This window comes from Cajanus cajan, chromosome 7, assembly GCF_000230855.2.
Source record: "Cajanus cajan strain Asha chromosome 7, NIPB_CcT2T_4, whole genome shotgun sequence".
Taxonomy (NCBI): domain Eukaryota; kingdom Viridiplantae; phylum Streptophyta; class Magnoliopsida; order Fabales; family Fabaceae; genus Cajanus; species Cajanus cajan.
Window position 1 is genome coordinate 23,806,811 of NC_138523.1, and position 72,089 is coordinate 23,878,899.

General features: G+C 37.6%; 3 protein-coding genes across 10 annotated transcripts; all 3 read left to right on the forward strand.

The window, feature by feature from the left end:
- The first annotated feature begins 15,314 nt into the window (after positions 1-15,314).
- On the forward strand, positions 15,315-18,727 carry LOC145949491 (ATP-dependent Clp protease proteolytic subunit 2, mitochondrial-like). Of its 8 annotated transcripts, XR_014427707.1 has the most exons (5): positions 15,316-15,969; positions 17,162-17,282; positions 17,700-17,822; positions 17,963-18,038; positions 18,263-18,727. XR_014427707.1 is itself a non-coding variant. In XM_083059450.1 (2 exons), exons 1-2 carry the CDS (start codon positions 15,672-15,674, stop codon positions 17,200-17,202), a joined length of 339 nt encoding a protein of 112 aa, XP_082915576.1. In that variant the 5' UTR covers positions 15,316-15,671; the 3' UTR covers positions 17,203-17,283. The 8 variants fall into 8 exon arrangements, 1 of the variants encoding a protein (XP_082915576.1); XR_014427710.1 differs by lacking the exon at positions 17,700-17,822 and having other exon boundaries at positions 15,315-15,969; XR_014427705.1 differs by having other exon boundaries at positions 17,963-18,727.
- A 4,533-nt stretch (positions 18,728-23,260) lies between these two features.
- Positions 23,261-24,742, forward strand: LOC145949914 (uncharacterized). Its single transcript, XM_083060821.1, has one exon. It carries the CDS (start codon positions 23,261-23,263, stop codon positions 24,740-24,742), a length of 1,482 nt encoding a protein of 493 aa, XP_082916947.1.
- Positions 24,743-33,607: 8,865 nt separating this feature from the next.
- On the forward strand, positions 33,608-35,535 carry LOC109793936 (retrovirus-related Pol polyprotein from transposon RE1). Its single transcript, XM_083060822.1, has 2 exons — positions 33,608-34,044; positions 34,203-35,535. Exons 1-2 carry the CDS (start codon positions 33,608-33,610, stop codon positions 35,533-35,535), a joined length of 1,770 nt encoding a protein of 589 aa, XP_082916948.1.
- The last annotated feature ends 36,554 nt before the right edge of the window (positions 35,536-72,089 follow it).

Below are 72,089 nucleotides of genomic sequence, written 5' to 3' on the forward strand. Positions count from 1 at the left end.
CCATGACATGAGAGGAAAGACCATGTGTGAAAATATAATAAAAGTGAGGAGCATGTACATCATTACCAATAAGACATCATGCATCCTCATGAAAACATACATTTTAGGATCACCAATACCTCTTGACATGAGTGAAAGAGACCCATGACTATAGAGATTCTCCGTTGGGGAGAAATCATAGATAAAGAAGGGTGGTAAACTTCCGTCTTAAAAAGGCAGCGCCTTAAAGATGGAGGTTTATCAAGCTCGTGTTAAAGAGTGTATTCATTCCATAAAATAAACTAACTAAACATTCATTTTAGAAAGTGGCTGGTCATCTCTCTATCCTTACGCGCGCACGGAAAATCAAGAAAATGGAAGCATTGGAGGAGCAAAACAAGAAGCTCACAACCGAGCTTTCACAGCTTAAAGAGCAGATGGCGCAAATGATGGAACTCATGCGTCATCACAACATCCATGATTCTCATCATAGTGATCATGGGTCCCATCATGAGGGAGAGGAGGAAGAGCATGAAAAAGATCCTCCAAATGCCGTACCCCTTGGGGCAGGAATTATAATAAAAGAGCCCGAGATCTCAAAGGAACAATTCCATGCCCTCGAGGATCGGCTAAGGGCTATGGAGGGGCATGACTTTGACATTAAGGATGCCGCCGACATGTGTTTAGTGAGGGACATTCAATTCCCTCCTAAATTTAAAGTGCCAGATTTCCCAAAGTACGTGGGATCGACTTGCCCCAAGAGTCATCTCACCATGTACTGCCGAAAGATGGCTGCATATGCCACAAACGAAAAGCTCTTGATTCATTGCTTTCAAGAGAGCTTGGCTGAAACTGCACTCAACTGGTATATGCAGCTAGATGGAAATCAAGTATGTACATGGAGGCAGTTGGCCGACGCCTTCCTCAAGCGCTACAAATACAACATTGACCTAACACCCGATAGGTCAGATCTTCAAGCCTTGAGTAAGACAAATGATGAATCCTTCAAGGCGTACGCCCAACGATGGAGGGAGTTGGCGGCACAGATAGAGCCCCCGCTGTCAGATAAGGAGATGGTGTCCTTATTCATCAACTCGTTGACTGGTCCCTATTACGATAAAATGATAGGGAACACAACGACACTCTTCTCGGACATCATCACTATTGGGGAGAGAGTGGAACAAGGATTGAAAAGTGGGAAGCTAGCTAAGCCTTCCCAATCATTCGAGGCTAAGAAGACCTTCAGGAAGAAGAATGAGGGAGGAGTCAATGCTATAACCATATCCTCGGCTTCTTCCACTTCGAAGTCAGGAAGATCGCAATTCATCCCTGTGAAGAAGTTTGATAAACTTCCGACCACTTATAGCGATCTCCTTCCGAAGCTAGTAGAAGCCAAACTTCTAGCTCATGTTCCACCAAGGAAGATCGACCCACCTTACCCCGATTGGTACAAGCCACAAGACAAATGTTTATACCATTCGGGGGCACCAGGGCATTCAACAGAGAGATGCCTAGCTCTCAAATACAAGGTCCAAAACCTTATTGATGCTGGGTGGGTCACCTTCGATTCGACAGCGCCCGACGTGAGCAAGAATCCTCTACCAAAGCAGGAGTAGAGAATGGCAAGCCACAATAGGGCCCCTTCATATTTTTCTTCTCTTTTAGGGACTCATGATCAGTACCCGAGATCATGAGAACCTTTTCATGTAAATAAGGGTTTTTGTACATTTTACATATATCAATAAAGAGGCATTTCACACATCACTCTCTTTTGTTCTTTTCTCTCTTTCCTCATCAATATTAATAAATTCTAAACCTAAACAGAACCAATAAAATAATTGTGTCTGTAATTGTTCGCTCTAACCGGGATCCGAAGGTGAAAGGGTTGAGTTGGACAGTGATGAGGAGACCATTTCTCCGGATCTGCAAAGATTGCTAGATCAAGAAGCTCGTCAAGAGAAATTCGAAACCGTGAATTTGGGGCATGGCCGAAAGATAAAAGAGGTCAACATTGGGACCCATATCAGTGATGAAATAAGGACACATGCTTCCACTATGATTATAATAAAATCATTCTTTCTCATTGCTTCTTTTCTTGCTTATAATAAAATTCTAAACCACATTTTTTTTAACCCTGTTTGAATAAACATGAATGAGGTTAAAATCATCTTAATAATAATAAACCCACATCATTTTTATGTGGAAGTGTGTGTGTCAACTTGGAGCACCTTTTCTTGGCCTCAATAAGTGCCATCATGGATAAAGAAATCCTAAAGATAAAAAGACCCGCTAGGAATCCCACAAAAGGGTGACCTAGGCAAAAGTTAGGGTTACAATAATAAACAAAAACAAAGGTCCGCTAAAACGCCACAAAAGGGTGTTTTAGGCAAAAATAAGGACAATCAAAAAACAAAAGAAATCCATGATGGTAACATGAACCGAATTCAAAAAGAAAGGTTCAAGAGCAGCTATCCAAGTTGTCAAAATCACAACGTCAATAAACAAAGATTTTCTTAACTTCATAAGTGTTTAATCAAGCAAGCCTAAACACATAAGCCTACCTTGGCCATCCATTCTTACAAAAACCATTTTTGAAAAATAATCCCCTCTAAAATACAAACTTCAAAACAAAAATATCTTTCCCTTCTTTTCTCTCTTGTCCCAAAAGATTTTAGAATAATCTAGTGGAAGCATGGAGAAATAAATCATCACTGATAATGGATCTAATCTGAACAACAAAATGGTGGAAGAACTGTGCCAAGAATTCAAGATCCAACACCACAACTCTTCCCCATATCGGCCAAAGATGAACGGGGCAGTCGAGGCAACCAATAAGAACATCAAAAAAATAGTGCAAAAGACGGTTGTCTCATTTAAAGACTGACACGAGATGTTACCCTTCGCTCCTCATGGCTATAGGACTTCAGTACGTCCATTTACAGGAGCTACTCCATTCTCACTCGTTTATGAGGTGGAGGCGGAGGCAGTTCTACCCATCGAAGTCGAGATATTCTATCTAAGGGTAATCATGGAAACAAAACTTTCCGAGGCAGAATGGGTTCAAAGCCAATATGACCAGTTGAACCCTATCAAAAAGAAACGGCTGAACGCCATATGCCATGGTCAAGCCTATCAGAGGAAGATCAAAAAGGCTTTTGACAAGAAAGTCCACCCTCGAGTCTACCATGAGGGAGAGTTGGTAATGAAGAAATTACTACCAACTCAAAAGGACAAAATCGGAAAGTATGCCCCAAATCACGGAGGACCATACGTGGGAAAACGAGCCTTCTCAGGAGGAGCATTGATCCTCACAAACATGGATGGAGAAGAACTTCGATACTTAGTCAACACTGACGTGGTAAAGAAGTACTATGCTTGAAGACGTTGCTTGCATAGGCCCGCTAGGATGAAAACCCAAAAAGGGCGTCCTAGGCAAAAGTTAGGGCAAAATAAAAAGCCTGCCAGTACAAGGGTACTAGGCAAAACAAAGGCAAATTTACCCCGTTAGGATACGTCCTAAGCAAAAGTTAGGGGCAAAAGAATAAGATGTAAAAGCAAAGCAAGCAACGATCGCTTAAACCGAAAACCGAAAGGCGGTTCAAGTGATTATCTTCTAGAAGCAAGCATCTTGCAGCATCTACACTCCTGGCTCAGGCCGAAGCAATTAGGGGAACGTAAAGAGCAACAATTACAGATATAATTGTTAAGCCCAATGTATATAGCCTACCCTGGCCAGCCATTCTTCAGAAATTTCCTTCTGTATATCTTTCTGTAAAAACACTTGTGAATATCAATAAAAATATCCATTTGTTTCTTTTCTTTCTTGACCATGTGATTATGCCTCTGAATTGGTTTTTCATAAAATTGTACGAAATTCCATTAATAATCGGTCAATAAAAGAAAATTGGAGGGGTTCCTGTAAAATCTATAATCTCCTGCATAAAGGCTCACAAAAATACTCCCTCGCGTCAATGACAGAAAGTCCTCCAAGAAGAAGAGGATAGGGAGAGCCACTCGCTTTTCTAAATAAATGAACAAAAGTAAAAAATTGTATTGCATTTGTGCATCACACACACATTAGTTGCACATTCAAAGACCTTATCATGAGGCAACCGCATAAAATAGAAAAATAGAAAATTGCTTGTGTATGACAGCAGCAAGCAAAATACAAAGATTCAGAAAATCAACAGCATCATACAGAATAACTGAGCCTGGAGAGGCTCGCCGAAATAATACTCTCTCAAAATAACTGAGCCTGGAGAGGCTCGCCGAAATAATACTCTCAGAATAATTGAGCCTGGAGAGGCTTGCCGAAATAATACTCGTACAGAATAATTGAGCCTGGAGAGGCTTGCCGAAACAATACTCCCACAGAATAATTGAGCCTGGAGAGGCTTGCCGAAATAATACTCCTACAAAATAACTGAGCCTGGAGAGGCTTGCCGAAATAATACTCTCTCATAAATCTAATTTCTTTAACACTTTTAATTTCTGTACAGCAAAAGCCAAAAACATAAAAAAGGCAAAATACAGAAAAAGCCAAAATCAGAAGAAAAGGCAAAATACAGAAAAAGCCGAAAATAAAAAAGGCAAGGATATAGAAAATCCAACAAACAATCTGTACCAAATAACTAAGCCTGGAGAGGCTTACCAAAATAATACTCCATATCCTCCACAGTATGCAGAATAACTGAGCCTGGAGAGGCTCGCAGAAATAATACTCCCCAGAGGGAACCTCAGCTCAAGCTCACGGAAAAATCCCCAGCGAGAGCTATCAAAGCAAAATCGACGCAATCCCCAATGGAAGTGCGATCATCCAAACAGTATATACAAGTCAAAGGACTTAACACTTCCTCAGTGGAAGATAGCTCTCCGACTCAAAGCACTGAGCGAGGCTAAGCCTGTAGAGGCTTCCTAAATAATACTCTGGGACACAATAAGATCCCCAAATCCCCAATCGCCTACTCAAGAGGCATCCCTGCAAAAAGGAGAAGAAAATCAAAAATATCAATAAGTATTCCCCAAGTGGAATCCGGCTCTTAGCCAAACATCGAACGTCAAGCCGATACGCCTAACAGAAGAGGCTAATCAAAATCAACGACAAAATCCCCCAGTGGATAACAGCCTACACAGAGGCAACACAATCAGAAAATCAAAGAGAGACACCCGAATAAGGATAACCGGGATACTCCACTCACGTCAAAAGGACGTCAGCCAAACATAAGGCATCGCTCAACTCAGAGAGAAAGAGCATCTGTGTCTACACCCTAAGGAGTCAAAAATTCCCCATGGGTACCAACAATGCAATGCAAGTTGGGGCACAGGAACCTGTGAATGACTGCACATCCCCTAGACGGATCCCTGCATTATCCAGCCCTCAGTGGCACCAAAATCAAAATCAAACCGTCGAAGCAGCATCGTGGACTGTGGAGACAAAATCATCTCAAAGCCTAAAAGGCAATACTCAGCTACCCAGTTGTCGAGAGCACCGAGGTATGCACAAGTCTGGAGAGACAGTACTCAGAGTCTGGAGAGACGATACTCAAAGTCTGGAGAGACGATACTCAGAGTCTGGAGAGACGATACTCAGAGTCTGGAGAGACGATACTCAGAGTCTGGAGAGACGATACTCAGAGTCTGGAGAGACGATACTCAGAGTCTGGAGAGACGATACTCAGAGTCTGGAGAGACGATACTCAGAGTCTGGAGAGACAGTACTCAAAGTCTGGAGAGACAGTACTCAGAGTCTGGAGAGACGATACTCAGAGTCTGGAGAGACAGTACTCGAAGTCTGGAGAGACAGTACTCGAAGTCTGGAGAGACAGTACTCAGAGTCTGGAGAGACGATACTCAAATAAAGTCTGGAGAGACAATACTCAACCAAAGTCTGGAGAGACAGTACTCAAGGTCTGGAGAGACAATACTCAAGGTCTGGAGAGACAATACTCAGCCATCAGCGTCGTCAGAGACACGTTGGTGTTAAACTTAGCTACCGAGGTTGTCAGAAGCGCCGAGGTATGCAACAACCTGGAGAGGCTACTCAACAATTTTCCACCGGAAGACATTACAAGTCAGAAGGTCGGCACATCACCCGGACAATTGGGTCAACTCCTTTACTTGTCAGCCGGTACACCAAAAGACCGTTTGACTAAGTAAAGGGGGGGCAGCTGTAGACCCCTAAAATTGTCCGGGTCGGAAATAAAGCTTGAAGACTCTCGAAGACTGAAGGAAGATCAACCAGAAGGACTCCTGGAAGGCCCTAGGAGGGTTCTCTGTAGGTCTAGAGGTCTTAGAATAGCTTAAAATAAGGAAGTGGAGGGAATGAAGCCCAATACGGCCGTACTAAACTTAATACGGGCGTATTGAAGCTTCAATATGGCCGCAGTGAACTCAATACGGCGTATTGAAGTTTCTGAAACTTCAATACGGCCGTACTGAAATCAATACGGCCGTATTGAAGCTTCAATACAGCCGTATTGAACTCAATACGGCCGTATTGAAATTTCTGAACTTCAATACGGCCGTATTGAACTCAATACGGCCGTATTGAAGTTCAAAAATTTCAATACGGCCGTATTGCCCCTGTAGGCCGTATTGCGCCTATTCCCTATAAATATGACGTCAATTGGACGTCATTCCACACTTTCACACTCAGTTTTGACTCCCTCCTTGAGTATTCTGGGGTTTTTGAGCAGTGTTCTGCCCTAGAAATCTCTCTGGGAGTCGATCCGACGAAGTTCTGGAATTCCGAGCACTTAGCTTGGAGATTCGAACCTAGTCGAAGGGAAATCCTCCGGATTTCCATAGTCAAAATTTTATAGGAGAGAGCGAGCGAGCTTGTAGAGCGAGGGAACGCCAAAAAGCTTCCCAGTTTTACTCAATATATAAAAGCACGCTTCAAGAGGTTTCTTCTTAAATCCTTCCTTTTACTGCTTTCTGTGTGCATATTTAAACTGTCATCATGTAGATAGTTAATTTATAATTGCTTAGAATAAATAGGGGTAATTTAGTAATTTTACACTGTTATTTTAGAAATAATCTGTCATAGGGAACCCGAAAGGGGCGCTGTGGGGTGCTAACACCTTCCCCACGCGTAACCGACTCCCTTACCCAACTCTGGTTGTAGTGGCCAAAGTTGATTTTTTAAATCAATTGCCTTATCCCTTTTTCCAATGTTTTGAGTAAAACATTGGTGGCGACTCCACGAACCCTCCTTTTGCGAAAACCACTAATCCATGGAGGGTCCCGCTTGGGATTAATATGGATTGGTGAGACATTTAATAAATAAATTGGATAAGATCGACAAGGTCTCAGTTTGAGAACAAGTCGTTCTAATAATCCAATACATTTTCAAAACTAAAATAAACGAGTCCAACCATCCTTCGCGACCGCCGAGGCCCGTTTCGGGCCGGTGGCGACAGGGATTAGGCTTTGATACCAAATGAAGTTAGATGAAAACACATAGAAGGGGGGTTGAATATGTGTGCGTGAACAAAGAGAATTTATAACTCATTAGAAGACATTTGTTCGTCTAATAAGAAAATGCCTTTAAGCATTTGACGATTCTGCATCATTTGCTTAGCATGGGACATTTCCGTCTAAGAGTTTTATCGTCTCCTTTAGGAATATGTTTCTTCAAGTAATAAGTTAAAAGTGTGCATCTTCCGTATAAAGATAGTTGTGTTTTGGAAACAACAAGGAGATGAAACTTTCAGTTTAATAAGTAAGCTAAACAAGGTTTGTGTCTGCGTCTAAAAATTGGTTTCAATGAAGAATAAATGCTGGACGAAATTTTATAAGATGATTTGACAATTAAGTAAACTTTACGTCTGAAATATAAATAAGTAGTGCAAGCGTTTTTATACTAGTTTATTCAAACTAAGCTACATCCAGTCTCCTTCAACTGAAGGGTTCCACTAGATATCAAAGTGAAGAAAATTTGAGTATTATCGACCACTCCTGGACGTGAGTATTCTTGACCACTTCTGGCCCATTTACTTCACTCCCCAATGCTAGTATTCTTAAACCACTTCTGGTTCTCCAAGTATTCTTGACCACTCTTGGCCCGCCAATTTCACTCACCAGTACTAGTATTCTTAAACCACTTGGTTCTCCAAGTATTCTCGACCACTCCTGGCCCGTCAGCTTCACTCACCAGCACTAGTATTATCTTATCAGCCACTTCTGGCTAGCAGTGAGTATTCTTTGACAAACCCCTCCGAGCTTTACAAGTATTCTTTTCCTAGCCTCTTTAGGCTTTACAATGTTGGCTAGACAGGTTTGGTTTGAGTGTTCGGGTTATTGTCAAGGAGAGGATACATATGTTTCAACACTCACTATGATTTGATGCTAAGATGTACATATTTGAAATTTCGTAGTTTACTGAGACGAACACATTAATGTACTTTTGACTCTATACGCAATGTCTCTGGTTTCGTTGCATCATGGGCTGGATATTACTCTTCTTCACACTTGCACCATTTCGGGCTAAACAGCCAGCCTTTTAAGGTTTGATGTTGAGACCTATATATAGTCTTGTGAAATATGCCCGTTGCAAGTGTCCATTGAAGCAGATATAGTCGTTTACGACTTGTTTGATCTTCTCATTTAATGCTCAGATTCTTGCATTAAATGTTGCTTCCTATGATAGACCTTGCGTGAAGTATTTCTTGTCTTGGTAGGAGCAGTGTCTAAATTCAGTAGAGACCTAGGAACCTTTTTGTCCTTTTTAGGTCACATAGATGTGATGTTTTTTCCTTGCCTAAAAAAGTAATGTACTTTTTCTGACACATGCATGATTTTAGTTCTACGCTTGATTTTCTCCTTTCTTCTCTTCTTTTCACAATTATGATGACTTCGTGTGTTCTCCTATGAGTGTGGACGACATTCAAATTGTCCTTTGAAACTTGATTCCTCAGGTGGTTGCGTGACAACTTTTGTCTGTGTCTGGTAGTCTATATGTAGCTCAAGCCTTGACCTTTGTCTAAGCATTTGTCATTAACGCATTGACTTTTTCTTTTGTCGTCGTCTGCGTTTTTATGTTGCATTTTAGGTTGTGCTTGACAAATTTTTGCCTTGTTCTTGATTTGGCCTTGTTGGATGCTTGTGTTAACCTTTCGTCTGTCGTCTTGTATCATCTGATGCATATGCTTGTTCTTCATTTTACCTGTACTTATGTTCTTCTGAAACTCTAACATACTTATTAAAGATAACCACATGCATTATATTTGTCACACTCAAAACCTTTCTGGGAATTGTTTCGTCTAACTTAACAGAGAATACATTTCATCCATGCACAACATATATGAAGTATACAGATAGCTAACATACATGCATTATAGTTAGATTCTTATATATACATTAAGTCCCATCCACACATCAAGGCAACACTAATCTTATTAACACATAGGCAATGCATTCATTCATCATCAGCAATTAATAATTCATAAACACCATTCACTCATACTTATGAATATAAAGACTTGTGCAGATGGATGCGTTTAATTCTACATTCATGTGATACCAAATCTACTCCTAATCCTCTACTTAGAATAGCCTAGGAGTCATGGAACGGAACCACTCATCTATTGTGTAAGGACCACCCATCTATAGTGATCCTCTTGAACCACCCTCAATTAGGGGACGTTTATCATAGTCCTGTCAAGTTACAGATGACCATGGTTACCTCCCATTCTTATTAGAGGTTCCCCACCATAACACCCTCAAGACATATGTAGATGACCTATGAAATACACCTACATAGACTCACTATTTTGCAAACAAAGTATGTATGCATGGACTACAACAATCACATTACAACATTACCAAAAATGCAATAACCCTCTTTCTCATTTGCAAGTTTGCAACACAAGACATAACCACCACATATCACAACATTACCCAAAATGACTAATCAAATCATGCATCATTGTAATTTCTCATACATCAATATCAACTCATATACATATCACCATTACTATACATTCTCATCATTCATTAATCACATAATAACATCATTATCATAACATCTCAATCATAACATCATCATTATCATCATCATAATTATACATTACCGTTATTCATATCACATATAGGAATTTAAAGAATAAAAAAATTCACAAATTATATCTTCTTATCTTTAACTTCTATGACATCGTATAGTCTAAACACAATATTTAGAGTTATACGTATGATGTCAAGTTGATATTAATTTTATTATAAAGTTAAGATAATTATCCAAAACTTCCATTTTAACCTTACGATTTGATTTTTCCATCCACTAATTTTAAAAAAATGCAAAACTACAGTAATTTTGCCTAATTTTGACAACTTGACATTCAGTCACTAATTTGACCATAATTCTAGTTCTAGATCTTATTGTTGGGTGATTCTAAAGCTACAACTCTTATGAATACTAGGAAGCCTAATTAGGTCATCTAAAGGTCCTCACAATGCTTACATGTTGCAGATGTTACATTTCTTGAGTATAAATATCGAGATGTGTTTATACAAGAATTCTCAAAATTAAACAAATCACACCAAATTCCCAAATCACACACCCTAACCCTCAAGCAATTCAATTCATCACAAGATTAATTTAGCCACACAATTTCATCAAGATTACTAAAAAAATTTTAGTAATAGTTAAATAGTAACATCCATAGCCACTACAAAAAAAGTCAATTTAGCCACCAAAATTAGCGACCGATTTTTTTCCGTCGCTAATAGCGACTTAATTAGCGACCGAATCTGATTTGGTTGCAAATTTTATTTAGCGACCAATTTAGCGACCGAATTTTTAGTGGCAAATAATCGGTCACTAAATCGGTCGCTAAAATAATAATTGTTGATTAAAATAGCGACGGAACGACTTCGGTCGCTAAAAAATAAAAAATAAAAAATATTTTTAATAATTGTAGCGACCAAAGTAAAATCGGTCGCTAAAAAAATAAAAAATTAATATTTTTAATAATTGTAGCGACCGAATTAAAATCGATCGCTAAAAAAATAAAAAAAAATATTTTTAATAATTGTAGCGACCGAATTAAAATCGGTCGCTAAAAAAATAAAAAAAAAATTAATTTGTTTAATAATTGTAGCGACCGAATTAAAATCGGTCGCTAAAAATAAAAAAAAAATTAATTTTTTTAATAAAATTAGCTACCGAATTAAAACCTGTCGCTAAAAAAATAAAAAAAATTAACTTTTTTAATAAATTTAGCGACCGAATTAAAATCGGTCTCTTAAAAAATAAAAAAAATTAATTTTTTAACAATTTTAGCGACCGCATTAAAATCGGTCGCTAAAAGAATAAAAAAAATTAAATTTTTTTATTTTTTTAGCGACCGATTTTAATTCGGTCGCTAAAATTGTTAAAAAAATTAATTTTTTTTTTTATTTTTTTAGCGACCGATTTTAATTTGGTCGCTAAGAAAATAAAAAAATATTAATATTTATAATAATTTTAGCGACCAAATTAAAATCGGTCGCTAAATGTAAATTTTCTAAAAAATTTAGAATATATTTTTTTAAATGAAAGCAAATATAAAAATATATAATATTATTTTTATAATGATAAAAATATTAATGATAAGAAATAAAAATCAATACCCTCCCAATAAAATTAATTTGTTTTGTAAAATAATACAAATTATATAATTTAAAATAGATAATTAATATATCATGATGTATTAAAAAATGAGAAACAAAATGCTATAAATCAAAATTAAATAATAATCTTTTTAATTGAATCTTTTTTTAAAAAAAAAAGACTAATTTAAATAATAATTTATCTAGAAAATTTATTTATTTTTCTCTTGAGAAATTTATTTCTCTTTTATCATGCTTAATATTTTTTTACATTATTAGATAATATGAAAATACATAATTTATTGTGCTTTCCAATTTTGTTAAGAAAAATAAACTTCTTTTCATAAATCTTATTTTATTTTCATTAATATTTTCAAAATTAACTTAAACATCTAGTTCAACTGATATAAACACGTTAGTTCCATTAAATTAAAAATAATTGGCTTATATAAGGATTAATAAAAATTTATCAAACAAATCTAAAATTGATAAAATATAATTAATATTCCATTAGTTTAATAAATAAAAATTATAAAATAAATTATATATAAATATATACTCCAATAACACATGAGATCAAATACTTAAAATACGTTATACCATCTATCTTTGATTATGCTCGTACTACTTTGGGTAGATATCGCTTCATTGAGGAAACATGATTTTATTATTATATATGAATATGATCCTACCATGGGAAACTGATTCAACAATAACGCTATTTTGAAATATTTTTATTTTGTTTAATGTTAAATTAATTTTTAATATAAAAATATTTATTTAAAATATACCTAATTATACATATATATTTTAAAATTATATTAATTAAATATGTATATAATAGTTTATCTTAAAAATCAATTCATTTATATATTATAAAATATTTTATTTTAAACATCAATTAAATAATACCTTGCTACTTATAATTTATTTAAATATTTATAAATGAATATTACATTAACTCCATTGATTATTTTAATCCTTGTCTTTAATTTTATTATATATAAAAATTATTTACCTAATATATTTTGAAATTATTTTCATGAATCTTATTTTATTTCAATTGTTATTTTAAAAGTTAGGCTTAATTATTCAATTCAATTGATATAATCGTGCTAGTTTCATTGTTTAAAAGCAATTGACTTATACAAAAATTAGTAAGAATTTATGAAACAATTATAAAATGAAATATTTTTTAGTAATTTAAAAAAATTATTATCCTTTGATTTTAATTTACTCATACATGTTCATAGTATTTAACTTATGATATATACACCTCCTTTTTGTTACAATTACACCTGCTTTGTTTAAAATGGCTAAAATTGCTGACAATAGAGCTCGAATCCACACACATACTTACGTGGAGAAAATCTTAAGTCTTTCCCCTTAACTAATTGGGCAAACCACCCGCTGGTTCTTTTTTATTAGTTTTTAATATATCACAATGTGTTTCCTTGCTTTTTTCTCTATCAAATAGAATACGTGACTGTTTTAACGGAGTTTTTTTTTATGAATTCAAGATGATTTGATACTTCATTCTTGTAAAATAAAATTGACATAACATATACATTTCAAAATATATTAAAATATGAGCACTTTGATTACCTTCAAGTTGTTGTTCAATTTTAACAAAATATATATCATGATGTATTAAAAAATGAGAAACATAATGCTATAAATCAAAATTAAATAATAATCTTTTTAATTGAACCTTTTTTTTAAAAAAAAAAGACTAATTTAAATAATAGTTTATCTAGAAAATTTATTTATTTTTCTCTTGAGAAATTTATTTCTCTTTTATCATGCTTAATGTTTTATTATATTATTAGATAATATAAAAATACATAATTTATTGTTCTTTCCAATTTTGTTAAGGTAAATAAACTTCTTTTCATAAATTTTATTTTATTTTAATTATTATTTTTAAAATTGACTTAAACATCTAGTTCAATTAATATAAACATGCTAGTTTGATCAAATTAAAAATAATTGGCTTATATAAGGATTAATAAAAATTTATCAAACAAATCTAAAATTGATAAAATATAATTAATGTTCCATTAGTTTAATAAATAAAAATTATAAAATAAAAAATGTATATATAAATATATACACTAATAACACATGAGATCATTTATTTAGAATACGTTATACCATCTATTTTCAATTATGTTCGTACTACTTTGAGGTAGATATTGCTTCTTTAAGGAGACATGATTCTATTATTATATATGAATATGGTCCCACCATGGGAAACTGATTCAACAACAGCCATATTTTGAAATATTTTTATTTTATTTAATGATCAAATAATTTTTAATATAAAAATATATATTTAAAATATATCTAATATACATACATATATATATATATATTAAAATTATATTAATTAAATATGTATATAATAGTTTATCTTAAAAATCAATTCATTCAGATATTATAAAATATTTTATTTTAAACATCAATTAAATAATACCTTGCTACTTATAATTTATTTAAATATTTATAAATGAACATTACATTAATTCCATTGATTATTTTAATCCTTGTATTTATTATCTTTTGATTTTAATTTACTCGAAGATGTTCATAGTATTCAATATTTTGTTATTTATTACAGTATGTGCATTAATTTAAAACATTTTAATGTATTAAATACTTATACTTTTTTTATTTTATATAAGGAAACATTTTGACTTTTACTATTTATTTTTCTTTCAAATATTAAAAATATTATTTATGCCAATAATATAATAGACTTAAAAATATTTTTAGTCCTTATAGAATTAGCTGATTTTGATATCAGTATTTGTAAAAAAATTCTTCATTTTTCGTCTCTCTAAAATTCAAATTATTGTTTTTAGTTTTTAATTTTTGTGTGATCATTTATAATTATTTTTGTTATTAAAAAATTAAGGGAAAATCTTAAGTGTTACATATAGTTGTTAGTAATATTATACTGGTGTTTAAGATTCGTAAAATTTCGTATAGATCATAAAAATAATTGTTATTCATTTATCTTAAAATAATTTTTACATATCGAAAATAGTGAGTTTAAATTTTAAAGAGATGAAAGTTAAATTTTTTTTTTATAAAGATCAATCCAAAATTTATTTATTTTATTAGGATGAAAAATAGTGTTTACAAAATCTAGAAAGATGAAAAATAAAGAAAGAAATTCATAAAATCAAAATCAAGACTTCTTAATTTTATAAGAACAAAAAATATATATTAAAATATAATATCATTTATATTTTTTTTATTAGTAATAAATAAATTTATGTACAATTTTAGTCTCAAACTATATATTTAATAATTTTCATTCATATTTATGACACTAAAAGTCATAATGGATTAAAATAATATTTTTAAAAAATACAAGTAGGATGAAAATATGTTAGATCATGCCAAACTTTATATAAATTATATTTATTTTATAAAATTAAAGTCTAAACCTGAATTATTATTTATTATATAGTCTTCTACATAGTTTTGACTTAACTTTTTTAAACTTTGTCTTCTTAATTTGTTAAAGAATTTATTTCATATTAAGAACGTCAAATACACAAAAAAAATCAATAAATAAAAAAATACATTTTTAAATAACATGTGAAATGTATAACCTATTTTCATAATTACAAAGACTAAAAAAAAATTCAGTTATAAATTTAAGAGATAAAAGACAAATTTTAATTAATTAATGAATGATTTTAATATAAATAGTTGTGAAATGGGCGGGGTAGGGAAATAAGGAGGAGTTGGGAATACACAGCAACAACACGAAGTACAGTAACAGTTTTGGTGATAGGGTTTGAGTGCGCGATTGTGTCACTTTCGTCAAAATAAGTTTTGGTGCCAAAACTCTCCGCACACTAAAAATCCATTTTAGTTTTTTCCCTCTCATTTCAAACCCTTTCTCTCTCTCTCTTTAAACGCTTTTCACCTTCCCTCCTCTTCTTCCTTCTTTCAAAACCCTAACTCCCACACCAATTTTTTTTCCCTAATTTAAAACCCCAACGCTTTCTCATTCTCCCAATTCAACGCGCTTTCCTCACCGAAATCGTGCCTAATCGTTGTGTTCCGAGCGAGAGGGAGAGGGAGCCATGAGAGGCCTTGTGTGGAGCACGAAAGCGTTTGCTCGGAAGTTGCTGTTCTATGGAATTGGAAGGAACGCTCGTTCATACAGTATCGTCCCAATGGTGATCGAACACTCTTCCCGAGGAGAGAGGGCTTACGACATCTTCTCGCGCCTTCTGAAGAAGCGCATTATCTGCATCAACAGACCCATCTCCGACGACACCGCTCACGTCGTCGTTGCGCAGCTCCTCTTCCTCGAATCCGAAAACCCTTCCAAACCCATCCACATGTACCTCAACTCCCCCGGTGGCGCCGTCACCGCAGGTACCCCATTGCACACCCTTCTTCAAAATTCCATTTTTAGGGGATCCCATTTTGCAAAACCCTAATTGTCTAAAAAAATGAGAAGGGACACTTCTGTGATGTGTAAAAACTGTGCCTTTTCTTTTTCTAATATGTAATTGATGTTAATTGTTCAATGGGTAAAAGCTACATTTTTCTAATATATAATTGTTTTAAATTAATTGCTCACATTCTCTTTATTTTATAAAACAATATTTGCTAAATTGCAGACACTCAGGTAAATTGGTCTCTGATTCTGTCTATTTGCTAGTATGAACATGTTTGGGTGAAAGAATCATTTATAGCGTGAAAAACAAGAGAAAAAAAAATGAAATAAGTTAGTCCATAAATTAAGCTTTTTGTGTTAACTTATCTAAAATGTTATTTTTAACTTGTGAATAAGTTAATTTTTAGTTTATGGAGAAACTTATTTTGATTTTCTTTTCTATATATATTTGATTGTTAATTTGTGTGTGAAAAGTAAAATCTTGATATCATTTGAGTATCAATGTATGAGAAAAATTGATATATTTTTGTCATGTCAGTATGTCACCATTTCTTTATATGAAAAATTGGCATAGTGATTAATCCTATGATCGAGAATCATTGTAGGAGATTGATGGGGAAGGTTTGCCAATCAAATATGTTCAACCTTAATTGCCATGCTCTTAAATGGATTCTGGTTTTGTGTTTCTTGCATATATTTTGGATGGAAAATTGTGAACTATTGAGATAAAGCTTAAAAACTTAACAAGCTTAACAAATGTAACAAATATTGGTATAATTTCAAATCAAACAACGCTTAAATGCAATTACTCTTTTTAATTAATATTTATGCATTGTAATTGGGTATTTTTTTCATATAAAACTTGATATATTTATATTCCATGGTAAATAAATTTGCCTAAGTCAGGGAAAATTATTACAATGAACAAAAATATTTTATGTAAAAAGTAAAGTTAAAATTAGTAATGAAAGTGTAATATTGTTGTGGACATTAACCCGCACGTTGCAGGGTGAGAAAATAGGAAGTTAGTTAAATAGATTAATCGGCCTAAACGAAGTGGACCCAGGCGTTTAACTATAGCAAGATAGTGGTTGACTGGTTGTTGTGTTTCTTTGGCTATGTTCTTAATTTTTTTTCTTTCTCTAAATGTTTGTGTTTGTTTGACAGGGAGCTGGGCTTTCAAATCTTGGCAACACGTGCTTTCTTAATTCTATCCTGCAATGTTTTACGCACACGGTGCCTCTAGTGCAGGGTCTTCGTTCCTGCATTCATTCTTCTCCTTGTGATGGTGAGTTACCTTTGTTTGAATTTATCTTTGATGCTTTTTGCGTGTTTAGTTTTGGTTTATTGAGTGATATATTGTGGTAAGGTGTAACACTTATTAAGTTTATAGCAATGCTTTGCTTTGTTTGCTTATCTTAATTCTAAGTGGCCATGCTGATATTTTCCTCGTTTGATTGTGTTTTCTATGCTGACTTACTAACATTCTTTTTTATTTCTATCCTATTTTGCTGATCCATTACCGTTTTTCAATAATTATATATTTGCTTCCATTTAGGCATTTAGGCCTATGCAGCTCGCCTTGTACGTGCCTTGTCTCTTTTGTCTTGTCTTTTTATTTTTTTTTTAAGTTTTTGCTGTTATTTAATTACCTTTTTATTTTAGTTTCTGACTTGTAATTTATTTTATTTTTGATCTTGTGAAGGTGAGATTTATCAATTTTGAAAGAACGAAACTTCCTGAATAGTCGTTGTCTTATTGGGAAGAGCTAATTTAGGAAGTTGTTTGCTTGGATTGAACAAGATAAATATAAATTTCAACATGTCTGGTAAATCCCTAACAAGAAGAATAAATTATAAATGTACAATTTATTCATTTTCCTTTCTGTACTTTGCTGGCTTCTGAGGCTCGATAAGTCACTTGTCATCACTTTGTTTTTTTTTTTTTTTTTTGTACATTTTAAAATAGCTATAAATAATCAAATTTCCTGCTCAAAAGCACAGAGATTGATCAAGCTCAAGTCTTTTTGGGATTTGAGTGGAGGGTAAGTGTTTAAATTCGTTTCATTTTACTTATAGACTCATTTTTATTGCATGTAATTTAGTCAAAACTTCATTACCCTTTTCCAGCTTTGTAATGGAGTTAACAGATTGAGATTCATTTGATCCTGAGTATCGTTTCTTTTTTGTTTCAAATAAATTTTGGAATTTGATCATGCTCTTGTGAATCTGTGATTTTGAATTTTGTTGTATCTTTGCGTTGTTCCAGGAAAAAGTGTTGTTAAAATGCCTGAAAAACCTGATACTGATGATTGGCGCGTAGAGCGTGGCGTAAGTTTCAGGGATCCGTAGGAAAAGGAATTTGTTTATACGGGTTGAACTCAGGGAGGATGATGGTGATATTCGTAGGCAGCCATTGGAGGATGATGGTGATATTCATGGCCCAAGCTATACTTCCTTCTTATTTGTCTTGGGTGACTCAATCTTAATTTGATAATTTTCCCTTTGGTTATATTTAAATATTTATTTTATTATTTAATGATAGCTCTTGGTTTATCGCTTTGCATAGTGAAACCAAAATGTATTGATTGCCATAGAAATCTTAATTACAATTTTAATGACCATGGTATTGATGCAAGCTGGGATCTAAAATTTTACATCTGATGAAAATATTTACTTCTTTTTGTACTTGCGTGGCATGCTGATTTTAATGACCATGCTGATTTTTGTACTAGCTATTCGTTTTGGATTCATTTGGTTCTATGTTTAATTACTCATTTTGTTACCAAGTTGTTTAAAGTGTTGAGTGCTCATGTAACGCTTAAGGTCATATATGTCCATGTATTTGTATATGGTTGGTGGCAGTTATCCTTTATATTGAAATAAATCTGGATGAATGTGTTGGGTTTTGACTTGCATTTTAGAATTAGTTATTGTTAAATTGATTATGTTTCATGCTTTGCTTTCATATGAGGCTATATTTGAAATCTGATATTCAATCATGCTGGAGATGAAAATTAAGGCTATTAATTTAGTCATCTATGAGAGGATATATATAGAAGAGTAGGTTTCCCATTAAAATTGGAAGAATCTGTAACTTGAAAAACCAAGACTTATCAATATTGTTTTCGATGCAGTAAAGCACCATCTTTTTATATGTTAAAATATTGTGGTTTGTATACTTGTCCTTTTTATTTTTCTTTTAAATTCAAGAGTGCATCTTGCATACTAGATGATTATTTATTTTAATGGTTTGCAATTTAGCTTACGTTTATCTTTGTTTGGAGTAAAATATGGATCAATTTTTTTTTTGTAGCAAAGGAACTTGTTTTATTTTTTATTTTGGTATGAGTGTCATTGTTTCATTGTTAAACAGGTTCAAAATGAAAATGAAAATAAAATATATAGTGTTTAAGGTATAAAATTAGCGATCATGTCTAAAAATAAAGTAAGCCTAACGACAAAAAAAAATCAGTTTTTTTTTATTTTTTTAAAAAATAAAATTATGTTTAGCGACCGATTTAGTGACCGAAAAAAAAATTAATTTTTTATTATAATAAAATTTAGCGACCGATTTAGCGACCGAATTGAAAATTATTTTTAAAAATAATAAAATCTAGCGACCGATTTAGTGACCGAATCAGAAATTATTTTTTTTTTAAAAAAAATACACTTGGTGATCGATTTAGCGATTGAAATAAAAATTATTTTTTTAAAATAATAAAATTTAGCGACCGATTTAGCGATCGAAATTAAAAATAATTTTTTATTTTAAAAATTGTTAGGGACCGACTTAGCGACGGAAAGGAAAATCATTATTTAAAAATAAATAACACATTTAGCGACCTTTTTTCGGTCGCTAATTTGGTCCCCATATACTATGGCGACCATAATCGTAGTGACCAATTAGCGACCGAAAATTTCGGTCGCTAATTAGAGACCACCAGTATTTCGGTCGCTAAATAACTTTGCGACCAGGGTTTTTGCAACTACTTCAAATCGGTCGCTAAAGTAAATAGCGACCGATTTAAGTAATTTAGCGACCGATTTCTGTGGTCGCTAAAATCCTTTTTTTTGTAGTGAGCAAATCATTTACATAAACATATATTAACAATCTAAAATGCTAAGGGATTGCCTCTCTACCCTTTTCCCTCATATATACCTATAGATGCAACAATCTCACTCCTTACCTCAATAGGTTCAAGATTTCTAGTGTGGATCTTCAAGGTCGTACCCGAATGCTTCCAATTCTCCCTCCTAAATGAGAAACAAGATGAATAACCCCCAAAGATAGAGTTGTTACTACGAAATAATTTTCTACTTCAGACTTCCTTTAGACGTTCTAACCATTGAAAACAAAGAATTCTATCCTTCAAACTTGCTGACCAAAAATTAACTTGATTCAATAGTGGACGAATCCTTGATTACAATTCAACAGTCGCTTCCTGGTGGGTATGCGAACTAAATAATGAATTTTCTCTCTTCTTTTTCTCTCTTGTGTTTTACTGCTATTCTCTTTTAATGATGAGTCACTCTTTCCTCTTTAAAGCATGACAGTGTGAAATTTAAAATATGAGATGTATGTAGTAGCCTAAGCTTATTTTTTCCTTGTACAGAAGATTTTAAAAGAAACTTAACTCATGCTTAACCCATCGGTAAAAACCAATTAATCAAAGTTACTCTCTCTATACTTTAATTATTTAAAACTTCAAGATAAATTACATAAGCATATCTTATCAAATAACTTAAAAATCTTTATTTTTCTTGTCTAAAATATTCTTATCTATAAAATCTCTAAATTAATTAATAACACTCCTAATTACAAAATGTACTATCCGTACTTCGCAACCGGGCTCTGAGCTCGGGTTATCAACGCGGGGCGACCTCGGACAACTAGTTGTCTGGTGTCAGCCCGGTATTTGAGCAAATCACAACTGAAACCCGGGATCCCGCCCCAGACGGGCTCCCTCATCTAACTACATCACAACATATCCTATCTCAGGCCCAAGGCCCAAGACAAACCTAAATCACTTCAAGGTACGTGCATTATATATACGAGACTATTATTCATACAAACCCTAACTTTGGCATCGGAGTCTCTTTTGCATGTACCTCCCCCATCTTGGAGCACCAATACATCAAGCAAAGGAGGCTCACCGATCTTACTGGACGGGTCACCTCTACGACCAAATTCTGGTAAGAACATTTGGCGCCCACCGTGGGGCCGATCAAGACAGCTCTTATCGACCACCTGCATGGTTTCTACTAGAAGCCATATCAGACGAGCGACAGACGACGCAAGCCACTCAATCACCATGGACAGCAACGCTGCAACCCTAAGGTGGTTAATCGACCAAGTCGAGCAGATGCGACAACAGCACGACGCCGACCTTAAAAATATGCGCACCCAGCATGAAAACGACCTTGCAGCGATGCGGACCGCTAATGAAGCAGACCTCGCAGCGTTACGTGCCGAGAATGAGCGCATTCGCGCCCAGCTCCCTCGACACCACTCCGAACAACCTCCGCACGAGAGCGACACTCATCAGGAAAACAAAAAGATTCGCGTTCAGCCCCGACGGCGGCACCCTGACCACCCCTCTGACTCTCAGCTCAACCCAGGCGGAGCACTGCGAGGTGAGATAAGCCAAGAGGTAGAATCAACTCCCTTACGGGGAATAATTGGTACGATTGCGGGAGGCTTCGCAGGAGGGGGTGCCAGTAGCTCGGCCCGGAAAAAACACCTGCGCAAGGTCAACCGCATACACTCCGCCACCTACGCTTCACGCCAGAACTCGCCAGTGATCACTTTCACCGACGACGACTATGTCGGGGTCAGCCCAAATCAAGACGATCCCATGGTCATAGCGGTGGCATTGGCCAAATGGGAAGTTCGCAAGACCTTGGTCGACCAAGGAAGCTCGGCCAACATCCTATACTGGCCAACATTCCTCAGGCTAGACATCCCCCACTCTCTCATACAACCTCATACCGAACCTCTAGTCGGTTTTGTAGGGAAAAGCATTCACACTCGGGGATATGTAGACCTACTGACGACTTTTGGAGCACCCCCGATTTTCAGACAGGTCCTGGTTCGATACCTACTTGTGGAAGCCGACGCCTCCTATAACGTCATCATCGGCAGGCCAATCCTAAATCAACTCGGGGCGGTGGTGTCCACCCCGCACCTCACCATGAAATTTCCAGGCACGATGGGAAGATCATCTCCATCAGAGCAAATCAGCAGGTAGCGCGACAATGCTACGTAGAAAGCCTGGAAACCGCCTCACTTGGCAAACAGCGCAAGAGCGATCTTACCGCTCTGGCTCACACCGACCACAAAGAAATCACCGATCTCGACCCGAGATCCGACGCTCATGACGAACGACCCAGCCCCGTCAATGAGCTCGACGACCTTCAAATCGGGAAACTCCCCGGACAAACCACAAAGATCAGCAGGCAATTAACCCCTGAACTACGACAGCAACTCCAAGCGGAGATCCTCAAGAACGCCGACCTTTTCGCCTGGTCTAGCGCTGACATGCCCGGCATAGACGCCGACTTCATCTGCCACAGGTTAGCAATACACAAGGAGGCAAAACCAGTCGCCCAGAGAAAGAGGAAGGTCGACGGCGAAAGGCGGGAAGCCATCATCATCGAAACGCAGAAATTGCTCAACGCCGGCTTCATCCGTGAAGTCAGGTACACTACATGGCTGGAAAACGTGGTCCTAGTAAAGAAGAACTCAGGAAAGTGGCGTATGTGCGTCGACTATACCGACCTCAACAAAGCATGCCCCAAGGACTCATATCCCTTGCCGAGCATCGACAGGTTAGTCGACGGAGCCTCCGGACATGCCCTCCTCAGCTTCCTTGACGCTTATTCCGAGTACAACCAGATAATGATGTACCCGCCTGATGAAGTGCACACGTCCTTCATCACCGACCACGCCAACTATTGTTACCGGGTGATGCCCTTCGGCCTCAAAAATGCGGGAGCAACTTACCAGCGGCTGATGGACAAGGTATTCCACCACCAGATTGGGCGAAACATGGAAGTTTATGTGGACGACATGGTGGTTAAAACCATCTCAGCAACGGACCACGCTGCCGACCTAGCCGAGGTGTTCGCCCAGATCAGGAAGCACAACATGCGCCTCAACCCGGAGAAGTGTGTCTTCGGCGTCCAGGGGGGTAAGTTCCTCGGCTTCATGATCACCAGCAGAGGAATCGAGGCCAACCCCTAGAAGTGCAAAGCCATCATACAGATGCAAAGCCCACAAACGGTAAAAAAGGTTCAACGCCTGGCCGGACGGCTAGTCTCGCTATCCCGCTTCATCCCCAAAATCGCGGAGAAGGCGGGGCCAATCTTCACCCTGCTAAAGAAGCCAAAAAACTTCCTATGGACAGATCAGTACGAAGAAGCTTTCCAAAGCTTCAAAAACTTCCTCACAACTCCGCCAATCTTACAGAGGTCGGATCACAACACCGACCTCCTTCTCTACTTGGCAGTGGCAGAAAACGCCATCAGCGCCGTCATCGTACAAGAACACCAAAAGATACAGACGCCTATTTACTTCATCAGCCGAGTCCTCCAAGACGCGGAAAGAAGATACCAAATGATCGAGAAGTTGGCGTTGGCACTGGTCACCGCAGCCCGGCGGCTCGGACCCTACTTCCAGAGCCACCAGGTGGTAGTCAAAATCGACTACCCCATCAAACAAATTCTACAAAAACCTGAGCTCGCCGGACGCATGATTGCTTGGTCGATAGAACTGTCCGAGTTCGGCATCCAGTACGAAAGCCGCGGACCCCTGAAGGCCCAATGCTTAGCCGACTTCGTAGCCGAGCTCACGCCAGCTACTACTGAGGAATCCCAGGCATGGACTCTACATGTTGACGGGTCCTCCAACTCTAAAGGTGGGGGTGCAGGCATCATTCTGGAAGGGCCAAACCAAGTCACCCTGGAGCAATCCCTCAAGTCCGGCTTCAAAGTGACCAATAACCAGGCAGAGTACGAGGCGCTCCTCGCCGGACTAAGGTTAGCCCACGATCTCGGAGCTCGAAGGGTGAACTGCAACAACGACTCGAAGCTCATGGTGGAACAGCTCAGTGGGACATACCAGGCAAAAGACACCCTTCTACAGTGGTACTTCCACACCGCATCCCGACAGATCTCGTCTTTTGACGAATTCTCCATAAAACACGTACCGCGAGAACAAAATGCCAGAGTAGACCTCCTATCAAAACTCGCCAGTACTAAAAGGCCCGGTCAACACCGAACCATCATCCAGGAAACTCTGCACTCACCCAGCCTGGACGACAAAATCGTCAATGTCAGCGACAATGAAGAACTGGGGTGGATGGCAGACATCTGGAACTACCTGAAAGAGGGGACCCTGCCCAAAGATAAAGACGAGGCACGAAGGGTGAGAATGAGATCAGCCAAGTTCATCATCATCGATGACGAATTATTCAAGCGAGGGATTTCCACCCCACTGCTCAAATGCTTGACCACGTCTCAAGCAGCCTACGTCGTCAGAGAAATCCATCAGGGGATATGTGGAATGCATTCCGGAGCACGCTCAATGGCAACCAGGGTACTCCGAGCTGGATACTACTGGCCCACTCTGAAGTCGGATTGCCAAAATTACATCCAAAAATGCAAAGAGTGCCAACAATTCGGCAACGCACACCGACAACCCCCCGAAGCCCTTCACCACATGATGTTAGCGTGGCCTTTCTCCTAGTGGGGAATGGACATTCTCGGGCCATTCCCCCCCGCGAAGGGTCAGCTAAAATTCCTCCTAGTGGCAATCGACTATTTCACCAAGTGGATTGAGGCGTGCCCACTCGCCAAAATCACCACTAAGAACGTGCGGAAATTCACCTGGAAGAACATTGTCTGCAGTTCAGGATCCCCCACACCATCATCACCGACAACGGACGACAGTTCATCGCAGAAGAATTCGAGAACTTCCTCCGAGAGCTCGGAATCAAGCATCTCCCAACCTCAGTGGAACACCCCCAAATCAACGGCTAGGCCGAAGCAGCCAACAAGGTCATCCTCCGAGAGCTTAAAAAACGGCTTGGGAACGCAAAAGGGCAGTGGCCCGACATGCTCCCCAGCATCCTCTAGGCATATCACTGCACCCCCCAGTCAACCACACAAGAAACACCTTACAGGCTAACTTACGGAGCCGACGCAATGATCCCAGTTGAAGTCGGAGAAGCGTCCCACCGACGCCAAGTCTTCAATAGCGAGCAGAACGCCCAAGAGCTAGCAGCCGACCTCGACTTGGTAGACGAGCTCAGAGACGAAGCCCAAATCCATGAAGAGGCCTGCAAGCTCCGAGCTTCCCGGTGATACAACTCCCGGGTGAGACCTCGCTCCTTCCGAGCGGGCGACCTGGTATGGCGACTACTAGGCGAAGCACGAAAAGACATGTCAGACGGGAAGCTCGCACCCACTTGGGGCGACCCATTCCGAGTTGCAGAAGACCTGGAAAACGGAGCCTACCGACTATAGGAGCTCAGCGAAAAGCCCGTACCGCGAACTTGGAATGCCACGCATCTCAAGTTTTACTTCAGCTAAGTCTTGTATAAATAAGCGGTGTACTCTTTTCCCACCTCAGAAAAAATAGATTTCGACTGAGAGGGTTTTTAACGAGGCACACATCTTTTGTCAATAAAATGGCTCACCCCTTCTCTTCATTTTACTCCCACTCAATTACTTTCATCACCTCGTTACGTTTATTAGAGGTCGAAAACAAACCTCGTCCCACTTATTAGAGGTCGAGAACGAACCTCACCATCATTACTAAAGGTCGAAAGCGAACCTCGTCATGCCCATTAGAGGTCGAAAACGAACCTCGTCTCACTTATTAGAGGTCGAGAACGAACCTCACCATCATTACTAAAGGTCGAGAACGAACCTCGTCATGCCCATTAGAGGTCGAAAACGAACCTCGTTTTGTTTATTAGAGGTCGAAAACGAACCTCACCATGATTACCAAAGGTTGAAAACGAACCCCGACACGCTCATTAGAGGTCGAAAATGAACCTCGTTACAATTAGCGGAAGTCGAGAACGAATTCAAAATAAAGTACCAACACCTATGCAATGGGCACCGAATGCGTGCCCTAAACCTCGAGAATAACCCAAACCAAGCACAGGCGCAAAACTCATATATACAAAAGTCATGATTCACACATGAATACAAATACACAAAAAATAATAAACCAAACAAACACAACAAAATTGTCCTATACAGAGGCGTTGTCGCTAGAACTCTCCTCGACGTCGTCCTCCCGGACTAACCGCCCGAAGCGAACAACCTTTTCCAAATGCATACCGGAAAAGTCAAACCCCGGCGCGAGGAATCTAGCCTGACGAGCAGCCTTGAGGAAACCTCTCTTATGTTCCACCACAACAAAACGCTCGACTTCCTTAAGTCTCCTCTTCAACGCCGCATTCTCGGCCTCCAAAGCCAAAAGACTTACCCTCTGGGCGGCCACCTCTTCCTCCTTACTACTGAGAACCACTTCGTCACGAAGACGCTCCTCAGTTACGAATACCAGCTTGCCCTTCAAAAATGCTACCTCCTCTTCCAAGGAGCGAACCTGGCTCGCATAACCCTCATTAGAGCGCAAGGCGGCCTCCAACGACTTCCGGGCCTCGGCGAGATCCCCCCGGGTCGCCTGGAGCTCAGCCCCCTGCATCTTCGCCTCAGCCAGGGTGGCGGCCAAAACTTTGTTCTCCTCCACCAGGGGCTGCACTCGGCCTTTCAGCTTCGCTAGATCTTCCTGCTGCCTGGACCACCTGTGCTTCCAGTGATCCACAATGGTTGTGCCCCTCTGCAGGAAGATCTGAGCGGCATCAAAACTCCCCATGGGCCTGGCGGACTCGAGCATCGCCTGGTCGGCCGCGCTAAGCAACCCCTTAGGAAAAAACTTCTCAGGTGTCAATGAAGCGCTCCAAAAGGAGTCAATCTCCTCCGATGCACTCAAATGCTCCAATCGCGTCGGAGCGCCTTCCTGCGCGTAGCAATAAGCAAGGTAGGGACGTTTTGGAGGCCCCCTCACCGTCGGAGCAGAGGCTGGAACCCCAGAACTAGGACCCTCCTCACGAGGGCCGACCGAAGCAGAGGCAGAAGCCCCCGGCTCTGTCCCAGGGACATCGACCCTTGCCGTCGTCGACCTCGGAACCTTCAGAACCTCGGTGGTCCTGCCCGCCTGCAAAAGAAGTATAGGAAAAGGCATAAGCCCCGCAAGACAATAAACAACCCGGGGAATAACGCATCAAAAGATCGCAAACACATGCTGCTTACCTCAACAGCTGGGGCAACTTGTCCGACGGTCAGAGCCACCGCCCCGGAAGTCGGGCTGACTTGACCAGCAGCCCGGGAGGCTGACTCGGCAACAGCCTCCACCTACAATAAACAATACCAACTCAGAAAGACGAGAAAGAGAGCATAAAAAGAGAAAGCAAATAATCAAGCGAGGAACTCACCATAGCGACCCCAGCCACTCGCTCAGGAGCCCGGGTAGACGCCCCGGCAGGACGGACGAGAGGCTTGGCAGCTGTCGCCGCCCCCTGGGAAACCACCCGAGCGCCCCTCTCAGGCAGAGGACTCCCAGACAAGCCCGCCACCTCAACGCCGGCGGCCTCGGCAACACCCTCCTCCATATCGCGAGAAGCAGAGGTCCCCCCAACCTCCCTTGGGACCCTCTTCCTCTTCCGATTAATCTTCAGGGGAGAGACCTCCTCCTCCCCCTAGGTCCCAGGAGCCTCAAGCTCAACGAAATTATAGCGCTGCTTCAAATCGTGCCACAATTCCTTTCCCACAATACCTGAAAGCGAAGGACAAAGCACGTCAGCAAGCACAAAACCCTAACGCGTAAAAGAAGTACCAGATACTCACCCTCCAAACCCTTTTCCCTGCGCGCCGAACGCTCGAGCGACAGGATGAGCTTGCAGTCTAGCGAGCAAGGAAGCGCCTTCAAAGCCTCGACGGCGGCCGCCTTCGAAGGCGTCAGCTGCAACGGGTCCACCCCATGAAACCCAGACGGGTCAGGGCACCAATAGGAGGGGAACCTCGGTAGCCCGCCAAAATAGAACCCCCCATCCTCCAAAGGGTCGACATCAACAAGGGTAACCCGGAAAAACTGTTGCCTATAATTTTTATAAGATTAGGAGTAAGGAGTAAATAAACCCCCATCCTTACCCCCATTCAAAGAAAGGACGCCATACGGCGGAGCGCCCGCCTTCAACTGGTAGAAAAAAAGAAAAACCCGAAGGGACACTTCCATCCCTAGAACCGCGCATAAAACCTGAAACGCCCTCAAAAAGCCCCAACTGTTGGGATGCAGCTGACTGGGAGCCGCATTAACGTAGTTCAAAAAGTCGCATTCGAACTGCGTAAAAGGAAGGCAGACACCCAGGTCCCTGAAAAAACTTTGATATACATAAAAGGAGGGGGGACCAGCAGACCTCTTCATATACACACCTTCACCAGCCGGACAGGGCTCCAACCGGATCATTTGAGAGATAGAAGGGTCACAAATCCTATGCGTCTCCCAGAGCGCATCAACCTCCAAAGTCGAATAAAAAACGCTCGCGACCTTGGCCATTTCGCGTTTTACCCAATCATAGCCAAGGACGCCCGACTCCGAGTCCCTGGGCAGAGGCATCTCTTTTCCCTCAGCGGTGCCCCTTTCGGTAACCACCGCTTTACCACGTGCCTTGCCCCTAACAGGGGCGGAAGAGCCGGCGCCACGACCACCAGCCATCAAGAAGAACAAGAAAACTCAAAGAAGCACAAGAAAGACGGAGAAAACAGAGATGGAGAGCAGACGAAGACGAAGCGTGCACGAGAAGCCGAAGGACGAAAAAAGAGTAAAGAGAAAAGGGAAAGAGGCGCGAGAAAAAGAAAAACCTCTCCCCAATTCAAAACGGCCAGGCCACGTGTCGGCCAAGGGGGCACGCCTGATGACACATTAATTGCAAATCATCATTGCATAACTGTCATTTCCCTTAATGCGCCACGCGCACGTTTCCGGGAAATGAACAGCTATGACACATGGCAGATCTTCAGATAACGTATGCGAAAAGCCACTCCCCTCTAGCGAGCTCGGTCTTAACTCCTCGACCTACGGCTTTCAGAGCTCGGGGGGCTAGTGTACTATCCGTACTTCGCAACCGGGCTCCGAGCTCGGGTTATCAACACGGGGCGACCCCGGACAACTAGTTATCTGGTGTCAGCCCGGTATTTGAGCAAATCACAACTGAAACCCGGGATCCCGCCCCAGACGGGCTCCCTCATCTAATTACATCACAACATATCCTATCTCAGGCCCAAGGCCCAAGACAAACCTAAATCACTTCAAGGTACGTGCATTATATATACGAGACTATTATTTATACAAACCCTAACTTTGGCATCGGAGTCTCTTTTGCAGGTACCTCCCCCATCTTGGAGCACCAATACATCAAGCAAAGGAGGCTCACCGATCTTACTGGACGGGTCACCTCTACGACCAAATTCTGGTAAGAACACAAAATAACTCTAATTGATTAGTTAAATTATTTTTATTAATTTATTCTTAAAAATTTGGGATGTTACATGTTCTCTCCATTTGGCTTATGCTAAAATTTTATATTAATGATATTTATCCTTCTAATCTCGAATTTCCAACGTATATACAAGATTTATATTAATCCATATTATTAGATACCTCATTGATATCGACAAAAATTGATGTAATATTATAATTCAACAATTAGATTGACAAAATTTAGCTTCAATATAAAATTATTGACAATATAAATATTGTAATAGTGGATAAAAATTATATTGATGAATTTTGATCTATATATATATATATATATATATATATATATATAAGGAGAAATCTATTTTATACATTGATTTGAATTTATGAAATGAAATATCAAATAACTTTCAAATTTTTTTAAAATTTGCAGATTTGATCTATGCGTTAAGAATTTTAAATTCAACTGTTTGATTGTTGAAATTTGATATAGAACATGAGTTATTGAACGGAGTAAGTCTACTTAGATTTACTCCTAGAGTAAATGGATCCCTCCTCTCTTTCTCTCTTTCTCTCTCCCTTTCTTTGTCTCTCTCTCTCTCTATATATATTGTATATATATATATATATATATATATATATATATATGAGGAGAGATCCACTTCACTCAATAACCCACATCTTATATTTTAATAATCTAATCATTGAATTAAAAGTTTTTAATGCATAAATCAAATCTTCAAATTTTTAAAAAATTTTAAAATTCTTTGATACTCCATTTATTAATCCAAATCAACATATAAAATGTTTTTATAATTATTTGTCAATTTGAATTAGTTAAACGAAATATGAAATAGTTTTCAAGTTTTTTTTAAAAATTTACATACTTTATCTATATATTAAAATTTTTTATTTCAATGGTTGAATCGTTAAAATTTAATGTAAAACATAACTTATTGAATGAAGTAAGTTTAGATACACTTACTTTTAGGGTAAATGGACCCTTCTCCATTTGAGTGTTAATCAAATATCTTGTTCCTTTTGCAAAGCCGTGTAGTTTCCTTGAACTTAACACGCACAAAACATGGTGAGAGAAAAAAGTGTAGAGTTTGGATTTTGGAATATATGGTGATCTTTCTTAAATACGCATGGGTCGAGAACAAGGAACTAAAAAAATACCAATGGTAAAAGTGGATTCTTTGGTGTGGATGAAAACAAGAGAAGAATACCGAAAGCTTTCGTTCACATTCGTTGGTATCGAGTGCTATATATGTTCTTGGCAAAACCCAAGAACAGTAGGATGGCTTTTCAAATACTCTTTTAACCAAATATGTTTCCCAAATTAAAATATTATCCTAATTAATTCCCTTTATAAGATATTTTCGTCCAACCGGGATATTTTCTTTTAATTTCATTTTGGAAAAAAATTATTCCTTAAAATTAGTTAATTTAAAAATAGACTTAGTCCCTTAAACTTAAATAAAGTTATATTAGAGGCACAGTGTAGTATTCGGAGGAGAATCCACTACTAGAAAGTGACCATTCTACATCGTCAATTTTACATCGGTTTAGGTAGAACCGATGTAAAAACTGCATGCGGTGGCATATTCGTAAATATGAAAGCAAATTTACATCGGTTATGTACAAAACCGATGTAATTATTGAAATTTTACATCGGTTTTTAATTGGACCGATGTAGATTTAAATGCACGGTGTCAATTTTGTAATTATTTAAAGTATAGAACCCCGTGAGCAACCCTAGTCCCCTCCCTTTCCTTCCTCAACTTCCTTATTCCCTTCAACTTCCTTTGCGGCGCCTGCGACTCCAAGGTCCTTGCCTCGCGTCACTCGTGCATCCTGGAACTGACCATAGGTGGGTGGTTTGAGGCGGATGGAGTAGGGGCTTGGGGAGGGGTCGGTTGGGGTGGGCCAGGAGGTGAGGGAGTTGAAGCGTCTGAGGTTGATGCCGAGGAGCCAGGTGTCGGTGGGGGAGTTGAAGCGCTCTGCCATGAAATGACACCGTCGACGGTGAGGATGACTAGGTTCCTAGAGTCCAGAAGCTTGAGGGTGAGAGTCGGGGTGTGATTGGGGGTGGAACAGAGGGTGGTGTTGTTGTGGGTTAGGAGGAGTTGGTCGGTGGCGGTGAGATGGAGGGAGGAGAGGGATTGGGTCGGGGCGGCGGTGCGGCGGTTGGCGACCCAGATTGCGTTTGGGCTGGGGAGGGAGGTGTGGCAGATGGCGACGTCGTAGTTGGATGGGCTTGGGGATGGGGATGGAGAAAAGGTGAAGAGGCCCAATTGGAAGGTGTTGTTGGGGCTTTGGAGATTGGTGTTGGCTTGGAGGATGATGGTGGAGGTGGATCCGAAGACGGAGCAGAAAAGATCCAAGTCGCGTAACGTTAATTTGTTTGTTTGTTTATCTTGGTGAATGTTGATTTCTTCAGGTATCCAACTACAGCTACAACAAGGTAGCGGTGATGGCGACGACGCAGTTCTCGGCGGCAGATAGAGGGGTATAGATTTACATCGGTTGTAATGAACCAATGTAGATTTATATACATTTACTACGTCACCCTCTTCTACATCGGTTCTAAAACCGATGTAGATGATGATACAGAACCGATGTAGATAGCTTGTATTGTAGTAGTGATCCTTACTTTTGCTTCTTCTTTTTTTTAACTATATTATTAATAAATATCTATCAATTTTATTAATCACTAATTTTCATTAAAAGATTTAGTTAATTATCTTTAACATGGAACTTGTTCTCTCCTAACAACATTTTTTCTACACAAAACTTGAATCTAAAATCCTTTTTTTAAAAAGATCACACTCAAAGATCAAGGCTTAGTTCATGTTTTTGTTTGTTAGTTGGTGTATGATTTGTGTAACTTTAAATAGAGGCATGTCATATATACGTTCGTCAGGGCATAAAGCCCGGATGATGTAAAAGCTGTACGTGGTATCTATTTGCCAGAGTTGAATTCCAAACATTAAAGAATATGATTTACCAACTGTGTTTGTGTGGTTCCACGTCCTACAGTAAGGGATGCAGAATTCCAAGGCTAAAATAACAATCTCAGATTAGACCATCTTATATGAATTCCTTGTAACGGCGTCTTATGTTTGAGAAAAATTAAATCTACAAAACAAGTCAGGAACAACCATATAAGACAATGTTAAATGTTAGAACAAATTTTGTTTGGACTCTTAAATTGCCTTTTCTGGGTCTCACTTTGCAAATATAAGATTTTTCACCACGTTTTCTTTTTACTCTATCAGGATTTATTTTGATTCTTAATTAACTTACTTTTTCTTAATTTTGTCATCTGATTTTGACAAATAAATTAATTATTTTATGTTGAGAACCGAGTTCTTACACGTGCAAGAACTTTCACAATACTCTAATAATAAATTAACATAAGAACCTGTTTTTATATTTAAGAATCGAATAAGAACTTATTACTAGAGTACTCCAAGCTTGTGTTTGGTAGGGAGAAAAAAAAATTGATAAAAAATAAAGTGAAGAGAAATAGAAAAGTGAAAATTAATAAATAAGAAATAGAGTGAAAATTTGGTTGTTTGATTGAAGAGAAATATGTAAGAAATAATATATATATATATATATATATATATATATATATATATATATATATTAATAGAGGATAATGATGGATAATAGAATAGAATGATAAGTAACAGAAAAATTATCTTATCTCAGTAAACTGAATTTGTTATGAGTTGTTATTTTGTTGCAGTGTCTTATCAAGTTGTTAGGCTTGCTTGTATAAATATAGGCACACTTGTAACTCTGATAAAAATCAAACAAAATATACCATATACTCAATTTCAATATGACATCAAAGCGGGACGATCCCGTGACCAATACCGAGGTAGAAGATGAATCAAGAAGAAAATTCATACCTCCAATGATCGCAAATCTGCATCTATTATCACACCAAATTCACCCTTTTATCTTCGTCCCTCGGACAATCCAGGAACACCCCTTGTTGTTGTATTCCTGGATGGAGACAACTATCGCACCTGGGCACGTTCCATGAGCATGGCCTTACGTGTGAAGACAAAGTTGGGCTTCATTGATGGAAGCATCAAGAGACTGACATCACATAAGGCAGATTACCTGAATTGGGAGAAGGTAGACTCGATGGTGATGGCTTGGATTATCAATTCCACCAATCCGAGCCTACATAGGAGTATCTCAAATGCTACCACCGCAAGAGACGTATGGCTTGATCTTGAAGAACGCTTTGCACAAACCAATGCACCTCGTATTCATCAACTATGGCGTTCACTGTGCTTGATGGAACAAGAACATGACACTAGCATGACAGAATTTTACACCAAGTTCAAGACTCTTATTGATGAACTGAATGAACAACATCCATTACCAGAATGCACCTGCAGAGCTTCTAAGGAACTCATCCAAAGGGAAGAGGATCATCATGTTCACTTATTTCTTGGATGTCTTGACAATGAACGGTTTGCTCATGTTAAAGCCACCATCCTTAACACAGATCCTTTACCCTCACTTCGGCACACCTTTAATTTTATTTTGAGGGAAGAAGCGTGATTCACAGCAGAAAAAGAAAAGAATAACAAAGTTGAGTCGGGATCGCGTTCTATTCATTTCGCACTAGCAAACAGAAAAGGCGAGATGGGTCCAACCTGAAGTGCGATCATTGCGGCAAGGTTGGGCACACCAAGTCAAAGTGCTTCGAACTAGTTAGGTACCCACCCAATTGGAATACTTGGAGATCGCAGAGAAGTCCTAACAGAATTGGAGGACAACCCACTAGAGGACAGCCCACAACACATCTTGCTCATGTGAATGAGAGTCACGAAAGGGCGGACAACACACAAGAAATTACAACGGGACATGCATTGTGTGGAACTTATATGAAGAGAAATGCTAAACAGCATGAAACTATAGCTGGTAATGACAAAATATTTGGAGATCAACAGTGGGTCTTGGATAGTGGTGCCTCACACCACATGACACCATTGTTTTCACTTCTAAAGGGAGTTAAAAATCTTGAAAAGCCATTCTATATCACTATACCCACAAGGAACACAGTGTTTGTTGAAAAGACAGGGTTTATTAATCTCAATAAAGATATCAAATTGAATAATGTTTTATTTGTACCTGATTTTAGTTGTAACTTGATATCTATTCATCAGTTGACAAATGATCTAAATTGTACAGTGACTTACCATGCTAATTATGGTGTGATACAGGACCAGAACACGAAGAGGATAATTGGATTAGGTGATCTACATGATGGGGTTTATGTACTGAAAAGGATAACACAAGGAATATCTCTAGTAGTAGTTCGGAGGGATGCAACCACTCTTTGGCATGCAAGGATGGGACACCCTTCAGCTAAAACTCTACAATGCCTTTCTCGTTTACTTAAATGTAGTTTTGATTTTAATAAAGTTGATTGTTGTGATATTTTTCACAAGTCCAAACAATGTAGGCTTCCTTTTAACCAAAGTGATTATAAAGCTACGAAATCTTTTGCTCTTATACATTGTGATTTATGGGGGAGGTATCGTACAACATCAAACACAGGTTCACATTATTTCCTCACCATTGTTGATGACTTCACACGTGGGACATGGGCTTATTTATTAAAAACAAAAGTAGAAGTTGTTGGCATCTTGATGAGTTTTTGCAATATGGTAAAAACACAATTTAACACTAAGGTAAAAAGGTTTCGAAGTGATAACAGGACTAAATTTACTAATGTTGCGATCCAACAATTTTTCCAGCAAGAGGGAATTATGCATGAAACATCTTGTGTGGGGACACCTAAACAAAACGGACGTGTAGAGAGGAAACATAGGCACATTCTCAATGTCACAAGGGCATTAAGATTTCAGGCCAATCTCCCTATATCCTTTTGGGGAGAATGTGTGTTGACAGCCACCTACATCATCAATAGAACGCCTACTGTGGCTAATGAATGACTCACTCCCTATGAGTTATTATTTAGAAGATCACCATCTTATGACCTCTTAAAGGTTTTTGGATGTCTATGTTATGTGAAGTGTTCCTCCAAACAACAAGACAAATTTGATCCGAGAACTAAAAGATGTATGTTAGTGGGTTACTCACAAGGACAAAAAGGATGGAAAGTATACAACTTAAAGACACGTGAGTTCTCTATTTCTTGTAATGTTATTTTTTATGAGAATGTTTTTCCTTATGCCTTGTGTGAAAGAGATCCTATAGTAGATCCTCTGTTAACTATATTTCATGATGTGCCTCACTTGATTGAAGAAGAAAATTCTGAAAATAAGCATGATGAGAAAGAAAAAGAAAAATTATCTAATTTTCACAATGATGAACAAGGATCTTTTGGCCCAAAAGAAAACGTTCGAAGTTAGGGGGAGTATTACACGCCTGTTGAGACAACACAGCTTGCACCACGGACGCGTCAGCCACCAAGTTATCCAAAGACTATTATTGCCACAAAGCGACTAAAACCCCTTCATGCAAGTCATCGGGTTCTTTAACCTCTTCAGGTATGGTCTATCCTATCTCACGATATGTAAGCTATGATCATTACTCACAAAAATATCAAGCTTATCTTGTAGATATCTCATGTTATGAGGAGCCAAAGTCATACCTACAAGTTGTCCATAAACCAGCATGGCAAGAAGCCATGGCACAAGAACTCAAAGCATTGTATGATAATAAGACTTGGGAGCTCACGCTATTACCTAAAGGGAAGAAGGCTATTGGATGCAAGTGGGTGTATAAAATCAAATACAAGTCGACAGGTGAGATTGATAGGCATAAGGCATGACCCGTATCGAAGGGTTACACACAAGTTGAAGGTGAAGACTTCAATGAAACTTTTGCACCAGTAGCAAAAATGACCACAGTTTGATGCTTGCTCACGGTTGCAATAGCTAGAGGATGGGGACTCCACCAAATGGATATTAGTAACGCATTCCTGCATGGTGAACTGGATTAAAAGGTCTACATGGACGTTCCACAAGGATATGAGACTCCCAAAGAAGGCATGGTTTGTCACTTAAAGAAATCCTTATACGGTTTACGACAAGCTTCACGAAATTGGTATCATAAGCTCTCATAAGCACTCATAAAATATGTGTTTCAAGAATGTCATGCAAATCATAGTCTTTTCATCTATTCACATGATGACATTTTCTTGGTTGTTCTAATTTATGTTGATGATCTTGTCATTACCGGGAATAATGCAGATGCATGCCACAAGTTTATGTTAGAAAAGAATGGCTCAATCCAAGAGGGGGGTGAATTGGATTCTATGACACTTTAAAAATTTTCAGAGTTTTTAGGATATTTATTTCAATTTAAACTTTTCAAAAAATGAATTTTAAATGAAGTTTCTTAAAGACTTGTTAATGAAGAATGAATCCTATATGCTTTCTTGATTAACCAATAGAACAATATGTAATGCTCAGTTCAAACCAATGCTGCTCATGCAAACATGTTAATCAAGAACAATCTTTTCAATATACAATCAAGATATTACACAAAGTAAAAGATAAGGGTAAGAGAAGATTGCACAAGTCTTTTATCTTGGTTCAGCCACTCCACATGTGACCTACATCCAGTCCTCAATCATAACCTGATCAAGATTTGTTCCACTATCTTAATGAAGAAGGTTTACAAGCATACCACACATGCATACACTCCTACATTCAAGATAACCACTTTCTTGACCACAAGAAAGAACCCCTTGTAGAAACCCACTACAAGAATTCCTTACCACTTGAGAAACCTACTCAAGATTTACAAGTATTCACAATGAATTAAGGAACGAATTCACCTGGAATTCAGAAGCAAATCTTAATCTCTTTCCTTTCAAGAATGTGATGATGATGATCTTTTCTCAAATCTTTTCAAAAACGTTTTTCTTCTTGGATTCACAAAGAAAACTCTCCAAGATTGTCACAAAGACTTCACAAACACGTTTTTCTAATTTTGATTCTCAATTCTAACTCTGTTCTGAAGTTTCAAAATGGTCAAACTATTTATAAGTTTTTCAGAATTAGATAATCGATTATTTTAAAGAATAATCGATTATTTTTTTCTTCATGATTTCTGGAAATCAACCAAGAACAATTTAATCGATTATTTTGTTGGATAATCGATTATTCCAGAGAGTCATTTCTGGGATAATCGATTATTTCACAAATAATCGATTATTGCAGCAAGGCATCCTTTTTGCCTGTTTCTGGAATAATCGATTATGTGGAAGAACGTATGTAAAGGATTTTGATGATGCCAAAGAAATTGTAGAAAACAAGAGGTCAAGTTAAAGCAAGGTGATCAAGAAACAAGAATCTCAAAGTATTTTAGATAAGTCTTGTCAACCTAGCTTTATATGTAAAAAGAAATCTTTAGAAATATTGCATAAGATTCTTGGCCATTTAAAATAAAGAATTTCAAAGAAAACCCAAATATAATTTTTTAAATAAGTTTTTGAAAATAGAAGTTTTTCTATATCTTAAGCTTTAACAGTCTGGTAATCGATTACCAGTACATGTAATCGATTACCAGAGGATGAAAACTCATATGTTCAATGTAGACCCCTAAAATTGTCCGGGTCGGAAATAAAACTCGAAGACCCTCAAAGATCGAAGGAAAGTCAGCCAGAAGGACTCCTAGAAGACCATAGGATGGCTATCTGTAGATTTAGAGGTCTTAGAGTAGCTTAAAATAAGGAAGTGGAGGGAATGAAGCCCAATACGGCCGTACTAAACTTAATACGGCCGTATTGAAGCTTCAACACGGCCGCAGTGAACTCAATACGGCGTATTGAAGTTTCTGAAACTTCAATACGGCCGTACTGAAATCAATACGGCCGTATTGAAGCTTCAATACAGCCGCAGTGAACTCAATACGGGCGCATTGAAATTTCTAAATTTCAATACGGCCGTATTGAACTTCAATACGACCGTATTGAAGTTCAAAAATTTCAATACGGCCGTATTGATTCTGTAGCCCGTATTGCGCTTATTCCCTATAAATATGACGTCAATTGGACGTCATTACACACTTTTGAACATAATTTCAACCCTCTCCTTGAGTATTCTGGGGTTTTTGAGCAGTGTTCTGCCCTAGAAATCACTCGGAGAGTTGATCCGACGAAGTTCTTGAGCCCCGAGCCATTTTGCTTGAGGATCGAACCTAGTCGAAGGGAAATCCTCCGGATTTCCGTAGTCAAAATTTTATAGGAGGGAGCGAGCGGGCTTGTAGAGCGAGGGAACGCCAAAAAGCTTCCCAGTTTTACGAAATATATAAAAGCACGCTTCAAAGGTTTCTTCTTAAATCCTTCCTTTTACTGCTTTTTGTGTGCATATTTAAACTGTAATCATGTAGATAGTTAATTTATAATTGCTTAGAATAAATAGGGGTAATTTAGTAATTTTACACTGTTATTTTAGAAATAATCTGTCATAGGGAACCCGAAAGGGGCGCTGTGGGGTGCTAACACCTTCCCCACGCGTAACCGACTCCCTTACCCAACTCTGGTTGTAATGGCCAAAGTTGATTTATAAAATCAATTGCCTTATCCCTTTTTCCAATGTTTTGAGTAAAACATTGGTGGCGACTCCACGAACCCTTTTACTACGAAAACCACTAATCCATGGAGGGTCCCGCTTGGGATTAACATGGATTGGTGAGACATTTAATAAATAAATTGGATAAGATCGACAAGGTCTCAGTTTGAGAACAAGTCGTTCTAATAATCCAATACATTTTCAAAACTAAAATAAAAGCGAGCTCGACCGTCTTCGCGACCGCCGAGGCCCGTTTGGGCCGGTGGCGACATTCAAAATTCAATTATAAAAACGTGCTCTGGTAATCGATTACCAATTTATTGTAATCGATTACCAGAAGTTTAAAATTTTAAAGTTTGAATTTAAATTTTACAACGTTCCAAACTTTTGAACTTAAAGCGTTGTAATCGATTACAAAGTTTTGTAATCGATTACCAAAGCCTATTTTCTGGAAAATTTTAGAAAGACACAACTCTTCATGAAAAGTCATGACCTATGAAACAATCATCTATAAATACCAATAATTTTTCAGAAAAAGGTTACGAACGATATTGTGAAAAATTATCTTTACATTCACTTGGCCAAAATCATTTGCAAATATTATCTAAAGATTTCTACTAGATCAACAAAGTGTAAAATCCACTCTTCAAAGAGAGTTGTTCTACTTCATTCATTTCAACTATTGATCTGTAAAAGGAGAAAGTGTTTTTCTCCTTGGTGGTCTGTGATTCTCAACACAAGGAAAGGGAATTCCTAAGTGTTGGAGAATTTGAGTCTTGTAAAGGTTACAAGCATAGTGAAAAATCTCAAGTGGGTGACTTGAGGACTGGATGTAGGCAAGGTTGGCCGAACCAGTATAAAATCAAGTTTGCAATTCTCTTTCCCTATACTTTTAATTTTGATTGTGAAGTTTTTGCATCATTACATTCAAATTGTTTATGATATTGAATTTATAAGAAAGAAGTTTGAAAAACTTAAAAAGAGAAGAAAAATTAGATAACTTAATTCACCCCCCCCTCTTAAGTTATACAAGGCTACTTGACTAACAAGTGGTATCAAGAGCAGGTTTCTTGTATAAGGTTTAAAAGCTTCAAGATTTGAAATGGCCTCATCAAATTTGTTATTTCCCGAAGGAAACTCTATTAATAGACCTCCTATATTCAATGGGGTAGGGTATCATTATTGGAAATCTAGGATGCAAATTTTTATAGAAGTCATAGACTTAAACATATGGGATGCTATTGAAATTGGTCCTTTCATTCCCACTATTGTAGTTGGTCATGAAATAAAAAATTTGCCCAAAGATCAATGGAGTGAAGATGATAGAAGAAAGGTTCAATATAACTTAAAAGCCAAAAATATAATCACTTCTGCTTTAGGAATTGATGAATATTTTAGAATTTCAAATTGTAAAAGTGCTAAAGAAATGTGGGATACACTTGAAGTAACACATGAAGGCACTAATGATGTGAAAAGATCTAGGATAAACACTCTCACTCATGAATATGAATTATTTAGAATGAATCAAAATGAAAGCATACAAGACATGCAAAAGAGATTTACGCATATAATTAATCATCTTGCATCTCTAGGAAAAGTGTTTCCTAATGAAGATCTTGTTAACAAAGTTTTGAGATGTTTGAGTAGGGAATGGCAACCGAAAGTGACTGCAATTGCTGAATCAAAAGATCTGACAACCATGCCTCTTGCCTCATTGTTCGGAAAACTCCAAGAACATGAAATGGAATTAATGAGACTGAATCAAAATGAGGAAAGTGATAAAAGAAAGAAAGGGATAGCACTCAAAACATCATCATCCATTCAACAAGAAGATGAGAAAGAAGAAAATATTGTGGAAGATGGTTTAGAGGATGATGAGGATTTCAGTCTCTTTATAAAGAGATTCAACAAATTCCTTAGAAACAAAGGAAACCGAAAAAGAATCAACTTCAACAATAAAAGAAAAGGAGAAGACTCTTCTTCAACCCCAAAATGCTATGAATGTAATCAACCAGGACATTTGATATTAGAATGTCCAATCTATAAAAGGATGGAGAAATCTAATAAGAAAAGTTTCAAAGAAAAGAAGGGGAAGAAAGCCTATATCACTTGGGAAGAAAACGACACAGATTCTACAAGTGACTCTGAAAATGAAGTTGTAAATTTGGGACTTATGGCCAATGACTACGAAAGCGAAGAAGAGGTAACATCTTCTAACAATGAAATCTCAATCTCATTTGATAAACTTCAAGATGCATTCAATGACTTACATAAAGAATCATTTAAACTTTCTAAATTAGTATCATCTTATAAGAAAACAATTTCAAAATTAGAAAATGAGATTTCAACATTAAATAATGAATTAGATAATCTCAAAACTGAAATTAAGATGATTAACTCTAAAAATGAAAAACATGAAATTAAAACTAAGTTAGATACTACTAAAGCAAATCATCCATGTTTAACTTGCAATAAATTTAAGGAAGAAATTAGTAATTTAAGAAACACTCTTGCAAAATTTACAAATGGAAGAAATAATTTAGATATAATATTAGGAAAGCAAAAATGTATGTTTGATAAGACAGGATTAGGATATAATCCTCAAAAACAACAAAAGAAGAACAAAAATTTCTTTGTTCCCACACAAGTTACTAGTTTTCCTTTAATAACATGTTTTTATTGTGGGAAGCAAGGTCATAATTCTTCAAATTGCTATATTAGAAATAATTTTAACAATCTCAAGAATTTGGTGTGGATTCCAAAAGGTTCTTTTGTTAATACTAACATTAAGGACCCAAAGAAAACTTGGGTACCTAAATCAACTCCTTCTTTGTCTTGAAGGATTCTAGCAACCAAACTTGGTACATTGATAGTGGATGTTCCAAGCACATGACAGGAGATGCTTCAAAATTTATTGACTTCACTCCTAAGAGAAGTGGACATGTAACCTATGGAGACAACAAAAGAGGAAAAATACTTGGCATTGGAAAAATTGGTACAAATTTCTCAACCTCCATAGAAAATGTTTTACTTGTAGATGGTCTTAAACATAGTCTATTAAGTGTTAGCCAACTTTGTGATAAATATTTTTCAGTATCCTTTGATTCACAAAAATGTCTAATAGAACACAAAAATGATAAACAAGTCAAGATAGTGGGATTTAGAATTAACAATGTATATAAAATTAAAATAGAAAATAATCCTAAACATTCTCAATGCCTCATGAGTAAAAATGATGAATCTTGGTTATGGCATAAAAGAATTGCTCACATAAACATGGAACACTTAAATAAATTAATCTCTAAAGATTTAGTAATAGGATTACCAAAAATTAAATTTGAGAAAAATAAATTATGTGATGCATGCCAAAAAGGAAAACAAGTGAAAGTATCTTTCAAACCAAAGAATATAGTTACAACCACAAGACCCTTAGAACTCTTGCATATGGACTTGTTTGGACCTTCTAGAACTATGAGCTTTGGAGGAAGTTACTATGGTCTAGTCTTAGTAGATGATTTCTCTAGGTACACTTGGACCTTGTTTCTTGCTAATAAAAGTGATACATTTGGTGTCTTTAGAAAATTTGCTAAACTAATTCAAAATAAGAAAAACCTTAAGATTGTCTCCATTAGAAGTGATCATGGAAAAGAGTTTGAAAATAAAGATTTTGATTTATTTTGTGAAGAAAATGGAATTGAACATAACTTTTCTGCACCTAGAACTCCACAACAAAGTGGAGTAGTAGAAAGAAAGAATAGATCATTAGAAGAATTAGCAAGAACAATGCTTAATGATTCAAAACTCCCCAAATATTTTTGGGCAGAAGCTGTCAACACTGCATGCTATACTATGAATAGAGCCTTGATTAGACCTATTCTTAAGAAAACTCCTTATGAGTTATTCAATGGAAGAAAACCTAATATTTCACATCTTCACATTTTTGGATGCAAATGTTTTGTACTTAATAATGGAAAAGATAACTTAGGAAAATTTGATGCTAAATCTGATAAGGGGATATTTCTTGGATACTCTCTAAATAGTAAATCATTTAGAATATACAACAAAAGAACTATGACTATTGAGGAATCAGTACATGTTGTATTTGATGAAACTAACCTTGTCTGTCCAAGAAGAGATGTTGTTGATGAAATTGTAGAAAGCTTTGAAGATACTCATCTTAATGAGCAAACTCACAAGGATGACAAAGATAAAGAAAAAAAGGATTCAACAATCCAAGAAGGTCAAACAAACATCAATTTTGAAAGAGAGTGGAGAATCTCAAGAAATCATCCTCTTGAAAATATCATTGGAGATATAACAAAAGGGGTAATTACTAGAAACTCTTTAAAAGAAGCATGCAACAATATGTCTTTTGTTTCTGAAATAGAAGTGAAAAATATTGATGAAGCTTTAAATGATGAACATTGGATTAATGCTATGCAAGAAGGATTAAATCAATTTGAGAGAAATCAAGTATGGGATTTGGTAAATAAACCCACTAATCATCCCATTATAGGAACAAAATGGATTTTTATAAACAAACTTGATGAACATGGTTTAGTCATAAGAAATAAAGCTAGATTAGTTGCTAAAGGTTATAATCAAGAAGAAAGTATAGATTATGAAGAAACATATGCATCAGTAGCAAGACTAGAAGCCATTAGGATGTTACTTGCCTATGAATCAATAATGGACTTCAAATTATACCAAATGGATGTTAAGAGTGCTTTTCTAAATGGTTTTATTCAAGAAGAAGTTTATGTAGAACAACCCCCCGGTTTTGAGAACTCAGAATTTCCAAACCATGTCTTTAAATTGAAAAAGGCTCTTTATGGATTAAAACAAGCTCCTAGGGCATGGTATGAAAGACTTAGTAAATTTCTTTTGGAAAAAGAATTTACAAGGGGAAAAGTTGATACTACACTCTTTATCAAAAGAAAAATGAATTACATCCTTTTAGTGCAAATCTATGTTGATGATATTATTTTTGGAGCTACTAATGACTACTTGTGCAAGGAATTTTCAAGTGATATGCAAAGTGAATTTGAAATGTCCATGATGGGAGAACTAAATTTTTTCCTTGGACTACAAATAAGGCAAACCAAAAATGGAATTTTTATTAATCAAAGCAAATACTGTAAAGAATTGCTCAAAAGGTTTGGAATGGAGAATGCTAAATCAATAGCAACACCAATGAGCGCTACTTGCTACCTTGACAAAGATGAAGTGGGAAAATCCATAGACGTAAAGAAATATAGAGGTATGATTGGATCTCTCTTATATTTATCTGCAAGTAGACCTGATATTATGTTCAATGTTTGTTTATGTGCTAGATACCAATCTAACCCTAAAGAATCTCATTTGAGTGCTGTTAAAAGAATTATGAGATATCTGTTAGGAACCCAAAATCTAGGTCTATGGTATCCTAAAAACATGCCTTTCAATCTAGTAGGTTACTCCGATTCTGATTTTGCTGGGTGTAAAACTGATAGAAAAAGTACTAGTGGAACATGCCATTTTATTGGATCAGCTTTAGTATCATGGCATAGTAAAAAGCAAAATAGTGTTGCTTTATCTACTGCTGAAGCAGAATATATTGCTGCTGGAAGTTGTTGTGCACAAATACTATGGATGAAACAACAACTATCTGATTATGGTTTATCATTAGATCATATTCCGATTAAGTGTGATAATACTAGTGCTATCAATCTCTCTAAAAATCCAGTTCTTCATTCTAGAACAAAGCATATTGAGATAAGACATCATTTTCTTAGGGATCATGTTCAAAAAGGAGATTGTGTTCTAGAATTTGTTGAAACAAAGAATCAATTAGCAGATATATTCACAAAGCCCTTACCAAAAGAAAACTTCTTTTCAATTAGACAAGAATTGGGGATTCTAGACTCTTCCCACATTATTTTTTGACTCTTCTAGCAAATTTTTGGAAATTTTAAGAATTGTAATCGATTACGTATTCAAGTAATCGATTACCAGAGCGTATCTGTTTGTTCTGGCATAAATGTAATCGATTACCAGAGGGTGCTTTACTTATCTGGGTACGTGTAATCGATTACCACGTAATGTAATCGATTACAAGTGGCAAAATGCACAGAATCTGAAAAGGTGTAATCGATTACCGTATACATGTAATCGATTACACTACTCATCTGCACTTAAAATAGTGCAGTTCGTCTTCTTCCTCACGAAATAACCTCCATAGCCTCCGCGCCCTAACCTCTACAAATTACCATAACTTCCTCAAATGTCAACGAAATCAAGTCCCGTTTGTTCCATTCTTCTTCATTTTCAATTCTCTTCAATTCTACCGATTCGATTTTACAAAACAATCACTCAAATGGCGGAATCATCAAAACGTCGTAAGGGTTCTTCACGTTCAACCACCGCCGGCCGCCATCAACAGCCTCTCTTCGACGACGCTCCTGCGAATCCAATTCCATATACTGGACGTGCTCTCGCTCTGTTCTCCTCAGACGAACAACGAGATAGGTACTATCAGTTATTTTCTGAGCGAAATATTGTTGATCCCAAATATATTAGTATTGATTTTTTTGAGGATGAATCTTTTGAGTGTTATACGATTTTTAAGAATTCTGGGTTAGTGAATTTTATGGCTATGAAAAACCCTATTTATCCAGAATTAGTAAGGGCCTTTTACAGTAATTTGGAAATCTGGGATGGAGTCCTTCACAGTGAAGTTAAAAAAATTCCAATAGTGATAAATCAGTCTCTGTTTTGTGATTTATCAAAATTAAAAGATCAGGGTACTCTGTTTGAGGGAACCATTCCGGATACATGGAAACCAGAATATTCCCATCCCAATGCCCGAAGTATGATTTGTGTAGATAATGCTGACATGACTGGAAGATTATTGGCTGGCTCAATGAAATTTGATTATAGAATCATGCATTACATAATTGTTCGGGTACTGCTTCCCCGCACGACTAACTTTGCCTAGGCTTCAGAAGAGGACTTAATTTTGATATGGGCTCTAATCACTGGTCGGGAATTTAGCTGGGCTCATCTGATTAGGAGACGAATGAAGAAGGCCTTGCGGGTTAATGCTTCTCTTCCATACCCACATTTTGTAACTACTATTTTGGAACACTTTAACGTTCCTCTAGAAGATGAAACATGGGTTCCAGTTAAGAGGGTCTTTGAGATTGGGGAAAATGCAATTGCTTCCTTTGGGTACAAGAAAACACTGGATAACACCTGGGTCAGGAAGCAGGATTTTCAAGCAGTAGACACTGATGATGGGACTCCATCTCCACCTCCTCAAGATCCTTCATCAGCACTTCTCTCGGATGTTCTCAATGAAATTGGAGATCTCCGGTTCTATGTTGGTGAACGTTTTGATTCTCTTGACACTCGAATGACTCGTCTTGAGGAGGAAGTAAAATCTCTTAGACGCCCTTCCGAGTAGATAGTTGTCTGTGATTATGTTAGTTGCTCTTTTAGTTTATCTTATGTTTTGGACTATTTTTACTAAATTTCTGAACTTTTTGATTAGGACATATTTTGCTAATCTAGGATGATTATGCACCTTTGACTCTAACTATTTAACTATAGGAACATATTTGACTTTTGGTTCTGAATGGTGTTTGTTTCTCTCATTCTATATTTTTTATATATTGTCTCATTCCTTTTGATGTTGCCAAAGGGGGAGAGGAAAGGAAAGAAGAAAAAGGGATAATTTATTTCTGATAAAAAAAAAATTGGATTTTTTTATTTGAACAAATTAACCAGGTCACTACAACTGTCTATTTCTGATCAATTTTTTATAAAAAAAAAAATTAACATCAAACAATGATTTATTAAGGGGGAGACTAAGGGGGAGTGATCGATATACACTGTTTTATGTTTCTTTCCATCTACAGTATGTTGTCATCATCAAAAAGGGGGAGAATGTGGAAGAACGTATGTAAAGGATTTTGATGATGCCAAAGAAATTGTAGAAAACAAGAGGTCAAGTTAAAGCAAGGTGATCAAGAAACAAGAATCTCAAAGTATTTTAGATAAGTCTTGTCAACCTAGCTTTATATGTAAAAAGAAATCTTTAGAAATATTGCATAAGATTCTTGGCCATTTAAAATAAAGAATTTCAAAGAAAACCCAAATATAATTTTTTAAATAAGTTTTTGAAAATAGAAGTTTTTCTATATCTTAAGTTTTAACAGTCTGGTAATCGATTACCAGTACATGTAATCGATTACCAGAGGATGAAAACTCATATGTTCAAAATTCAGTTATAAAAACGTGCTCTGGTAATCGATTACCAATTTATTGTAATCGATTACCAGAAGTTTAAAATTTCAAAGTTTGAATTTAAATTTTACAACGTTCCAAACTTTTTGAACTTAAAGCGTTGTAATCGATTGCAAAGTTTTGTAATCGATTACCAGAGCCTATTTTCTGGAAAATTTTAGAAAGACACAACTCTTCATGAAAAGTCATGACCTATGAAACAATCATCTATAAATACCAATAATTTTTCAGAAAAAGGTTACGAACTCTATTGTGAAAAATTATCTTTACATTCACTTGGCCAAAATCATTTGCAAATATTATCTAAAGATTTCTACTAGATCAACAAAGTGTAAAATCCACTCTTCAAAGAGAGTTGTTCTACTTCATTCATTTCAACTATTGATCTGTAAAAGGAGAAAGTGTTGTTCTCCTTGGTGGTCTGTGATTCTCAACACAAGGAAAGGGAATTCCTAAGTGTTGGAGAATTTGAGTCTTGTAAAGGTTACAAGCATAGTGAAAAATCTCAAGTGGGTGACTTGAGGACTGGATGTAGGCAAGGTTGGCCGAACCAGTATAAAATCAAGTTTACAATTCTCTTTCCCTATACTTTTAATTTTGATTGTGAAGTTTTTGCATCATTACATTCAAATTGTTTATGATATTGAATTTATAAGAAATAAGTTTGAAAAACTTAAAAAGAGAAGAAAAATTAGATAACTTAATTCACCCCCCCCCTCTTAAGTTATACGAGGCTACTTGACTAACAGATTATATTTAATGATAATCGATTATTTCGAGTTAGTTTTCAAAACTTTATTTTAATTCTCAAAATAACTTCTTAACCTTTTAAATTCATCATCATACACTCCTAATCAGATTAGATACAGATTAGCCAAAACACAAAGCACACACACAAAACAAATAAGCTCAAACAATGCAATCTATAAACTACTCCTATTACATAACATTTTTCTTTGACTTTGTTTTTGACTTCTAAGTTGTTGATGTCCTTGGTCAGCTTTGTTCCACACATTTGTGATCTCAATAATCTCAATCTCCTCCAATCTCAACAATCTCCCCCTTTTTGATGATGACAAACCAAGCTAAGTCAAGCTATTTTGTCCATTTTGCTTTGCCCTTTTTTCTTCACATTCAAGACCTGCAAAACAAACCAAGCACAAATCCTTTCTCCCCCTTTGGACATCATCAAAAAGAAACCAACATTGTTATGTTCAGAAGTATAAGCCTTATGCACATTTCCTTATATGCTCAGATCAATACCAAAAACTGATTTATCATATCATAGGTATTGATCAGCCAAAAAAACTTTGTGAACTTGAATTATAATATCCAAGCCATAATCATCAGATTAGCAACTAAAACATGAATTGGTCAGCCAAAATCACACGATACCATATATTATCACAATTCAGAGTCCAAAATCATGATAAAAAATGCCAACCAAATTTTAAAGAACCATATATCAATGTTCAAAAAACAGAACATCATACCATATATCAATGCTCAAAACAGAACATCATATACCACCAATGTACCAGACCAAAATCATTCAACCACAATATATCAGAATTTAAACTTCAAATTTCACCTAAAATCAAATTGTTCAACAACAGAAAGCAATAAAATTGTTCCGAAATTAAAATGATTACAACCCAATCGAAATTGAAATTTTAAAAACTAGAAATTTAAACTTCCTAATTAAAACAAAACAGAACAGAGCACTAATCAATTTGAGTCTTCAGGCATCTGATCGAAGCCGTATCCGGTCAAATAAATACAATTAAGTGTAGTACTAGGAAGTGACTCCTAGGTCATCTCCCAAGGACCGTCTTTTACTGTTAAAGGCTTAAACACACAAAATGGGGGGTTTGGTTCAGAAATTCAGTTTGCAACACAATAAACGCAGATAACACAGTAAGTAAAATAGATTGGCTCCTTGTTCGGATTGCAACTCTTTTATCCCTGGTTCGAAAGATTACTCTATTAACCACTTAATCCTTGTTCCATCCGAGTTAACCAACTAAGCGAAGATTAACTCAAGATTTCCCTACACGAATTAAGCAAACATATACAACATCAACCTCTTCACAGATTAAGCAACTATGGCATTGAAGCACAGCCCATTAAGCATGGACACAGAGGTTAAATAAATGGAGAAGAACAAAGTAGAACAGAGACATACAAACATACCCAACCTCAAACAGAAATTACAATCCACAACAAGAAGCCAACCTAATGGTTTTTAGCCTTCCATTAAAATACAGAAACGAAAATGGAAGAGAAGGAAAACGAAAATGAGTAATCTGTATTTCAAATGTAAAGGTTCAGTTCAGATACAAAATGCATATAAGAGGAGAAGAAGAGAGTAAAACGAAAATGGCAGCTAAAGAGAGTAAAACGTAAATGAAAGCAACAGGGAATCAGAAACGTAAAAACACTATAGCTGCATGAAAGAAAAACGTCCAGAAAACTCAAGAGAGGCAGCCCCAACGTGGTCACATCAAGTCTGAAGGTTAGTGGTTGCCCTAGGACCCTAAAAATAAACCTAAAAGAGTTAACATGGGCCTAGGTCAGGTCTGACCCGAAAATTACAAATAAAATAGAATAAAAAAATGAAATTAAATGCTGAGGTGGAAAATGCTGAGGTGGAAAATGGTGCAGCGATGACATGGCAGATGACGTGGAAAATGACGTGGCAGCTCCACTTGAAGTCCAGAAATTAATTCCAAGCCCAGATAATTATTAAACTGCCCTGAAAATGAAATTGGGAATAATTAGATTCAGAAAATTCAAATTAGTTAAAATATGAATTACCGGTCCAATTACAACCCAAATAGAAAACAATGCAGAATATAAGCAATTAGGCACAAATCAAAGATTAAAATAAGTACAGAAAGGTAAGAAAATAGGGGAAAATATTGACTCATCAGCATCCCAAGGTGAGTCTTAAGTCGGTTAATTTCATGATCAAGGGTATCAAACCGATCAAGAATACCCGAATAGATTGACTTATGCTTTCTAGACATCTCCATAACAGCATCAAGCTTATTAATCATAATTTGCTCGAATGGAGAGAATGGTTTAGGCTTCGCCTCTTGCTCTCTGTCAGGTTCAGCTTCGACTTGTGGTGGCTGGTCCTCATCATGAGATGGAACGCCATCCTCATCTGTTGTCGGTTCAGGGGTTAGAGGTACATCTCCTTTGAATACCCACTTATCTTCCTGTTTTAGCATCCCCATGTGATGCAAGGAAGATTTCTCAATTTTGTTAGAGGCATGGAGAATAATTTTCTTCTCCCCTGTCAATTCTACCCCTGCATTCTCAAAAATTTTAGACAGCAACAAGGCATAAGGAATTGGACCATCCTCTTTCCTTCTCGCCTTCCACATGTAGTCATTCACCACTAACACCCAATCAATCTTAATTTTCCTTTTAATCACATGCATTAGAAAAATGTCATCCCTTGACATTTGAGCATGGTTGTGCAAACGTGGTTTAATCATCCAGGCAATAGTAAAAGAAATCAAACGGGAATTTTTCTTCATACCTCCCGCCAAGAACTTGTTGTAGTTGGTGTTCTCAGGATTCCTCTAACAATATTTGAAGGTCGTCAGCTCCTCAAAATCACCAAAGTTGAAGGGTTGGGGTTTGGAACTCCCATTGCCGCTCAGCCCGGCAGCCGCCTTCAAGGTTGGTCCATCAAGCTTTATCAGCTTGCCCTTCACAACAGATTGTATTATCCCTTCATTGCTGGTAGCAAAGCAGAGAAATAGCCTGATCAGCTCAGGGTAGTAGGGTCCTTCCAATTCCAAGAACTTCCCAAGGTCTTGGTGCTCTAGCAGAGTAGGGAAGCTAAACCCTTCATTTTTGAACCACTCCAACTTTAGGGTTTTGGGAGGGATGATTCTCCGACCCGCATACCACTCGAAGTAATACTCCTAGGTTTTCTCATCCGCAAACCACTTGGAGATTAGTTGCCTTGAGGGTAGAGGACGCTTGCTCCCCCTCACTTCCAGCTTCTTGGGTCTTTTGGAGGAAGAAGCCATGGATGGGTTTTGGTGGAGAAGAAGAGAATGAGAAAGATGAAGAGGTTAGGGTTTGAGAGTTTGAGAGAATGTGAGAATGTGGAGAAATGAGAGGGTTTGGAGGTTCTTATGCCCTAGCACGTTTCTGAGTGGGGAGAGGTTACTTAACTGAAGAGTAATGGGAAGTTAAGGGTTTGGCGCGCTTAAAAGCCATTCAAAGTGCTTCAGAAAAACCAAACGTCGCGCAGATAATCGATTATTCATACAAATAATCGATTATTTGTATCAGTAAAAGCCTTTAAAAAGCCTGTCTATACATTAAATAATCGATTATTTTTAGAATAATCGATTATTCCAGAGGGTTGTTTTTCTCAACGTTGCCCAGATAATCGATTATTTTCAAGATAATCGATTATTTCAGAGGCTTTTCATATTCTTCTTCCCAGATAATCGATTATTTCCCTAGATAATCGATTATTCCACAGGCTCTTGGAATTCTTCTTACCAGATAATCGATTATTGCCCCAAATAATCGATTATTACAGAGGCTCTTGGAATTCTTCATCTCCTAGATAATCGATTATTACCCAAATAATCGATTATTATTATGGGCTCACTTGAAATAATTGATTAAATTTTAAGATAATTGATTATTCCAGAGAAATTTTGCTTCTCATAAATTTATCTTTTCAAATTACTCCAAGTCTAATTCACTTCTTGAACACTCTCTTTTATGCATCAATGTTTCATACTTATTCCAAACAATCACACAATCACTCTCAAATCACAATCAATTCAAACAAGATTCATTGACTATTCCTAGTTCAATTCTCAATTGATTAAATCTTTCCCTTGGTAGAGGTTTTGTAAATATGTCAGCTAATTGCTTACTAGTTTCAACAAACTCTACAACACAATCATTTCTTTGAACATGATCTCTCAAAAAGTGGTGTCTTATCTCTATGTGTTTTGTCCTAGAATGCAAAATTGGGTTTTTGGTCAAATTTATTGCACTTGTATTGTCACATCTCAGAGGTATTTTATTTAGCTCAATTCCATAATCTCTTAGTTGTTGTTTCATCCAGAGTATTTGAGCACAACAACTCCCAGCAACTATATATTCAGCCTCAGTTGTACTTAAAGCAACACAAGCTTGCTTTTTGCTATGCCATGAGACAAGTGCACTACCTAGTAGGTGACAAGTACCACTTGTGCTTTTTCTATCTAGTCTACACCCAGCATAGTCTGAATCTGAGTAGCCTATCAGACTTAGTGAGACTCTCTTTGGATACCACAAACCTACATTAGTTGTACCTTTCAGATATTTAAGAATTCTCTTTACACATTTCATGTGAGATTCTTTTGGATTTGCCTGAAATCTTGCACACAAGCACACAGCAAACATTATATCAGGCCTACTAGCTGTCAAATATAAGAGTGACCCAATGATCCCTCTATACTTTGAGTTATCAACAGTTATGCCTTTCTCATCCAAGTCAAGATTGCATGTGTTTGATATTGGTGTGGCAGCCTCCTTACACCCTTCGATACCAAACTTTTTCAATAGTTCATTGCAATACTTGCTTTGACGTATGAAGATTCCATCACTCATTTGTTTGATTTGCAACCCCAAGAAGAATGTAAGCTCCCCCATCATTGACATTTCAAATTCTCCTTGCATGGTCTTAGAAAATTATTTGCATAGAGAGACATTGGTAGATCCAAATACAATATCATCCACATAGATTTGAACATACATTGTATCATTTTTAAACTTTTTCACAAACAATGTATTATCTACTTTCCCTCTTACATAGTCATTCTCAATCAAAAATTTGCTTAACCTGTCATACCATGATCTTGGAGCTTGCTTCAAGCCTTAGAGTGCCTTTTTAAGTTTGTACACATGATTAGGATTTTTAAAATCCACAAAACCTGGTGGTTGATCCACATACACTTCCTCTTGTATCAACCTATTGAGAAAAGCACTTTTCACATCCATTTGATAAAGCTTGAAATTCTTTATAGAAGAATAAACAAGAAGTAATCTAATGGCTTCTATCCTTGCTACAGGGGCAAAAGTCTCATCATAGTCAATTCCCTCTTCTTGATTATACCCCTTAGCCACTAGTCTTGCCTCATTTCTTATAATAATTCCTAATTCATCAAGCTTATTTCTAAAAACCCACTTGGTTCCTATAATTGGATAATCAGTTGGTAATAGCACTAAATCCCATACTTCATTTCTTTCAAACTGATTTAGTTCCTCTTGCATGGCCATTAACCAATGTTCATCTTTTAGTGCTTCATCAATACTCTTAGGTTCAACTTGTGACACAAAGGCCATAGTATTGCAAATATTCTTGATGGCACTTCTAGTTGACACTCCCTTACCAATATTTCCAATTATATTATCCATTGATAAGTCCCTAGAAGTTTTCCATTCCTTAGGCAATTGTTCACTTATATCCTTAGTGTTTTCATGTGATTCACTCTCTTTAGGCTTTTCATTAGGTTCACTCTCCAATAGAGGTTGATCAAGCAAACCAGTCAAGTCTTCTATTTCAGTTTGCCTTGTCTCTTGTTTGTTGGTCTCATCAAACACAACATGGACTGATTCTTCAACAACTAGAGTTCTCTTATTATAGATTCTATAGGCTTTGCTTTTTGTAGAATATCCTAAAAAGATTGCTTCATCAGCCTTTGCATCAAATTTTCCAAGTTGCTCTTTCCCATTGTTCAGCACAAAGCACTTACACCCAAACACTCTAAAGTATGAAATGTTAGGCTTCCTTCCATTGTAAATTTCATAGGGTGTTTTCTTTAATATGGGCCGGATCAGAACTTTATTCAACACATGACAAGCTGTGTTAATTGCATCAACCCAAAAATATTTTGGCAATTTTGTCTCATTCAACATAGTCCTAGCTAGTTCTTCAAGAGACCTATTTTTCCTCTCAACAACCCCATTTTGTTGAGATGTCCTAGGTGCTGAGAAATTATAGTTTATACCATGCTCCTCACAGAATTTTTGGAACAAAATGTTTTGGAATTCACCTCCATGGTCACTTCTTATAGAGGTAATGTTTGAATTCTTTTCATTTTGAACAAGCTTGGCAAATTTTCTAAAGGCATTAAAAGCATCATTTTTATTTGCAAGAAACATAACCCATGTGAATCTTGAGTAGTCATCTACAATAACTAACCCATAGTAGTTCCCACCTAGACTCATGGTTCTTGAAGGACCAAACAAATCCATGTGAATTAATTGCAAAGGTCTAGTTGTGGAAATCTGATTTTTTCTTTTAAAGCTAGCCTTCACTTGCTTGCCCTTTTGATAAGCATCACATAGTTTGTCCTTACTAAACTTGAGTTTAGGTAATCCTACCACTAATTCCTTCCTACTCAGTTTATTTAAATGCACTACAAAAAAATAGGTAATTATTGGCGGTTTTTTTCTGGCAGTTTCCATAAACCGCCAAAAAATGTTACATTTGTGGAAAGGATGACAAATGCTACCAATTATCGACACTTTCTGGCAGTTTTAAACCGCAGGAATGATAATCGTTATTGTGTTGACACTTTCTGGCGGTTTAAAACCGCTAGAACGTTCAATAATTTTTTATTAAATTAATTATACGTGCTTTAGTTCTTTTATGAAATTAAAAAAAAACTTATAAAATCAATTTAAAAGAAATAAAAAAAACAATTTCTAGTTCACGAAAAGCCTCACGAACCCGCCATCCCCAGCTTCCGCGCGTCCGTCCATGTGCTTCAGCACCTCGAATCCTCTCTTCGCCTTCTTCATCTCACCCTCACCTTTTCAATTTTAGTTCAAAATTATCAACCTAAACAACTGCAATATTACTGTTCAATCTCCTTCGTTTGCTCTTTCGTCTCTATTATTATTTTTCGTGAGGAGCTTCTCTTTTCTACTCGATTAATCCATTCATGGTGAGTTTTCAATCATCCAAGTGCATTAAATCTGTTCTGTTTTCTTCGACTCATACTCACAATTTGCCATTCTCTAATGAGAATCAAAACCTAGGTTACGAAACCTGCACGCGGGAAATGTATGCATTCAATTGATCTTAGATTAGGATTTCATATACAATTTGTTTCTGTCTAAGTCAATTTGTTTCTGTCTAAGCTATCATTTCCTATTCTCCTGAATTTTGCAGATGGTTGTGCTGTCCCTGTAGCTTCGAATCGGACAGCGAAATTTGCTAGGAGAGTTTCAATTTCAAATCCTGTCGGGGATTCATTTGGTATTGCACTCGCATTTCTCTTTCTCTATTTTCGCCGGAAATTATGGTTTTACATTTCTAGAGGGGTGGTTTTTATGCATAAGTCAATTATGAGTTCCTAACTGATAAATAGAAGAAATGAATTGAATAGATAGATAAGAGTTTCTGCTCAAACTATGAAACTATGACCACAATGTTCAAGCCCATGAGCCAGTTCAACAAGTTGAGCATGAGGGAGCCTGGTTTGGCTTCCAAAACTTACATAAAGTACTGATCCCCTTGAATGCTCAGACTTCTGATCATTTTCAATTGTACACTGTTAGTGGGATGTAGTCTGCATGCGACCAACAGGCTCACTTGCAACATTTCCAAAACTAGTTGGGCCAATATTATATTGTATAATGGATGGATTTGGTGGAATTTCTTGGGGATGAATTGGATGGATGGTAGATTAATGGATTGCTTTCCACCCCTACCCCTGCCACACATTGACTATAAGGTTTTAGTATAGGTGAGAAATTGGAAGAAAGAGATAGAGAATAAGAAAGTTTAGAGTCTCAGATAAGAAGTATAGGAAAGCTGTTACTACTGCTGGCACTGGTAATTCTTGTTTCATAACCCTTATCTTCGAGTAAATTAGATTGTTTTGCTTTGTTATAGTTAGGGATTCATGTGATGTGATGATTCCTCGTGTTTTGAATTTGATGGCCATGTTTTGTTTCCCTGTTCTCTGCGTTTTCCATTATATATCAGTTTGAATCAAATTAGATTGTTTTGAACATGTTATATCTTGAGTAGGTTCATATGATGCCTGGTTTTGAAACATTGTGGTGGAACTCATGTTTTCTCCCATGTTCTTAATGTTTTCTATTTTTATTTGGCAATGACATTTGGTAGAATCACATGTTGAATATATTACAGCATACTTTCAGCATTGTGCATCATGTAAGATATAATCTTTAGTTGGCTCACCTTCACCCCAGTTATCTGTACACTATATGATAATAGTATTTCTATTAACTATGTTCTGTTAGAACTTGGAAATCATAGTGATTCTAAGTTCTATTTTTTTTTTTCAATTCTTATTTGGGGTTAGTCATTTATCAAGACAGAATACAGAATTAAAAATTTAAAATAACTAATAGAGTAAGAATACAATCTGGTATTTGAAGCTCAAAGTGGATTAGTCATTGATTTTGTTTGATTATGAACCCAATTTTGCATTGCTCTTGTAAGGGAAACAAGAGTCAAAATACAGGGGATTTACTCTGATATAAATAATTGAATTGAACGGGGCGAATCGTAAGAATATGGAATCAGCTAATTATTTTTCCTTATATTCAATTTTTTTGAACTAGAAGTAAGTTATATCGTGCCATCAAAATGATTTCATTGTTTGTGGTTTTGACTTTGTTTGGTGGCCATTGCATTTAAAAGTGTCAATAATAATATGCATAACGCAATCAGAATCAGATTTAGTGTAGCAATAGCTTTATTCTCCCAAAGGATAATGGAATTCATATTATTGGTGCAGGGTGTATGGCAGCCTTGGATGCAGAACATTACTTGCAAGGGATTGGTTTGCAGGAGGGTAAGAGTGTTTGACGTTGTACCCGGAGTTCAGAAGATGCTTCACTAGAAGCAATGTTTAATTAATATAAGTTAAAGCTTTTCTTTACCCGGTTAACATGTTTATTTGCACGATTATATTCATCATTTGATTGCAGAAAAAGTAGACTAACATGATTTTCGTGACGAATATAATAGAAACCATAAAAGCTTACACATAAAGGTTTATAGGTAAGCTTTAGAGTCAAATTGCGTTTTTGCTTTGGAAGAAATTATAAATTCCATTTTTAGACTTAACCAAACGGGCTATTATTCTATAAACTGAACAATTCATTTTAAAGGAATTAAATTCAGCGATATGATTTTTCTTGTCTAGGGAATGCATCTCCCTCTGGAAGTTAAGGGAAACATTTAGTTGCACATTGGTTGATCTTGCTACATTATTTAGAAACCAAAAATGTGAAGTACATCTGGTCGATTTAGATACATTATTTACATGCATATCGGTTGATTTAGAATGGAATGAATTTTCTTTTCTTTTTTTGTATAGCTAAAAATATAAAATAAAACTTTGCATGTGATTAATAAAGTACATTTTAGTTTTATTAAAATGAATATAACAAAGGGAACTTGGAATAGCATCTTAGATCATCTTCTAGGGATAAAAATGGCGTTGGCAATTTTAGGAAGAAAGATATTATATTTTAGGGACTGAAACATTGTCAGTTTATTATCACGTATGCATCCCATGTGATATATTTTCTGTTTCTTTTTTCTGAATGGGCTGAGGACAAATACCTTTCTCAAATGCAAGATCACCCTTTTTATGCTTATATTGCGCTCAGAATATCATCCTTCCTGATATAGATATGAGCCTATGTGATATGGACATTTTTAATGGATATCTGGTTCTTTTCTTCACTAAGAAAGGTCTTCCTCTGCTATGCTCATTGAACTTTCCAATGCAAATTGATTTCAAGGTATATTATTAACATTTGTTGTTTACCACTGAATTGAAAAAGGCTTATGAGTTATGTCATCATATTGTCTTCTAGTTTGCATCAACGGCCTCTAAACCATTGGATCCTGATGAATATGACCCGTGATTTTGAATACCCTTATTCAAATACTCTTTCATGCAAACATCCACAGCCTTTGTTTTATATTTAGCACTAAATTAAATTATATTAATACTTAATTGAAGTTTAATATTTTATGCATATTTTATTAATAAGGATAACATTAAACAATTTGTATTTTATAGGATGAAGGGAGTGGACATGACATGCCAACACCACAAGGAGGATCTTCATTAGATAGTAATGTTCATGGAGTTTGACATTATTATTGTTTTTTTTAGACATGATGAACTCATGAATTTGAACCTATGTTTTTATATTTGAAGCAAGATTAATTTTGGGACAATTTACATATTTTACTTTTGAGCATTGATCATGAATTTGATTTTGAGTTACTTAATATGTTGGAAATGTTTTAAAATTGATGGATGTTAATGTCGTAATAATAAAAAAATATGTCATGCTAGACCTATGACTAGATGTTGTCTTGATTTTTTTTTTATAATAATGTTAAAAGTTGTTAATTTAATGTATCTTTAAGTAATTATATTTGAACAAGAAACATACAAAACACATAAATATTATTATAATTATAGGTATAATTTATTAAAATAAGTGATCCTAGAATTTGACAAGTAAAAATTTTATTTATAAGTTACTTGAATTAAATAACAATATAATATAGTCATTATTAATTTTTAATGATTAATATGGTTAGTGATAATTTTAAATAATAATTTGATAAATGTCTAAAATATACAGAATATTATTTGTCAATTTATAATAAAAATGCGCTTTTAAAATAATTCCAAATATATTTTTAAAAAAAATTACCGTAAAATAAAGTGTATTTTTGACGTTTAAAATTGTTAGAAAATGCGAGAAATGGCAATCTAAAACAACCAGAAAATGTAAACAACCAAAAATAATAATAATTTTGTGGAGGTTTAAAAATCATCAGAAATGTTGAATTGGGTAGAATTAAAATGAATATTGTGGCGGTTTAAAACCGCCAGAAAATGTCAAACAAGTCAAACCAAAATGCATTTTGTGGCGGTTTCAAACCGCCAGAAAGAGATTGGATTTTTTGGCGCACAAAACCAGCGTTTACAAAATATCCGCCACAAACGGTTTTTGGCGACCGTAGATCCGGCGGTTATTAATGACGCCGGTAATGCAATTTGTGGAGGTTTTTAACCGCCAGAAACTACCAAAATAACCGCCACAAATCACGCATTTTTTTGTAGTGATGATCCATGTAAATATGTGCAGCTCTCCTATGCCAAAGCCAAATATTGTCTTCTTTGGTTATTAGGCACTTAGTATTAGAAATTGCTATTGAGTGTTCTAAGTCAAGCATGTATATGTTGTCAATTTTTTTTCCAATGAATCTGATTTCCTTTGTCTTTTTATCACATATCAAGCAACATGTATTATCAAATTCAATTTTAAAGCCTTTATCACTAAGTTGACTTATGCTCAGCAAATTATGTTTTAGCCTGTAGACCCCTAAAATTGTCCGGGTCGGAAATAAAGCTTGAAGACTCTCGAAGACTAAAAGAAGATCAGCCAGAAGGACTCCTGGAAGGCCCTAGTAGGGTTCTCTGTAGGTCTAGAGGTCTTAGAATAGCTTAAAAATAAGGAAGTGGAGGGAATGAAGCCCAATACGGCCGTACTAAACTTAATACGGCCGTATTGAAGCTTCAATATGGCCGCAGTGAACTCAATACGGCGTATTGAAGTTTCTGAAACTTCAATACGGCCGTACTGAAATCAATACGGCCGTATTGAAGCTTCAATACAGCCGCAGTGAACTCAATACGGCCTTATTGAAATTTCTGAGCTTCAATACGGCCGTATTGAACTCAATACGGCCGTATTGAAGTTCAAAAATTTCAATACGGCCGTATTGATTCTGTAGCCCGTATTGGGCCTGTTCCCTATAAATATGACGTCAATTGGACGTCATTCGACACTTTCACACTCAGTTTTGACTCCCTCCTTGAGTATTCTGGGATTTTTGAGCAGTGTTCTGCCCTAGAAATCTCTCTGGGAGTCGATCCGACGAAGTTCTGGAATTCCGAGCACTTAGCTTGGAGATTCGAACCTAGTCGAAGGGAAATCCTCCGGATTTCCATAGTCAAAATTTTATAGGAGAGAGCGAGCGAGCTTGTAGAGCGAGGGAACGCCAAAAAGCTTCCCAGTTTTACTCAATATATAAAAGCACGCTTCAAGAGGTTTCTTCTTAAATCCTTCCTTTTACTGCTTTCTGTGTGCATATTTAAACTGTCATCATGTAGATAGTTAATTTATAATCGCTTATAATAAATAGGGGTAATTTAGTAATTTTATACTGTTATTTTAGAATATAATCTGTCATAGGGAACCCGAAAGGGGCGCTGTGGGGTGCTAACACCTTCCCCACGCGTAACCGACTCCCTTACCCGACTCTGGTTGTAATGGCCAAAGTTGATTTATAAAATCAATTGCCTTATCCCTTTTTCCAATGTTTTGAGTAAAACATTGGTGGCGACTCCACGAACCCTCCTTTTGCGAAAACCACTAATCCATGGAGGATCCCGCGTGGGATTAATATGGATTAGTGAGACTTTTAATAAATAAATTGGATAAGATCGACAAGGTCTCAGTTTGAGAACAAGTCGTTCTAATAATCCAATACATTTTCAAAACCAAAATAATAAGAGAGCTCGACCGTCTTCGCGACCGCCGAGGCCCGTTTTGGGCCGGTGGCGACAGATGGCGACTCCACTGGGGAAGCTTCGAGAGTCAGTCCCATTTAGTGACAGATTATTTTAACAAATAATAGTTAAAAATTACTTTATTACCCCTCACTTGTATGATAACATGTTTATCTATTTGGCTTTAATAACTGTTGTATTTTTAAATTTACGCAATTGTTTGAAATAAAAACTGCACACAAACCTTTGCACACAACAGTTCCCTCTATACCCGGGGGCATGAGTGATTAACCATAGGGAGTGGATGTTAGTACGGCCGGTTGTCGAATGGGTCTATAGGTGCCCGTAGACCGTTGTCGGAAAACATCACTCAAGGTGATAACCATGAACTTGAGTCCGACGGTGCGTTGGAGCTTTCCATCGACCTACGACGAGAGGAATTGGGTCCCTATAATGGGGGCACCTTGGGGGCCTTTGACCAAGTGAGAACAGTTAGATCCTCCTTGAATATGCACTTTTCTGCAGGAGACCCCTACCTCGTGATTCGCTCGTGACTGTTCGTGGATGAGTGAATTGTTTGTGTAAATGCTTATGTGCAATTGTTTGTGCATTAATAAATAACCTCGTGATAAGGTCTAAAAAATAATCCCCATGCATGAAAATGTCATGACATGAGAGGAAAAACCAATGTGTGAAAATATAATAAAAGTAAGGAGCATAGGCATCATTATCAATAATACCTCATGCATCCTCATCATCATTTATAGGTTCACTAATACCCTCTCGATGTGAGTGAAAGAGACCCGTGACTATTGAGATTCTCCGTTGTGGAGAGATAATAGCCTAGGGAGGGTGATAAACTTTCATCTTAAAAAGGCAGCGCCTCAAAGATGAAAGATTATCAAGCTCACATCAAGAGTGTATTTATATCATAAATAAGCTAATTAGAATAAACATTCATTTTAGAAAGTGGCTGGTCATCTCTCTGTCCTCACACGCGCAAAGAAAATCAAGAAAATGGAAGCGCTAGAGGAACAAAACAAGAAGCTCACGACCGAGCTTTCACAGCTCAAAGAGCAGATGGCGCAAATGTTGGAACTCATGCGTCACCATAACATTCATGGATCTCATCACAGTGACCATGGGTCCCATCATGAGGGAGAGGAGGAAGAGCATGAAGAAGATCCTCCACATGCCATACCTATTGGGGCTGGAATCATGATTAAAGAGCCCGAAGTTTCAAAAGAACAATTCCACGCCCTAGAGGATCGGCTGAGGGCTATGGAGGGGCATGATTTTGACATCAAAGATGCCGCCGACATGTGCTTAGTGAGGGATATTCAATTCCCTCCCAAATTTAAAGTGCCGGATTTCCCAAAGTACGTGGGATCGACTTGCCCCAAAAGTCATCTCACCATGTACTGTCGCAAGATGGCTGCATATGCCACAAATGAAAAGCTCTTGATCCACTGCTTCCAAGAGAGCTTGGCTGATACCGCGCTCAACTGGTATATGCAGCTAGATGGAAATCTAGTACACACATGGAGGCAGTTGGCCGACGCCTTTCTCAAGCGCTACAAATACAACATCGACCTAACACCCGATAGGTCAGATCTTCAAGCCTTGAGTAAAAAGAATGATGAATCTTTCAAGGCGTACGCCCAACGATGGAGGGAGTTGGCGGCACAGATAGAGCCCCCGCTGTCGGATAAGGAGACGGTGTCCTTATTCATCAACTCGTTAACTGGTCCCTATTACGATAAAATGATAGGGAACACAACGACACTCTTCTCGGACATCATCACCATTGGGGAGAGAGTGGAACAAGGACTTAAAAGTGGGAAGCTAGCAAAGCCCTCCCAATCATTCGAAGCTAAGAAGACCTTTGGGAAGAAGAAGGAGGAAGGAGTCAACGCCATAACCATTTCTTCATCTTCTTCCACTTCGAAGTCAGGAAGATCGCAATTCATCCCTGTGAAGAAGTTTGATAAACTTCCGACCACTTATAGCGATCTCCTGCCGAAGCTAGTAGAAGCCAAACTTCTAGCTCATGTTCCACCAAGGAAGATCGACCCACCTTACCCCGATTGGTACAAGCCACAAGACAAATGTTTATACCATTCGGGGGCACCAGGGCATTCAACAGAGAGATGCCTAGCTCTCAAATACAAGGTCCAAAACCTTATTGATGCCGGGTGGGTCACCTTCGATTCGACAGCGCCCGACGTGAGCAAGAATCCTCTGCCAAAGCAGGAGTAGAGAGAAGAACAAGCCACGATAGGGCCCCTTCATATTTCTCTTTTAGGGACTCATGATCAGTACCCGAGATCATGAGAACCTTTTCATGTAAATAAGGGTTTTTGTACAGTTTTAATACATATCAATAAAGAGGCATTTTTCACATTATTCTCTTTTTTGTTCTTTTCTCTCTTTCCTCATTAACATTAATAATTCTAAACCTAAACAGAACCAATAAAATAATTATGTCTGTAATTGTTCGCTCTGACCGGGATCCGAAGGTGAAAGGTTTGAGTTGGACAGTGATGAGGAAACCATTTCTCCGGATCTGCAAAGATTGCTAGATCAAGAAGCTCGTCAATAGAAATTGGAGACTATAAATTTGGGGCATGGCCGAGAGATAAAAGAGGTCAACATTAGGACCCATACCAGTGATGAAATAAGGACACATGTTTCCGCTATGATTATAATAAAATCATTCTTCATTGCTTCTTTTCTTGCTTATAATAAAATTCTAAACCACATTATCTTTAACCCTGTTTGAATAAACATGAATGAGGTTAAAATCATCTTAATAATAATAAACCCACATCATTTTTATGTGGAGGTGTGTGTGACGACTTGGAGCACCTTCCATTGGCCTCGACAAGTGCCATCATGGGTAAAAAGAAATCTTTCAAAATAAAAGAAGCTCGGCAGGAAACCCAAAAAGGGGACTGCGCAAAAATAAGAGCAAAAGACCCGCTAGGAATCCCACGAAAGGGTGACCTAGGCAAAAGTTAGGGTTACAAAAATAAACAAAATCAAAGGTCCGCTAAAACGCCACAAAAGGGTGTTTTAGGCAAAAATAAGGACAATCAAAAAACAAAATAAATCCATGATGGTACCATCAATTGAATTCAACAAGGGGCTCAAGAAAAGCTATCCAAGTTGTCAAAGCACAATCATTAATAACAAAGATGTGCTTAACCTCATAAGTGTTTAATCGAACAAGCCTAAACACATAAGCCTACCTTGGCCATCCATTCTTACAAAAACCATTTTTGAAAAATAATCCCCTCTAAAACACAAACTTTTGAAAAATATACCCTTTCCTTCTTTTCTCTCTTGTCCCAACGATTTTAGAATAATCTAGTGGAAGCATGGAGAAATAAATCATCACTGATAATGGATCTAATCTGAACAACAAAATGGTGGAAGAACTGTGCCAAGAATTCAAGATCCAACACCACAACTCTTCCCCATATCGGCCAAAGATGAATGGGGCAGTCGAGGCAACCAATAAGAACATCAAAAAATAGTGCAAAAGACGGTTGACTCATTTAAAGACTGACACGAGATGTTACCCTTCGCTCCTCATGGCTATAGGACTTCAGTACGTCCATTTACAGGAGCTACTCCATTCTCACTCGTTTATGGGGTGGAGGCAGTTCTACCCATCGAAGTCGAGATACTCTATCTAAGGGTAATCATGGAAACAAAACTTTCCGAGGCAGAATGGGTTCAAAGCCAATATGACTAGTTGAACCCTATCAAAAAGAAACGGCTGAACGCCATATGCCATGGTCAAGCCTATCAGAGGAAGATCAAAAAGGCTTTTGACAAGAAAGTCCACCCTCGAGTCTACCATGAGGGAGAGTTGGTAATGAAGAAATTACTACCAACTCAAAAAGGGCAAAATCGGAAAGTGTGCCCCAAATCACGGAGGACCATACGTGGTAAAACGAGCCTTCTCAGGAGAAGCATTGATTCTCACAAACATGGACGGAGAAGAACTTCGATACCCAGTCAACATTGACGTGGTAAAGAAGTACTATGCTTGAAGACGTTGCTTACATAGGCCTGCTAGGATGAAAACCCAAAAAAAAGGCGTCCTAGGCAAAAGTTAGGGCAAAATAAAAAGCCCGCCAGTACAAGGGTACTAGGCAAAACAACGGCAAAATTATCCCCGCTAGGATACGTCCTAGGCAAAAGTTAGGGGCAAAAGAATAAGATGTAAAAGCAAAGCAAGCAACGATCGCTTGAATCGAAAACCGAAAGGCGGTTCAAGTGATTATCTTCTAGAAGCAAGCGTCTTGCAGCATCTACACTCCTGGCTCAGGCCGAAGCAATTAGGGGAACGTAAAGAGCAACAATTACAGATATAATTGTTAAGCCCAATGTATATAGCCTACCCTGGCCAGCCATTCTTCAGAAATTTCCTTCTGTATATCTTTCTGTAAAAAAAAACAAAACACTTGTGAATATCAAATAAAATATCCATTTGTTTCTTTTCTCTCTTGACCATGTGATTATGCCTCTAAATTGATGTTTCAAAAATTGTACGAAACTCTTTTAATAATCGGTCAAATAAAGAAAATTGGAGGGGTTCCTATAAAATCCATAATCTCCTGCATAAAGGCTCACAAAAATACTCCCTCGCGTCAATGACAGAAAGTCCTCCAAGAAGAAGAGGATAGGGAGAGCCACTCACTTTTCTAAATAAATGAACAAAAATAAAAAAAAAAATTGTATTGCATTTGTGCATCACACACACATTAGTTGCACATTCAAAGACCTTATCATGAGGCAATTGCATAAAATAGAAAAAATAGAAAAATTGCTTGTGTATGACAGCAGCAAACAAAATGCAAAGATTCAGAAAATCAACAGCGTCATACAGAATAACTGAGCCTGGAGAGGCTTGCCGAAAGAATACTCTCAGAATAACTGAGCCTGGAGAGGCTTGCCGAAACAATACTCCCACAGAATAACTGAGCCTGGAGAGGCTTGTCGAAATAATACTCTCTCAGAATAACTGAGCCTGGAGAGGCTTGCCGAAAGAATACTCTCAGAATAACTGAGCCTGGAGAGGCTTGCCGAAAGAATACTCTCAGAATAACTGAGCCTGGAGAGGCTCGCCGAAATAATACTCTTTCAGAATAATTGAGCCTGGAGAGGCTCGCCGAAATAATACTCTCTCAGAATAACTGAGACATTTCTGTACAGAAAAAGCCGAAATCAATAAAAAAAGCAAAAACACAGAAAAAGCCAAAATCGACAAAAAAGGCAAAATACAGAAAATCCAACAAATTATACAGAATAATTAAGCCTGGAGAGGCTTGCAGAAATAATACTCTCTCAGAATAAATGAGCCTGGAGAGGCTCGCAGAAATAATACTCCCCAGAGGGAACCTCAACTCATGCTCTTGGATTCAAAATCCCCAGCAAGAGCTATCAAGCAAGATCGTCAAAAATCCCCAATGGAAGTACGATCTCCCAAGCAGAATATCCAAGTCAAAGGACTTAAACTTCCTCAGTGAAGATAGCTCTCCAGCTCAAGTGTTGAGTGAGGCTAAGCCTGCAGAGGCTTCCTAAATAATACTCTGGGATACATAAGATCCCTCATTCCCCAATCGCCTACTCAAGAGGCACTCCTTCAAAAAGAGGAAAAATAAAAAAGATCAATAACCATTCCCCAAGAGGAATCCGGCACTCAGCCGAACACTGAACTTCAAATCCCCAGTCGCCTACACAAGAGGCACTCCTTCAAAAAGGAAAACCCAAAAAAAAAAGAAAATAACAATTCCCCAAGCGGAATTTGGCATTCAGCCAATCATCAAACATCAAGATAATTCGCCTATTCAGAGGCACTCTTTCAAAAAAGAGAAAAAATCGAAAAGATCAATAATCATTCCCCAAGCGGAACCCGGCTCTCAGCCTATCATTGAACATCAAGATGATCTGCCTAACAGAAGAGGCCAATTACAACCAATGACAAAATCCCCTGGCGGATAACAGCCTACACAGAGGCAACAAAATCCAAAAATTAAAAAGAGTTACCCGAATAAGGATAAACCGGGATACTCCACCAACGTCAAAGGACGTCAGCCAAACATAAGGCATCGCTCAACTCAGAGAGAAAGAGCATCTGTGTCTACACCCCAAGGAGTCAGAAATTCCCCATGGGTACCAACAATGCAACGCAAGTTGGGGCACAGGAACCTGTGAATGACTGCACATCCCGTAGACGGATCCCTGCATTATCCAGCCCTCAGTGGCACCAAAATCAAAATCAACGACAAAATCCCCCAGTGGATAACAGCCTACACAGAGGCAACAAAATCCAAAAATTAAAAAGAGTTACCCGAATAAGGATAAACCGGGATACTCCACCAACGTCAAAGGACGTCAGCCAAACATAAGGCATCGCTCAACTCAGAGAGAAAGAGCATCTGTGTCTATACCCCAAGGAGTCAGAAATTCCCCAAGGGTACCAACAATGCAATGCAAGTTGGGGCACAGGAACCTGTGAATGACTGCACATCCCCTAGACGGATCCCTGCGTTATCCAGCCCTCAGTGGCACAAAAATCAAAAACAATCGTCGAAGCAGCATCGTGGACTGTGGAGACAAAATCAACATCCAGAATCCCCAGCGGATAACAGCCTACACAGAGGCAGCAAAAATCAGAAAATTAAAAAGAGTTACCCTAATAAGGATAAACCGGGATACTCCACCAACGTCAAAGGACGTCAGCCAAACATAAGGCATCGCTCAACTCAGAGAGAAAGAGCATCTGTGTCTATACCCCAAGGAGTCAGAAATTCCCCAAGGGTACCAACAATGCAATGCAAGTTGGGGCACAGGAACCTGTGAATGACTGCACATCCCCTAGATGGATCCCTGCGTTATCCAGCCCTCAGCGGCACGAAATCAGAAAAACCGTCGAAGCAGCATCGTGGACTGTGGAGACAAAAATCATCTCAAATCCCTGGAGAGGGCAAACTCACATTGCCAATGTCGTCAAGAACACAGAGGCAGACCCTGGAGAGGGCAAACTCAGTTGCCTAGGTCGTCAGAAACAACCGAAGCAGAGCCTGGAGAGGCGGTACTCAATCATCAGTGATGTTAACACTGATGTCTAGCTTCCGGCTCGGGCATCGAGTGAGGCTAGGCCTGGAGAGGCGGTACTCAACCATCAGCGTTGTCAGAGGCACGTTGGTGTTCAACTTCCGGCTCGAGCGTCGAGTGAAGTTGACCCTGGAGAGGGCAAACTCAGCTGCCTAGGTCGTCAGAAACAACCGAAGCAGAGCCTGGAGAGGCGGTACTCAATCATCAGTGATGTTAACACTGGTGTCTAGCTTCCGGCTCGGGCATCGAGTGAGGCTAGGCCTGGAGAGGCGGTACTCAACCATCAGCGTTGTCAGAGGCACGTTGGTGTTCAACTTCCGGCTCGGGCGTCGAGTGAAGTTGACCCTGGAGAGGGCAAACTCAGCTGCCTAGGTCGTCAGAAACAACCGAAGCAGAGCCTGGAGAGGCGGTACTCAATCATCAGTGATGTTAACACTGGTGTCTAGCTTCCGGCTCGGGCATCGAGTGAGGCTAGGCCTGGAGAGGCGGTACTCAACCATCAGCGTCGTCAGAGACACGTCGATGTTCAACTTCCGGCTCGGGCGTCGAGTGAAGTTGACCCTAGAGAGGGTAAAACTCAGCTACCGAGGTTGTCAGAAACGCCGAGGTATGCATCAACCTGGAGAGGCTACTCAACAATTTTCCACCGGAAGACGCTACAAGTCAGAAGGTTGGCACATCACCCGGACAATTGGGTCAACTCCTTTACTTGTCAGCCGGTACACCAAAAGACCGTTTGACTAAGTAAAGGGGGGGCAGCTGTAGACCCCTAAAATTGTCCGGGTCGGAAATAAAGCTTGAAGACTCTCGAAGACTAAAAGAAGATCAGCCAGAAGGACTCCTGGAAGGCCCTAGTAGGGTTCTCTGTAGGTCTAGAGGTCTTAGAATAGCTTAAAAATAAGGAAGTGGAGGGAATGAAGCCCAATACGGCCGTACTAAACTTAATACGGCCGTATTGAAGCTTCAATATGGCCGCAGTGAACTCAATACGGCGTATTGAAGTTTCTGAAACTTCAATACGGCCGTACTGAAATCAATACGGCCGTATTGAAGCTTCAATATAGCCGCAGTGAACTCAATACGGCCTTATTGAAATTTCTGAGCTTCAATACGGCCGTATTGAACTCAATACGGCCGTATTGAAGTTCAAAAATTTCAATACGGCCGTATTGATTCTGTAGCCCGTATTGGGCCTGTTCCCTATAAATATGACGTCAATTGGACGTCATTCGACACTTTCACACTCAGTTTTGACTCCCTCCTTGAGTATTCTGGGGTTTTTGAGCAGTGTTCTGCCCTAGAAATCTCTCTGGGAGTCGATCCGACGAAGTTCTGGAATTCCGAGCACTTAGCTTGGAGATTCGAACCTAGTCGAAGGGAAATCCTCCGGATTTCCATAGTCAAAATTTTATAGGAGAGAGCGAGCGAGCTTGTAGAGCGAGGGAACGCCAAAAAGCTTCCCAGTTTTACTCAATATATAAAAGCACGCTTCAAGAGGTTTCTTCTTAAATCCTTCCTTTTACTACTTTCTGTGTGCATATTTAAACTGTCATCATGTAGATAGTTAATTTATAATCGCTTATAATAAATAGGGGTAATTTAGTAATTTTATACTGTTATTTTAGAATATAATCTGTCATAGGGAACCCGAAAGGGGCGCTGTGGGGTGCTAACACCTTCCCCACGCGTAACCGACTCCCTTACCCGACTCTGGTTGTAATGGCCAAAGTTGATTTATAAAATCAATTGCCTTATCCCTTTTTCCAATGTTTTGAGTAAAACATTGGTGGCGACTCCACGAACCCTCCTTTTGCGAAAACCACTAATCCATGGAGGATCCCGCTTGGGATTAATATGGATTAGTGAGACTTTTAATAAATAAATTGGATAAGATCGACAAGGTCTCAGTTTGAGAACAAGTCGTTCTAATAATCCAATACATTTTCAAAACCAAAATAATAAGCGAGCTCGACCGTCTTCGCGACCGCCGAGGCCCGTTTGGGCTGGTGGCGACATAGCCCATCAACAAGCAATACATTTCTCAATCAATGTTTGAGAGGAGGAGTTACCAATATTCCCATGACCAAGAATTCTCCTTTTGTTGTTGTTACCATAGGTAACATACCCTTCATTCTTCAATTTCAGACTTGAGAATTTTGAAGGATCTCCAGTTATATGCCTTGAGCAGCCACTATCAAGATACCATAGTAAGTTCTTGGCCCTCAAGCATTCCTACAACAAAGATTCAGAGAAAAAATTTAGGTACCCATGTGAAGGGTCCTTGTAGGTTAGTTTTCAGCCTTTGGCTCTTTTTAATCCAAACTATTTCTCCATTTAGAACTCCATATTTCCTAGAGTAGCAATTCCTTATTGTGTGACCTCTTTTACAACAATAATAGCAAGTTGTTTGTTTAGAGAGATTGCTTTTAAATTTTCTGAAATCTTGGTTTTTCTTAAAAACTCCTTTCTTTAACTTGATGACATGCTCATGCTTTGATTAAAACCAAGTCCACTCCTATCAAAAGTGTTTCTTTGTTTTCCCAAAAGAATATTCAAATTTGCATTTCCATTTGTAAACTTTGCAAGAGTGGTTTTTAAATCAGCATTTTCTTTTTCAAAAGTTTTGCAATTTTCACAAACATCTTTTGAGGAGGAGGAGGTTTCACAATGAGCTTCATTAAAGTTGAAAATAGTTTGAAGATTTTCATGCTCATGTTTCAAATCTTCAAGCTCTTGTTCAGCTTTAATTAAAGCATTTTCAAACCATTTCAACTTGCTTTTAAGCTTTGAATTTAAGGCATCTAATTTCATAGCCTCTTTATGAATTTGTATAAAAGCTTCTTGGAGTTGATCATAGTCCGGATTAGATTCAAGGTCAGAGTCACTTACAATTATGTCTTGGTCAGCTCTAGCCATCAAACACAAGTTGTTTTCTTCAAATTCAGATTCATCACTTGTTGTGCTTGAGTCATTATCTTCCCAAGCAATGTAGGCTCTCTTCCCTTTGCCATTTTTCTTCATTTTCTTCTCCTCTTGTTGCTTCTTCAAGAGGTTTGGACACTCAGCTTTTATATGTCCTGATTTTCCACACTCAAAGCAATTATAGGAGGATGTACTTGCTTCCTCTTTTTTATTAGTCTTTTTATTGAACTTGTAGGGGGTATTCCTCTTTTTCCTTAAGAATTTTCTGAACTTCTTCACCAGCAAGTTGAAGTTCTCAGTTTCGGAATCATCGGAGCTTGATTCTTCACACACCTCTTTGCCTTTGGCAGATTTCAAGGCCTTTAGTGACACTCATTTACCCTTCTTGTCCTGCTGTTCATTTTTCTCAAATATGTGCAACTTTTGCTCATGCTCTCTTAGCTTCCCAAAGAGAGTAGCAAGGGTCAAAGAGGTCAAGTCCTTTGATTCTTCTATGGTTGTCACCTTTGCTTGCCATGATCTGTCCAAGCATTGCAGCACTTTCAAATTCAACTTTTCTTTTTCAAATTTCCTGCCAAGGTCAACAAGGTGATTTATCTAGTGTGTAAATCTATTTTGAAAGTCAGAAATAGACTCACCATTGTTCATTCTAAACAATTCATATTCTCTTATGAGAGTATGCTTTCTAGATCTCTTTACATCACTTGTTCCTTCATGAGTGACTTGCAAAGTATCCCACATTTCTTTAGCAGATTTGCATTGTGATATTCTAAAGAATTCATCAATAGACAATGCAGATGTAATAATGTTTTTGGCTCTATAGTCATATTGGGCTCTTTTTTTTTTCATCATCACTCCATTCACTCCAATGTTTTTCTCTCTTCTCATCATCATCTTTTGTCATTGGAATATAGGGTCCATTTTCAATTGCATCCCATACAACAATATCAATTACTTCAATGAAAATTCTCATCCTAATTTTCCAGTAGACATAGTTTTCAC

Coding starts and splice junctions, on each gene's coding strand:
- LOC109793936 (XM_083060822.1), top strand. CDS start 33,608: ATGGCCTTACGTGTGAAGACAAAGTTGGGCTTCATTGATGGAAGCATC. Junction 34,045..34,202: donor GGATGTCTTGACAATGAACG/GTTTGCTCATGT, acceptor ATTTCGCACTAG/CAAACAGAAAAGGCGAGATG.
- LOC145949491 (XM_083059450.1), top strand. CDS start 15,672: ATGAGAGGCCTTGTGTGGAGCACGAAAGCGTTTGCTCGGAAGTTGCTG. Junction 15,970..17,161: donor CGGTGGCGCCGTCACCGCAG/GTACCCCATTGC, acceptor TTTGTTTGACAG/GGAGCTGGGCTTTCAAATCT.
- LOC145949914 (XM_083060821.1), top strand. CDS start 23,261: ATGCAAAGCCCACAAACGGTAAAAAAGGTTCAACGCCTGGCCGGACGG.